General features: G+C 44.0%; 2 protein-coding genes across 2 annotated transcripts in view; one reads left to right on the top strand and one right to left on the bottom strand.

Annotated features, from left to right (window-relative positions):
• The window catches only part of SHISAL2A (shisa like 2A), a 19,656-nt gene extending 18,606 nt beyond the window's left edge, over positions 1–1,050 (top strand). The window contains exon 3 of the mRNA XM_036753818.1: positions 863–1,050. Coding sequence (XP_036609713.1) covers positions 863–1,050 — 188 coding nt within the window. The remainder of the gene's footprint in view (positions 1–862) is intronic.
• A 56,031-nt stretch (positions 1,051–57,081) lies between these two features.
• Positions 57,082–63,992, bottom strand: LOC118845535 (cytochrome c oxidase assembly factor 7). The gene is made up of 3 exons (XM_036753462.1): positions 63,859–63,992; positions 60,749–60,889; positions 57,082–58,357 (listed from the first exon to the last, which is right to left on the bottom strand). Exons 1-3 carry the CDS (start codon positions 63,962–63,964, stop codon positions 57,909–57,911), a joined length of 696 nt encoding a protein of 231 aa, XP_036609357.1. The 5' UTR covers positions 63,965–63,992; the 3' UTR covers positions 57,082–57,908.
• Between the last annotated feature and the right edge of the window lie 8,097 nt (positions 63,993–72,089).

The following is a 72,089-nucleotide window of genomic DNA, read 5'->3' as shown; positions in this document are numbered from 1 at the left end:
TTTCCTTCCCAGTTCTGTGCAATCTGAAAATTTAATGAACATGCCATCTCTGCCTTCATCCAAATTTTTGGTAAAAAGTGTTGATGAAGACAGGGCCAAATACAAATCCCTGCACAGGTTTGAAGAGCAGAGGGCCACAAGCAGGAGAGTGCCCCCCTCTCCCTTCCCAAACTAACCGGCATTTATTTTGCATGTATTTTCTATGTCCATCTCCCAAGTGTCAGAGCACACATGTCCAGTTCCATGCTGCCCAGTGCAGCAGACCAGAGCCCTCCTCTGATCATTCCTGTTATGTGTAGACACATTGTCTCCCCCTACAGAATATAAGCTCCTTGTAGGCAGGAATTGTTTCATTTGGGGCTCAGTATCCCCAGTGCCTAGCACTGGGCCAGGTATACTGTAGATGTGTGTTGGTTGACTGAATAATTGATTGATTGATACGCAGCCTTTCTCCTGAGCTGGCTGATGCTTCAAGCCCATAGATAAAGGTGGAAGATGAAGAAAAAGCCAAGTTATCTCAGTCTGGGAGAGAATTATCAGGGGGCAGGCTACACAGAGGGAAAATTATAGGTTTTGGAACTGAAGGGGAGCTGAGAAGTGGGGTCTCATGTATTGGGTAGAAAGCACTGGACTTGGAGTCTAGAAAACCTAGGTTTGAATTCCATTACACATCCCCAGTCCAGATGTGGAAGTACCAGGTCCAGCTGTACCTATTGGGCATGGCAGGGGGGACTGGGTAGTGCCTGGAGTGGGAGGTCTGTACACCAATGGAGACCAAGGACAGTTCCTAGGTTCCCTGATGGACAGGAGCCTTGCCCACAACCGTGTAACTTTGACATGTGGTTTGCTGTGTCTTTTTCAGACCCAGAACCCCCATCTTTGGAAGAGTCCAGCCGGAGTGGTGTGGGAGCCATGGGGCCCAATAGCCTCCGAAGGCATTTCTTGAACCCCCGACTAGACTGTGATCCACAGGCCTCAGACCCCGACCGGCTCTTTCAGAAATGCTTCATTGCTACGGTGACCACTACAGATGTCCAGGGCCTCCCCTGAGGCCTGCTCAGAGGGTGCTATGCCCCATCTCCTCACTGCCCCCCCCCACAATAGTCTCTGCACCACCGACCATGTCCAAAGTCTACTGCTGGGTCATGACCTCTGCTGGCCACGTGCACCCACCCCACTTGTTGCCACTGTGGTTCCAATAAATGTTCGGTGTTTGTCCATGTGTCTCTCACGGGTGTTGTCTCCTGCTTGCTGTCCCAGCTGGAAGACTGTCCCGTTTGATCCCAAGGTGAAATTGTGCTGCCCCATATCACAGAACCACTGATTGTTAGAGTTGGAAGTGGTCTGCTCTGTCCCCATGTAGCTTAACCCATGCCTATAAAGGAATTCCTCCTACGGCCCATTCAGCAATGGCTGTCCATCTGTTCCCAGCTAACCATCATCACCATCAACAGCAACATCATTATAGCGTGTCACAGTTTACAAAACCCCTTCCTTCCATTTCAGCCTCACAGCGGCCTGCTGAGACGGGCACTACAGAATTCCCCATTTCACAGACGAGGAGACGAAGGATCAGGGGAGTTGAGTCATTTGGCCAAGGGCGCATAATGAGTCAGTGTCAGAGGCAGGATCTTGGTGACCATGAATCCAGCATTCTACCCGCCAGCCACACTGCCCAGGGCCCTGTCCACCAGGCCCCAGGACCAAGAATCCCACAGAATCACAAACCTGCAGAGCTTGGATGGTTAGAACCACGGATGGTTAGAACCACAGAGTTCAGTTCAGTAAAGAACAGACAGAAATGATCACATCTCAGATCCAGAAAGGACCTTAGGGAGTGCTGACCCAAAGCATCCATCCAGTTTTACAGGTGTGGAAACTGAAGCCCAGAGAGGTGACTTCAGCAAACTGCACAGGGTGCTAGTGGTGGAGCCGGGACTAATACATACATCTCTGCTGCTCATGCCTTCCCCTTGGACATTGCCTTCCACCTGTCTGAGACGTGTGTGCCCAAGGAAGGTATGTCTGCTCCCATGAATTGTCTAAACATAGACGGGTGGATCAGAGGAAGCAATAAATAGGTATCTGTGAGGTCCAGCCTACCCTCCGCTAAAGGAGAGCACGAGACTGAGCTTCTACCTTGAGAAGAACTAGAGAAGGGTCACAGCTAGGCTAGGAATAGCTAGGCTATTCCTTCCCTTCCCTAGCTCCAAGAGGCGAATGGGGCTACATATCCCCAGATCCCCCCACTGATCCCTCCACTACTCTCCAGACCTCTTACCATCTCTGTGAGCCTTCCTCCAGATGCTCTCCAGATTTTCAATGTCCTTCCTAAATCTGTGTGCCCAGAATTGAATTTAACATGCCAGACTTGGTCTGACCAAAGCAAGACCATCAACTAACTGCCTTCATTTCAGACGCCATGCTTCTCTAGATGTAGCTAAGGTCAACATTAGTTTTTGAGGAGTCCCATGTCACGTGCTAACTTTTATCAGACTTGCAGTGCACAAAAACACACAGATCTTTTTCATAGACATTGTGTGCCTTTAGAAAAGCCACACCTGCCCAGCCAGCTCTTGCGACATTGGGTTTTTTGGACCCAAACACAAGCATTTAAAATGACTAAATTTAATTTCATTCCAGCCTTTGGGTGCCTTTCGGCCCTCTCATTCATTCTAGAGTGCTTCCCACTACAAACTGCTCCTCTCACAGAGCAATCTTGCAAGGGAGGTAGCTCAGCATTACTGTTCCCCTCATACAGAGAGAGACAGCGATGGATCACTGGGTATGGAGTCAGAGTCCCAGGGCCCCAGCCTGCCCAAGACCCATCCAGGTCGCTTCACTGCTCCCACTGCTTGGCTGAGATGGGAGGCGCCAATTCCATCCCTTCCAATGAGATGGTGGCTTTTACCATCTACCCCACTTCTGGGCCCTCTATATCCTGCTGCCATCTAACCTACTGATGCAAGCTAAAGACTGCTGGGCCTTGCCACCCTCCCCACAGCTGCGCCCTTAAAACTTCCCGACCTTTCCATTTACCCTGGAGCTGAACTTTCTTTTCTCTGCCTTCTCCCCACTTAGAGCATGAGCTCCTTCAGAACAGGGGCTGTCTGCCTTTTTCTCTTTGTATCCCCAGGGTTTAGCCCCATGTTTGACACATGGTAGCTACGTGATCTTGGGCAAGTCACAACCTCCCTGGGATTCATCTGTAAAATGGGAGGGCTGGACTAGATAACCTCAAATGTCCCTTCGGCTCTGTATCTATAATTCTAAGAGGAAACTGATACCTCTCCAAGTAAACCACTGCTAGGAAGGGCACAGCCTGGATTTGAACCCAGGTCTCCTATCTACGGTTCTTCCCCCTATATAGAGTGCCAGCCTTAGAGTCAGGGATGCCTGAGTCCAAATCTGGCCTCAAATGCTTACTAGATGAAAAAGTCATTTCACTCTGCCTGCCTCGGTTTCCTCACCTGTCAAATGGAGATGGTAATAGCAGCTACCTCCCAGAATTGTGAGGCTCAAATGAGATGATATTTATAAAGCACTTTGCAAACCTTAAATCATGTTGTAACATACTATTACTGTTGTTAATTATTTCAGGTTGTTCCTTTGTCATGGGCTTGTTCTCTTTTACATCACTTGAAGACAGTAATTTTTTTCCTGAGGAAGGGGACAAAAATAGGAGCCAGCTGCTCTCCTCTGTCCTCTGTCCTCCCCCCAGGTTTAGTCCCAATGAAGCCTCAGTTAGAAGGAGCTCTTTTCATTCTCCAGGTCAATTCCATTCAATCTATGTCCCTAGAGGAAAATGTCCTTCCTTCCTAATGCCCCCGAAGGTGCCGGCAAGGGTGAGCTGAGGCCAATTGGCTGCAGAAGGAGTCCCCCTGCTCACCAGTGCCCAGAGACAACCCTGACTGGCCATTATTTCTGGCCACATCTCATCAGCCCTCAGTGATCTCATGAATGTCCCAACTGAGCCCGGGGCCCCCTGGCTGGAGACTGCCCCAAGGCCTCTGGCAGAGAATCATGAAATCTTAGAACTGTGGGTTCTCAGAAGTCACTGAATAGGATCTCACTGAATTTCAGAATTATAGTATCTTAAAGGTCAAAGGGGCATTAGAGGTCATCTAGTCCACTTCAATTTACAAACGGAAAACTAAAGTCCTGGTCCAGGGGAGAGGTACTGGGTTGGGGTCTGAATTCTTGGGTTCGAATCCAGTCTCTGACATTCATTACCTGTGTGACTTTGGACAAGTCTAGGATCACAGATTTAGAGATGGAAGTGACCTTTGAGATCATCTAGTTCAAGCTGCTCTTTTTTGCAGATGGGGACACTGAGGCCCAGGGAAGGGAACAGTCCTGCCCAAAGTGATAGAGTCAGGATTTGAGCCCAGGGCCTCCCAAATCAAAGTCCATGAGCTGCCCACTGTATCAGAATACCCTGGACTTCGGTTTTCTCACCTGTAAAATGAAATGATTTGACTTGTTGATCTCCAAGGTCTCTTTGGCTCTAAAATCTATGAGCCTCCCATCCCTATCCAGTACACAGATCCTCTCCTGCCAGGTGGCTGTCCAAGACTTTAGCATCTTCTCTGGTGTGGAGAGCCCATTGCCTCTGAAGACAGACCAACCAGTGTTGGACAGCTCTGATGAGTCACCGCTTCTTCTTCACTGAGGGAATATCTGCCTCCTTGTAACTTGCCCCGAATAGTCTGAGAATCCCACCTCTGCCATCTATTACTTGTGAGACCTTGGACAAGTCCCTCAAGTCCTTTAAGCCTTAGTTTCCTCGTCTGTAAAAGAAGGGGGCAGGCTCTTCCAGCACACAGCCTCTGCCCCTAGCTCGACCCGCTGGGGCTAAATAGAGCATCAAAGTCTCGCAGAAGCTGACAGATAGCAATCAAATTCCCCTTAGCGTGAGCTGGGGATGGTGCCAGCACTTCTGGCCATCAGCCCTGACCATCTCTGTCAGAGAAAGCACGTCCTGCCCCTCCCTCCAGGGGAGAACACAGTGCCTCCCTCCCTCCCTCCTCCCTCCCCAGGCGCCAGGATCGATGGACTCGGTGGTTCCGGCAGAATGCTGCTGCTGTTGTCCTGTTTTTACTGTTTATTGTTATTCAGCCATTTCAGTCGCATCTGACTCTTTGTGACCCCATTGGCAAAGATACTGGAGTGGTCTGCATTTCCTTCTCCAGCTCATTTTACAGATGAGGAAACTGAGGCAAGCAGGGTTAAATCACTTGCCCAGGGTCACACACCTTGTAAGTGCCTCAGGTCTTCCCAACTCCAGGCCAGTTGGTCTATCCACTGCGCCACCCAGCGCCCGGGAATTCTGAGGCTACCATCCAAAAGCAGGCTGGGAGAGCAGGCGATGTTATCAGTTCTACAACCATAGTCCTCAGCTCTACAATAGGAGAGGGGCTTTTCCTTTGGGACCAAGCGTGATCGTCAATTACTCAGGACTTAATTTCAAAGGATCTAAGAGGTGGAGGGGACAACAGTGGTCATTTAGCAGAGTGTGACCAGAGTCAGATTTAAATGTAAGTGAGAAATATTTAACATATTTTATAAATAATATAAAAATATTTAAAATATTAAATGTTAATATAATATATTCTAATGATAGATAAGAATTAATAAATAACTTTAATGATAATACATTAATAAATAATAAAACCACAAGGGAACACCAATAATGTTAATATGTGTTTTTTCTTTTTTCTTTTGGAGGGGGGAAGGCAGTGCAATTGGGGTTAAGTGACTTGCCCAAGGTCACACAGCTAGTAAGTGTGTCAAGTGTTTGAAGTTGGATTTGAACACAGGTCCTCCTGACCCCAGGGCCGGTGCTCTACTTACTGCACCACCAAACTTGATTTTCTCAACCAATAACAACATATTTCCTGTATGGGATCATCTGCCTTTCATCCAGTGGCAGCGAGTCTGATGGCCCTTTCAAAATGGCTGAGTGCTTGTCCATAATATATTATGATGAAATTATGGAAAAATGTCTTGATACCTAGATTCCAGGTCAATCAATTCAGTTAACGTGTCTTCCCTCTGTGATTAACTTACTTGGGATGGAGGTTACAATCCATACCTTACTCTAGGTCCTCATCGACTTCCTAGAACTCCATCTTCCAAAGTAATTTACAGTTATGATAGTCTGTGTTCTATGGCCTTCCCAGTTCTTACATCCCCTGTTCTAAGGCCCCTCCCAGCTCTGACATTCCAAGTTCTAAGCTCCCTCTCAACTCTGGCATCGTTCTATGCTCCAATTGCCTTTATAGCTCTGTCTGTGAATTCGGGTTTACATTTTTACCCAAATTTGTGACTTCATTAGGTGTAAGGAGCACACAGTGTAGAAACCCCCTGTACCAATGCAGATGAATCACTATTCTATAGCCTGTAGCCTTAAAAAGCTGTCTGAGGCCCTGAGAAGTTGTGACTTCTGGGACTGCTCCCCTCCACTCCTACCCCCACCAATACAGTCTGAGTCACCTGAAAGTAGCTGCTCTTTCTCCCTTTAGAGCTAGAATTTTCTAGGCCTGTTACTAATGAACCCCCATCCTATGCACTCTCCACTGATTATCAGCCAGTAGCTTCAACTAGCTTTTAGGGGAGGATCTTTACTGAAATGCCAAATAGTTGATACAAAGAACAATCTCCCAAAAGTCTGAAGCACACTCTCCCACAAATGTTCACTGGGACCACAGGGAAAGTGAGTACAAGTGACAGTGAGGCACATGTGGAGAGAGAGCACCCATGGCAAAGGTGGAGCTCACCAATCTTGGCTCCTGGAAGTCCTTTTCTTCTTTCACAGAACCCTCATGATGTCCCTCTTTGGTGTAGCTGTTCGTGGAGCTCTTCAGCCCTTGAACTTTTCCCTGATGTATCTAGTTTGTCCTCAATGTATCTCTCAGCTTCTAATATAGATGCAGCCACCAGCCACTGCTGCACCTGGAATTCTGCTACCATAGGTGGTGCCATCATGCATGGAGCGCCGGGCCTGGAGTCGGGAAGACTCATCTTCCTGAGTGCAAATCTGGTCTCAGACTCTTACTACCTGTGTGACCCTGGGCAAGTCACCTAATCCTGTTTGCCTCAGTTTTCCCATCTGTAAAAATGAGCCAGAAAAGGAAATGGCAAACCACACCAGTATCTCTGCCAAGAAAACTCCAAATGGAGTGATGGAGAATTGGACACGAAGCCAATGATGAGGCAAGGCAGAGCCACAAGAATTCATTAAGTGCCTACTGTGTGCCAGTGCTAAGTGCTAAGGATACGAGCAAAAAGGAAGACAGTCTTTCTGATGGATCTTCTGAATTCACACAGTTTGCCTGAAGGGGCATGGACAGAATGACAGAGATTGTCTGCCTCCTCCCAAGCAGCTCCCTCTCAGAGACTTAGCTGCTTAGAATGTCTCTTCCCTGAGGTTATTCACTTGAGCCTCCAATCCAGTGTGGCCTCTCTAGTGTTAATTAATAATAAATAACAACCTAGCTCCATTTAATTAATTAAGTACTTGGGGGGGTGAACTATCTATCTAACTATCTATTCTATCACCTCAGTCTCTGGGAAAGTGTGCTCTGAGCTCTGTATGACATTGACCCCACCAAATTCATGTCCAAATGCAGCTTCACTTCTGATTCTGTCCCTATCTCAGCTACCAAAGGAGCTGAGAGGTCCCAAAGGTCACTGCTTGATCCTCAAGGCATCAGTGCCAGACTGGCTTTAAAACCCCAGGTGGACTTCACTTCCAGACCTCTACCTCCAATCTCCTTCACCTAAAATAAAAGAATAACCTAAAAGAAGCTAAAGAATGTCTGCAGACACTTTAAAGTCCACATAGGATTGTATCAGCTGATGCAACTTCATGCATGTTCACAAGGACTGAGCTTACTGACATATGAGGAGAATGGAGCCCAGAGAGGTCAGGGGACTTGCCCACAGTCACACAGGTCATAAGTGGCAAAGCCAAAGTTCAAACACGTCTCGTATCACCACATTCAGCGTTCTTTCTTTCATACCATACCACCATAAGAGACATTAACTAAACAAGGAAACAAACCAAATTAGGAATAAAATCACATGTAAAACTATAAATCCCTAATTATTTATATTTTTCAAGAAAAAACTCATATGTACACTCCAGCAAAGTAATAACAAATAGGTAGTTCAGGGGATAGACCAAAGACTTGGAATCAGGAAAACTTGCATCCAAATCTGGCCTCAGATGAGCACTAATCACTTAATCTTTCTCAGGCTTCCTTCCTCCCTCTATCAATGGAGAAGATGATAGCACCGCCTTCCAGGGTATTGCCGAGGATAAAATTAGGTAATCTTTGTAAAACACTTTGCAAATCCTCAAGCGCTGCACAAATGCTGGCTTTTATTATTGTTTTCTTCTGGCCCCCATCCCACCTTTTCCCCTTCAGTTTACTTATCAGATTATGTTTTTATTATCATTTTTATCTCATTGTTATCACAGGTCTTTGACACTTATACTCACCAGGCTGCAAACCATGGGACCTTGGGATTGCAGAATCTTAATTGTTGATGATTCATAGGAAGACAGAGACAGAGAGACAGAAAGGTGGGTCGGTAGGTATAGGCTGTCACCTCTCACCCAAGATGTCTTTCAAATACAAGGTAATGCAAAAGAAATCATCAATATGATTGGAAAAGGGTTGGTCACGTGGCAAGAGGAAGAGGTGACAACCAGACATGCAAACTGGACCAGTGAGGATGGGGACCCCCACAAGAAGAATCATACTATAAATGTCCACTGATAAGATACTGATGACAAAAGCCTCCTATGAATTTAGTGACACTTTTAAAGTACATTTATATTTTATTTTCTATTTTATTCATCACAACAGCATCTACATAGCATGTCCAAAATGTCTAGAACTCATTACCTTTCCCCACAAAGTCACCCCTCTACCAAACTGAGCAGACCACTCTCCTCCTGGCTACCCAGCTTCACAATCTCAGTGTCACCCTTGAAGCTTCATTCCCCCTCAACCTATATAACCAATCAATTGCCAAGTTTTATCACTTTTAAATTTAATCTTCATTGTTAACATTTTCTTTTTTCTACATTTAACTTATTTTTATTTCCGAATTCTCTGTATTTTTGATCAACTATATGATCGTAAAAGTAAAATTTTACAAACATGCTTAAGTTCAAACCAGCATCCCTGCTTGTCAAGTAAGTCAAATGTTTGCTGACTAAGGCACTTTTTAGGCTTTCAATTTATGCCAGTGAAACACCTGTATAAAATTGTTTTAATCTGTGTCAATGTCATCTCTACTGTCTTCAGCCCATTTTTCACTATCAAGGGCTGATTTAAATAGGTCAGGATTAAGTTGTTTCAATTGCATGCCATATAATTTTCTCATTATTTTTCTTCCTTCTAGCTTTATACAAATTCTTATCTTTGCTCTGAGATGTCAGTGGTCTGACTGAATTAAGGCAAAACTCTCCAATCGATAATAAATCTTCTTCTGTAAAATTATTTGGTGTTTATCATGTCTAAAGTCTGATGATTCTTTTCTCAAAAAAAATTTTTTTCATGTTGTAGAGGCTCAAGGCTTCTAAAAGTGATTGGGAGGAGTGTGGTTGCCAATCAACTGGGGAAAGGCTATTCAAATCATGGTATATATATATGAGTGTGATGGAATACCAAGGAGCTGTACAAAATGATAAAGAAGATGGTTTCAGAGAAACCTTAGAAGACTTGTTTGAACTGAGACAGAGGAAAGTGAGGAGGGTCAGGAGGCCAATTTATACAACAACATTGTAAAAATGAACAACTTTGAAAGACTTGAAAACTATGACCAATGCAATAACCAATTACAATTCCAGGATACTCATGATAAAGCATGCTACTCACCTCCTAACAGAGAAGTGATGGACTCAGTGTGGATGGACAGATAGATAGATGGATAGACAGACAGATAGATAGATAGATAGATAGATAGATAGATAGAGATAGAGATATATGAATATGACATGGCCAATGAGGGAGTTTGTTTTGCTTGACTATGCATATGTTACAAGGGTTTTGTTTTTCTTTCTTTTTCAATGAGAGCAGGGAGAGAGAAAAAATAGATTTCTGTTAATCAAAATAAATTAAATTGAATTTTTTAAAAATCACTTGTCTCTCTTTCCTCATGATTTCCAATAGAATTCTTGCTATCCTCACCTATTCCCATCTTTGCACTGAAGATATCAAGTATTAAAGAGTATGTTGATTTAATTTGGAGGATCTCATCAAATTCTTCATAGCATTTCTCTGCCTTTTTGTCTTTTGCAACATATGTTGGCTCATAAGCTTTAAATATTTTCATCATGATCTTTGTGCAAATACTTAACATGAGCATTGTCATGAGACCACTTTGTCCGATGACCACAAAATGAAGTCTCTTGTTGTCTTTGGGCATGTGATTAAACCAACCTTGCCAACTCTTTTATTTCTGTCTCCAAGGAGTACCTGGAAACCATCTTTCCACTGAGCTACAATTTATTTCTTCTGGCTTTATTTATAGCAAGAATGTCAAGATAGATTTTAATTCACTGCTTCTAGTTCTTATCATTTGCTTGTTGGACATAAGAACCTCACATTTAGTGTAGCAACAGCCAAGTTAAAGTTTATAGATGAGTCTTAGCATCTCCTGCCACCATCACTGAAGAACAAAGAGGCTGTAATGTTCTTTGTTTCAAGGCTTGCCGTAGCTAAAGAAGTCATGACCAAGCGGCCAGACTACTGTTGCTGACTTCTTCCTTCCATTAGGGGACAGAGAAATACCATTCCATCAGTTCCACCCAACTGGTCCCTTCACTTGAACTGCCTAACACCTGCTCTCTCCACCCACCCTGGGAAGGAACCCTAATGATGTTAATAATCCACCTCAAGTCATTCAGCAATGATTAACAAACTCCCACTTGATCATACCCTCCCCTTCCCAGTGATTCTGAACTCCAGGCTGTCATTATTCAAATCTCATTCAGCATCCTCCACTGCCCACTCCCTAATCCTTCTCCACATTCCCTCCAACCCAACCCCCTGTCCAATGTCCCACTCTAAAGCTACCCATCCCTTCCGCTGTGCCCTCTAGAATGCCTGTTTTATAAGTAACAAACTAGATCTTTATCTTAAACCTTTTCCTTTCTCACTCCTTTCATCTTCCATATCTTACTGGGATCTGGCGCCCTTTTGATTACTGACTTCCCTTTCCATCACTGGCTGTACTTTTACTCACTCCCCTCAACTCACTGGTTGAGATGGGAGACTTGGAATGCTTCTTGTTCCCCATTGCCACTTCCAAGATCTCCCTCTACCTCCATCATTCAGCAATGTGTCTTCCTTTGTGGTTCACTCAATCCATATCTACCACCCAATCAAGATTCTAGTAGTTGTTGTCTATGTATCTCTAAGACAGTCCTTTCTTTTCTCAATGAATTCAGTATCTGGTTCACAGTCTCCTTCTTCTTCAATTCCTGCCTTTATACTTGGGGACTTCAACATATATAGATACTCCCTCAAACACCCTAACCCCTCAGTTCCTAAGCTTACTCATTTCACATGACCTGCTCCCCTACCCCATCCCATCTCAGATGGTCATATGCCTTGATCTTGCCATCATCCACAAATGATGTTTATGAACTCTGAAATTCCATTCTCTGATCATAATGTTTGTCATTCCCCCTCTCCCTCTGCCATCCAACTCCAAGTCCTGTTCTTCATCCTCACAGTGACTTTCAATCCCTTGCCCCTTATTGCTTTTCCAGGCTATCACTCCTATGCTGGCTACACTCTCCTACCTGCTCCGTTTTGACCCCATAGTGAACCAGTCCAACTCTACACTGTCCTCTTCCCTTCGTTCTCTGGAACCCTGACCTTATCACTGATTCTGCCTTGACAAGCCTCAGCCTTGGATGACTCCTACCATCCTCTGCCTTTGCTTCTTCTCACATGCTGCTGAATGAAGCTGGAGACAATCACAAAACCATGCCGACTGGATCCAGTACAAATTTAGGACAGATAATCTCACCTGGGCCTCCACTGCAGGCAATCCTTTTATACTCCCCTAATTGACTTGATATCCTTCTCAACACAGCGGTTCTTCCAAACCTTTTTATCCCTCCTCAGACCTCTAATAGCTTTCCCTCCTCCACCATCTCAGTCAAAAAGCTCGCCTCATATTTCATGGGGGGAAAATTGAGGCCATTTGTCTGCTTTTCCCCTTCTCCTCATCTTAAACTATTTAGATGTCTTCTACCACTATTTCTTGCTTTCCCATCTTCCCCATCAGCCTTCTCCTTGCCAAGTCTCACCCCTCTACCTGTAGAAGTGACCCCATTCAATCTCATCTTCTCCAGTAAACTGTCCACTCTATCATTCCCACCCTCTCAATTATCTTAGCATAGTATCTGGCACGCAATAGGCACTCAATAATGTTTATTGACTGACAGACCATTGCTAAGTTTGTCCACGCTAGGCTGGTCCTTGGAAAACCAACTTAGTCTGATGACTGTGTGATAACGCAAAACCATTCTAGTATGGTAGGACATATGAAGAGATATAAGGCATTATGAAAATGATATGTCAAAGAGCAATTTGAGAGAGCAAGGACTAGTTTACTTATTAGATTTATGGGAAGGGGAAGAATTCATGACCCAACAAGAGATAGAGAGCTTTACAACATGCAAAATGAATAATTTTGATTATGTTAAGTTGAAAAGTTTTTGTACATACAAAGCCAATGCAACAAAGATTAGGAGGGAAGCAGAAAATTGGGAAAGAGTCCTCACAACCAGTGTCTCTGATAAAGGCCTCATCTCTAAAATATACAGGGAACTGAGTCAAATTTATAGGAATACAAGTGATTCCCCAATTGAGAAATGGTCAAAGGATATGAACAGGTAGTTTTCAGAGGAAGAAATCAAAGATTTCTAGTCATATGAAAAAACGCTCTAAATCACTATTGATTAGAGAAAGGCAAATCAAAACAACTTTTAGGTACCACATCTCTCCTGTCAGATTGGCTAACATGACAAAACAGGAAAATCATGAATGCTGGAGAGGATGTGGGAAAATTGGAACATCGTTACAATGTTGGTGGAGTTGTGAACTGGTCCAGCCATTCTGGAGAGCAATTTGGAACTATGCCCAAAGGGATATAAAGATGTGCATGCCACATGCACACCTTTGACCCAGCAATACCACTTCTAGGGCTTATATCCCAAAGAGATCACACAAGTGGGAAATGGACCGGTATGTACAAAAATATTTAAAGCAGCTCTTTTTGTAGCGGCAAAAAAATTGGAAATCAAGGGGATGCCCATCAATTGGGGAATGGCTAAACAAATTGTGATATATGAATGTAATGGAATACTATTGTGCTATATGAAATGAGGAGCAGATGGACTTCATTATAACCTGGAAATACTTAAATGAACTGATGCTGAGTGAGAGGAGCAGAACCAGGAGATCATTATACACTATTATAGACACACACTATCTGTAAGGACTAACTTAGATAGACCTGACTCCTCTCATCAGAGCAAGGTTTGAAGACAGCTCCAAAAGACTCATGATGGAAAAAGCTATGCACATCCAGAGAAAGAATTATGGAGTCTGAATGCAGATTGAGGCAAACTATTTGCTCTTTTTTTCTCTTTTTTTGGTTTCATTTCTTCTTTCTCATGATTCATTCCATTGGTCATAATTCTTCTTTACAACTGGACTATTATCTAAATAAGTTCAATGTGAAGGGGTATGTAGAACCTATATCGGATTACATGCCATCTTGGGGGGGGAGGAGAGAGAGGAGAGGGAAGGAGAGAAAATGTGGAACGCAAAAATTTGTGGAACTGAATGCTGTAAACTAAAAATAAAAAATAAATGTATAATTTAAAAAAATATAGGGGAACAAATAATGCTCTAGAGCTCATCAAAATACACATTTTCTGTTTGCTTTTTAAATTAAAATAATAATTAAAAAACTTTTTTAAGGAAAAAAATGATAAGTCAATCAGTCAATAAGCATTTATTAAGTTCCTACCATGTATCAGGTACTGTGCAAAGGGGTAGGGATGCAATGAGAGGCCAAAAAAATAGTCCTTGTCCTCAGAGAGTTCACAGTCTAATGGGGCAGACAATGTTCAGACAATTAGGGACAGACAAGAAATCCACAGGATAAATTGAAAGTCTCAGGGGAACAGCACTAAGATTTAGGAGCAGTTGTAGAAGGTGTAGACTTCTTGTAGAAGGTGGGACTTTACCTGAGACTTAAGGGAATCCAGGAAAGCCAGGAGGCAGAGATGAGGAGGGAGAGAGGGACAGCCAGTGAAAATGTTCAGAGTTAGGAAACAGCGTGTCTTGTTCAAGGAATAACAAAGATGGTACTCTTAACCCACTGCCAGGAAGGCAAGGCCTGGCACTTCCTTGGTTCCCATACCTTGACGATTGCCCTTCAAGGCCCAGCCCAAGTCTCACCTCCTCTAAGAAGCCTTCCTTGACCCTCTAAGCACTTGAAAACACTTATTTGGCACCTATCATATACAACTACCAAGAGAACCACATAGTCTCAGATTTGGAAGGAACCTCAGAAGCCATCAAAACCAATTCATACCTGAACAAGCATCCCCACTATAACAAACTCAACAAGGGGTCATTCAACCTTGGCTTGGAAACCTCCAATGAGGAAAAACCTACCACCCCTCATGGCAGCCTCCTCCCCTAACCGCTGCCTCTTTGTCCCTTCTATCCCTGGCTCTGGGACCAAAGAGAACAAGTCTATTCCCTCTTCCAGCAATTATAACCCTTCAAAGATTTGAAGGAGTTCTATCTATCTCTGTCTGAGCCTTCTCATCTCCAGGCCACATATTGCCACTTCTATCATTAAGTCCTGATATGGTGTGAACTCACAGCCCTTCCCTGGAGCCCTCCTTGTGATGTTCTCCAGTTTGTCAATGTCCGGCGAAAGTCTGCCTTCGTCGGCGTAGTCTGCGCACCCAGCTGGGCACCATCCCCGTCAGGCCTGGGGCACTAACAATGACAATATTAACAATGTGCACATATATATAAAGCTCTCTAAAGTCTGTTCAGTGCTTTAAATATACATATATTCATACATACATTTGCCTATATATGAATATATGAGTATATGTGAAAAATCTCATTTTATCCTTACAACACCCCTAGGGGCTATTACAGATAAGAAACAGAGGCAGACGGAGGTTAAGTGACTTACCCAGGGTCACACAGCTAGTAAGCGTCTAAGGCCAAGTTTGAACCTTCCTGACTTCAGACCCAGCACTCTATCTACTGCACCACCTAGCTGCCCCTTCCAAGTTGGTAGTAAAACAGAAATCAGAGAAGGTTTACATTGGAGGATATATATCAGACAATACAAAGTGAAGGATTCTCCCGCTGGGAGCAAGGTAACTCAACTCAACCAAGAGTGAAAGTCCCAGATTGCACCCAAGGAAAAGTTTTCCAATGTCTCTAGTACAGGCCTGCACAACCTACAGTCCACCAAAAGACTTAGGGTGGCTAGAGAAAAGTGCACTAGTGTAATAAGTTGGGAAACAGACATGATAGAGACTCATATTGGCTCCTTCCCAGAGTCTTTCCCTTCAGCAACCTGAAGCAGAATCGGTGTCTTCATCTTTTCTCTAGAAGCTGGGAGCCGGGAGCACCTGAAGTAACTGCAAAGCCCAACGGAAACACAGAGAGACTCAAAAAAATCTGAAGAGAGTCTAAAAAGACTGGAGCTCTCCTCTCTGTCTCTCTATTTCTCTGTCTCTTTGACTATCTTTTTCTCCATGTGTCTGTGTCTCTGTCTCCCTCTCTCTGTCTCCCTTCGCACAGAACACAGAGTATTGATCTCCATCATGGAGGACAGGGTCCCATACCAATGGATTTTGGGACTAAGGTTACCTAGATCTACCTTGATAGGCCTCTTGGAGATAGTTGAGGGAAGGCGTGGTCCTTCTCCTGTTCCCCTCAAGGTAGAAATCACAGCCTCCTTTGGAGAGCAATGGGTCAGATTCCAGTCATCCCTCTATCCCACCCATAAGCTGCATCTCGCCAACTAAACCACCCATGTATCCAGTTGTAACTTACATGGACACATACATATCTTACAGAAATAAAAAGAACCACTTGACAGACCTTTTCTCTTGAATGTTATCCCTAGTTCCTCCTCTCTGAAGGGCAGAGACAAACTGGAAAAAGGTCATCTGCTATGAAGGCCAATCAAAGAGAAAATGGAATCCTAGCCTAGAAGGATGGTGTCATGCAGCGAGAGAGGAGTATAGAAGGAGCACTGAATTTGGAGCTAGAGAATTTGATCTAACAATCCATTGAAAAGTACTGATTAAGTACCTACTGTATGTTAGGACCTGTGCTAGGCAAGGGGGATGCAAGTACAATGAATGAAACACCCCTCCTCACAAAGAGCTGACATTCCAATGGGAGTGACCATGGGTACATATTCAGCATAAGCAGAAAGTGAATATATACAACCTATACAAAGTAGTTGGGGAAGGAGAGCACTGGCAGAGGAGTGATCAGGCAAGGATTTATGTCAAACATGGTGCTTGAACTTCATCTTAAAAAAGAGGGGGGGAAGGAAGAAGGGCATTCCAGGCATGGGAGAAGGCCAGTGCAAAGGTGTAGTGATGAGGGATAGAGTACTGGGAATGAGGAACAGAGAAAAAAGATCAGTTTAGTTGGAGTACAGAGTATGGAAGGGAGATATAATGCCCAATGAGGCTACACAGATAGGTTGGGGTCAAGTCATGTAGGGCTTTAAAAGCTAAACAGGGAGCTTCTGCTTTATCTCGGAGGCAGTAGAAGTAGGTTGAATAGGGAGTCACGTGGTCAAGTGGGAGCTATAACATTTACTTTGGTAGCAGGGTGGAGGATGGTCTGGAATGGGAAGAGGCTTGAGGCAGGGAAACCCATGAGGAGGCTGTTGCAATAATCCAGGCCATGGGTGATGAGGGCCTGAGCCACGATGGCTGTGTGAATGGAGAGAAGGAGTCAGTTGGGAGAGAGGTTGTGAAGGCAGAAATGGCAAGGTTGGCAGCTGACTTTATTTGTTGTCGTTTGTCCTTTGTTCTCGAAGAGGACCATGACATCAGGGAGGTGATGCCATGACATGCAAGTGAATTGGATTTAAGTGAGGGAGAGCTGTGCAAAGTCACCAGCCTCACTTTCTCCTCTAGACTGTATATGTAGGGTGAAGAAGAGTGAGGGATCTAGGATAAAGCTAAGATCAATAACCTGAGAGACTGGTGGTACCTTCAAAAGAAATAGGTAAGTTTGAAAGAGAGGAAGATTTAGGGGGAAGGATAATGAGTTTTGTCCTACATATGTTGGATCTGAGATGTTTCTGGGACGTCTAGCTTGAAATGCCCAATAGGCATTTAGTGATCCAAGACTGAAGCTCTTGGGGGAAAATGGTTCTGGATACACAGATCTGGGAGCTATGGGCACAAAGTTGACAGGTAGACAAACCCGTGGAGGTTACCAAGGCCACTGAGAGAGTTTGGAGGAGTACAAAAAGAGGACCTAACATAGAATCCTGGAGAAGACCCACAGTTAGAGTGGAATGTGCATGAAGTGCTGACAAAGCCAACTGAAAAGAAGTGGTCAGATAAATCAGAGGGGAACCAAGAGAGAGTAGTGTCTAAAAAAAAAACAGAAAGGAGAGAGGATTCAGGTGGAGAAGGTCACCCACAAAGCCAAATGTAGCAGATAGTCTAAGAAGGATGAGAACTGACCAGAGATCATCGGACTTAGCTCTTAGAGATCATCCGTTCCTTCTATGTAATAGAGATCAACACTTCCATGGCCTCTATTTCCTCATCCATAAACAAGATAGTTAGACTAGATGGCATTTAAGAGCTTTGAAACTGAGGTCTCAGCAGTTCCCACAAAGCCAGTCCAACCCGCCCCCCCCCCAGGTCTCAGGCTGCATGGCCAAGTGGGAGTTGATGAGATGGAGAATGAATTCAATAGACAGTGCTTCAGGGGCGAGGGAGGCCCCTCTATCCACCACTAGGCCTCCCTTCCCCTTTCCCTTCCCCTGGATCTGCCAGGAAAATATCTCCCTGCTCTCAGAGCCAATTATCCCCTCTGGCTGGAATTGATTGAAATGGGTTTAAATTGGCTGGTAATTGGAGGACCCCAGTAGAGTGTCTGAGGGCAATCAGACTGTTACCCATCAAACACAAGGAACCCCAGTGCCAAACAGCCTGTGCTCATTAATTAGCACAGTAACTCTGAGGTCTAGGACCTAGGGAAAAACATGCCCTCCCCCCATGCCCTTCATCAGGGTAGGCAGAAGCTGGCAGGGCCTCTGTACCTGATAGACGATGTCCTTCAAGGCCTAGCTCACATTCTGCCATCTCCTCCATGAATGTTCCCCCCAGATTGGAAGAGATCTCACCCTTCTTTTAACCTTCTTCCCCAGGAACCTTGTTGATGTTTGTCTTTTAGAGTCGTTGTGAGGGTTAGATGAAATAACAGATATAAACTATTTCATAAACCCAAAAGTGCTATAGAAATGTCAGCTATTGTTTTCATTGGATTAAATGGGACAGTATTTGAAAAGAGTTCAGCACAGTGCCTGGCACATAGCTGGCTAAGCTTGATAAATGTTTGTTCCATTCCTCCTTCCCTTCTGGCATTTATCCTATTCTGCCTCGTAGGACCCTAGGATCCTAGAGCTGCTCGGGCAACTTGTCTGATCCCTCACCCTGTGAAAGACGTGAAAGATACCCTTCTACAGCATCTAGGATAAGGGCTCGCCTCGTTTCTGTCTCCAAGAATAGAGATGTCATTGCATGCTAAGATGGCCCATTCCATTACTGGACAACTCCAATTTTTAGAAAAGTTCCTCCTTATATTGGATTGAAATGTTTCCTTCTAATTCCCACCCATTGGTCCTGGTTTTGCCTTTTGCGGCCAAGCAGAAAAGAAAAAAACGCCATATGATAGTCCTTCAAATAATAGAAAACAGCTACCATTTCCCCACTAAGCCTTCTGTTTAGGGGCTAAACAACCCCAGGTTCTTCCATTGAGCCTCGCGGATCAATTTTGTGTCACTTTCCTCTTGACCAGTGCGGTGGAGTCAGATAAATTCTAAGATCACAAGGAGTTCCTTTCTTGGCTTCGAATGACTCAGTGGATGTACTATAGGGTGTGAGCCACCCCCTACCTCTCTCTTCCTTTTCTGGCTATAAATCATGGCAGACTGTTCTGAGTTGCACCTCTTGTGTTGGGGAGAGGAGGGGTGACTGGCTCATTTCCCCAGCCCAGGCTCCAAGCAGCCTGGAGTTCCTGGTAGCTAAGGCACTTTAGCAAGCCATGGCCTTCTTTGTTTGTGCCCATATAGGTAAATGGACATCAGACATGTCCAGGATTGGAGGTGGCCTATCCAGAGGTCCTGGGTCCAGTGAGATCAATGGAGGGTTGCTCAGCAGCAGCAATATGGGCTGGTGTCAAGGAAGGCTTCTGGATTGTATGGGGTCACTATTGATAAGAGGATCAGCCTAAGCCTGGCTATTTTTGCCAGAACACACATGGCAGTGATTGTTCAGATAGTACCTGGCCAAAGTTGATGTTGAAATGGCCTAATTTGCAGTCCGGCAAAATGCTTTCTATTTGGAAGAAATATAAGGGTTAGCCTCCCAGCAGATTATAATAATAGATCAAGTTAACTTCCTGATGTCTGCTGGTGTGCATTTTGTGAATGCTAGGGAAGGGAACGAGCATTTATGCTTAGCATTTCTTGTCTATATAGGAATAAATTACCTGTCCCATACTTGATGTATTATACACAGATTACCTTTATACTCACCACTTAGGAGTTGGGAGCTGTGCCTCTGGATATAAGGCATAATTAAATTCTTCTACAGTGTGCCAGTGTGGGGAATTAAAAAAATCAAAGAATAGGAGACAAGGGAGTCCCTTCTTAGTAGAGGCCAGGTTCCCAAGGACAGATCCCGATCCAAAATGCAAATCTGAGTCATCAGAGGCAGTCACTGAGCTCACATTTATTAAGCACCTATTATGTGCCAAACTAAAAGAGCATCCTTTCAAAATTCAGAGTTGGAAACCATAAGATATGAAAAAGAAAGTTGGTGAGCCATCTTTAGCATTGCCATTCCAATGAGAGCTGCTTCCTAAAATCAGCGAATGTACATTTTCAAGGTCAGACTCAAATACTTGCAGCAATCCCAATTTCCAACCTTCCTGGGGCTTCCATCTGTTAAAAAGTATATCCTTTAATAAATTTCATCAGGATATATAAGGTTTTGGTGTTAGTTGTCTTTACTTTTTTAGTGTGGCCGCCATTTTGCCACACACACACACCCCACCCCGTGCAAACACACACACCCCCACAGATACATATGCACATGTGTGTGTATTCATATCACTCAGAAGAGTGACTTAGTGCCAAGTCACTGGACTCTGATGGCTGTTGCCTACTGAACTTCCTCGATGAGTTCTGCACTTGGTTCAGTCAGTCGGTCAATAAACATTCATTAAACACCTACTCCTATGTGCTAAACATTGGAGAAAAGAAGAAAGGCAAAAGATAATCTCCACTCTTGAAAAGTTCAGTCCTGTGGGAGAAACCACATGCAAACAACTCAGCAGAAACAAGCTATATTCAGGATAAATAGGAAATAATCAGCAGCGGGAAGGCACTGGAATTAAAGGTAAGAAGAAAAGGCTTATAGTAGATGGAGGGATTTTAACTAGGACTTGAAGGAAATCAGGGAAGCCAGGAGGCAGAGAGCATTTGGTCTTTCTCTCCTTCTCTCTCCCAACTTTCATACTTTTTCCCATAGTAGACAGGGGACTTTAACCTAAAAAGGGATACTGCCTCCAACACTCTTACCTCCTAGTTTGCTCATTCCCCAGGACTGACTCCTCCACATCACCTCGGCTACACACACAGGTGGTCATACGCTTAATACCAACATCACCCACAAGGCACCACTTCCATGTTCAAGAACTCTGGAATTCCTTGACCTGATTATACTCTGTCTCATTCCACTTCTTCCTCAGTTTTATGATGCCAAATCCTAGAGAAGTACAAAATGAGGACCTAACATAGAATCCTGGAGAAGACCCACAGTTAGAGTGGAATGTGCATGAAGTGCTGGCAAAGCCAACTGAGAAGAAGTGGTCAGATAAATCAGAGGGGAGCCAAGAGAGAGCAGTGTCTAAAAAGAAACAGAAAGGAGAGAGGAATCAGGTGGAGAGGGCCGCCCACAAAGCCAAATGCAGCAGATAGTCTAAGAAGGATGAGAACTGACCAGAGACCATCGGACTTAGCTCTTAGAGATCATCCATTCCCGTACTGAGCAGGGGAGTAAGGGAAGAAGAGAAGGGAAGGGAAGATTAGGAAAAACTATCTCACATAATGAGAGTGCACAAGTATACTGTACTCTTCCCAGAGAAGGAAGAACAACAATAAACAAACAAACCAATAAGAGGGGGTGGAGGGGAACCATTGGCCCTTGAACTTCACTTGTCTGAACTGGTCAAGGGAAGGAAGAATACCACCCTATTGATCTGAGTACAGAAATACTTTTTCCCTTAACAGGGAAAGAAGAGAAAGGGGGGAGGAGAAATGAGGAGGGTAGATTAAAGGAGATATGAATTCTAAGCAAAACAAACTCCAAGGTTATACAAAAATATTAATAGCTCTTTTTAAGATGGCAAAGAATGGGAATCTGTCCACAAATTAGGAAAGGATTAATCAAGGTATTGGTACATAAATGCAATGGAATACTATTTGCTATAAGAATTTATCAATTCAGGGGGGCAGAGCCAAGATGGTGGCTGGAAAGCAGGGACTTGCGGTGCAGAGCAGAGCCCAGTGTGGGCGGCAGCAGGACCAACAAGACCAGGATCCGGGTGAAACAGGCCCTAGTACCCTGAATCAGTGAGCTGTGGCAATTACCAGACTTCTCAACCCACAAACACCAAAGACAACAGAGAAGGTTACTGGGAAAAGCTGCAGGGACAGAGTGAAAAGAGTTTGCGGTTCAGCCACCACCCCAGGGCAGCAGGGGTGGTACAGTTACAGAACTACAGCTCCAGTTACTTCTGGCCCCAGGCCCATGTGGTGGGAGGAATTAAGTGGCGGATCAGAGTAGGAGTGCAGAACCTGCTTAAGATTTGCATCAGGTCCAGGTTGGCCGTTCTTGGGGAAGGAGGAGTGCTGGTGTGGCAGAGCTGGCTGTATAGAAATAGCTCTGAAATCAATGGCGCATCCCCTCAAGCTTGGAACAAAGTAGTCTTTACTCTACAAGCAGTCATACCCTGCTGAAAAACTCAAGGGTCAAGTAAGTTGGCTGGGAACATAGCCAGGCAGTGAAAATGGACTCAAATTCAGTATTAGACTTCGGAATCTTTCTTTGGTGTCAAAGAAGACCAAAACAAAATAAGTCAACAGTCAAAGAGCCTACATCAAAAGCCTCCAAGAAAAACATGAACTGGTCTCAGGCCATGGAACAGCTCAAAAAGGAGTTGGAAAAGCAAGTTAGAGAAGTAGAGGAAAAATTGGGACGAGAAATGAAAACGATGCAAGAAAACCAAGAAAAACAAATCAATGACTTGCTAAAGGAGACCCAAAAAAATACTGAAAAAAATATTGAAGAAAACAGCACCTTAAAAAATAGACTAACTCAAATGGCAAAGAGCTCCAAAAAGCCAGTGAGGAGAAGAATGCCTTGAAAGGCAGAATTAGCCAAATGGAAAAGGAGGTCCTAAAGACCACTGAAGAAAATACTACCTTAAAAATTAGACCTGAGCAAGTGGAAGCTAGTGACTTTATGAGAAATCAAGATATTATAAAACAGAACCAAAGGAATGAAAAAGTGGAAGACAATGTTAAATATCTCATTGGAAAAACCACTGACCCGGAAAATAGATCCAGGCGAGATAATTTTAAAATTATTGGACTACCTGAAAGCCATGATCAAAAAAAGAGCCTAGATATCATCTTTCAAGAAATTATCAAGGAGAATTGCCCTGATATTCTAGAGCCAGAGGGTAAAATAGAAATTGAAAGAATCCACCAATTGCCTCCTGAAAAAAAGATCCCCAAAAGAAAACTCCTAGGAATATTGTTGCCAAATTCCAGAGCTCCCAGGTCAAGGAGAAAATACTGCAAGCAGCCAGAAAGAAACAATTTGAGTACTGTGGGAAAACAATCAGGATAACACAGGATCTAGCAGCTTCCACATTAAGGGATCAAAGGGCTTGGAATATGATATTCTGGAGGTCAATGGAGCTAGGATTAAAACCAAGAATCACCTACCCAGCAAAACTGAGTATCATGCTCCAAGGTAAAATATGGATTTTCAATAAAATAGAGGACTTTCAAGCTTTCTCAGTGAAAAGACCAGAGCTGAATAGAAAATTTGACTTTCAAACACAACAATCAAGAGAAGCATGAAAAGATAAACAAGAAAGAGAAATCATAAGGGACTTACTAAAGGTGAACTGTTTTGCTTACATTCCCACATGGAAAGATGATGTGTATGATTCATGAGACCTCAGTATCATAGTAGCTAAAAGGAATATGCATATATATGTGTGTGTGTGTGTGTGTAGATATATATATATACACACATATATACATACATATACATATATATAATACGTGTGTGTCTATGTATGTATATATGTAGGTGTATATGTATGTGTGTGTGTGTGTGTGTGTGTAGACAGAGGGCACAGGGTGAGTTGAATTTGAAGGGATGATATCTAAAAAAATAAAATCAAATTAAGGGATAAGAGAGGAATATATTGAGAGAGGGAGAAAGGGAGAGATAGAATGGAGTAAATTATCTTGCATAAAAGTGGCAAGAAAAAGTGGTTCTGTAGGAAGGGAAGAGGGGGCAGGTGAGGAGGAATGAGTAAATCTTGCTCTCATCACATTTGACTTGAGGAGGGAATACCATACACACTCAATTGGGTGTCTTACCCCACAGGAAAGAAGGAGGAAGAAGACAAGAAAGGGGGGAATGATAGAAGGGAGGGCAGACAGGGGGAGGAGGTAATCAAAAACAAACACTTTCAAAAAGAGACGGGGTCAAGGGAGAAAATTCAATAAAGGAGGATAGGTTAGGAAAGAGCAAAACATAGTTAATCTTTTACAACATGAGTATTGTGGAAGGGTTTTACATAATGATGTGCATGTGGCCTATGTTGAATTGATTGTCTTCTTAGGGAGGGTGGGTGGGAAGGGAAGAGGGGAGAGAATTTGGAACTCAAAGTTTTAAAAACAGATGTTCAAAAACAAACAAAAAAGGTTTTTGCATGCAACTAGGAAATCAGATACACAGGCAATGGGGCATAGAAATTTATCTTGCCCTACGAGAGAAGAAGGGAAAGAGGGATGGGAGGGAAGTGGGGTGACAGAAAGGAGGGCTGACTGGGGAATGGGGCAACCAGAATGCACGCCATCTTGGAGTGGGTGGGAGGGTAGAAATGGAAGAAAATTCGCAATTCAAACTCTTGTGAAAATCAATGCTGAAAACTAAATATATTAAATAAATAAAATTTTAAAAATTAATAAAAAAAGAATTTATGAATTCAGATGGTTTCAGAAAAACCTGGGAAGACTTTTATGAACTGATGCAGAGCAAAAAGATCAGAACCAGGAGAACATATATACAGAATATATTATACAGAACATATTATAAAGTGACAAAAATATGATAAAAGCAAACAACTTTGAAAGCCTGAGAAATTCTCATCAGTACAACTACTAATCACAATTCCAAAGGACTAATGATGAAATATGTAACACCTCCTGGTAGAGAGGCAAAGGTATTACAGTACAAAATAGGACAAATATTTTTTGGATGTGGAAAGTTGTTTTGCTTGACCATGCATATTTGTAACAGGAGTCTTGATCATCTTTCATTACCAATGGAGGGAGAGTTGGGGTGGGAGGCAGATTTTGCTGATTAAAACATTTTTTTTCAAAATAAATAAAGTAAAAAAAATATATTCCAGAATTTTTCCAGGAATCCAACTCCATTTCCTTATTTTTAAAATTGGGATATTTGATCCCCACAACAACCCTGTGAGGTAGGTACTGTTTCCCAATTTGCAATTGAGGAAAGTGCCCAGGGTCACACAGCTAGTAAGTGTCTGAATCCAGATTTGAATTCAGGTCTTCCTGACTCCAGGTACAGGGCTCTATCTACTGTCTTACCTTGTCGCCTAGGTGTCTTTCGCTGACCTTTCAATTCTGGTTCAGCAGCCAACCAAAGTAGTCTTTTTCATCATGCTGTAGGCAGACCAGAAACATAATACTTATACACACTCCGAAGTCGGAGAGCAGGAGCTTTTCATTCTTCATGCCCAAAACCAGATTTGCTCATTATTCTCCACATGGACATGCTGCAGGCAGAACTTTGAGCATGCTCAGAGGATGGGATTCCCATCGGCCAATCCCCCATCATGTCACAAGAGATATAAAGGAGCATCTGGAATATGTAAGGTTGAAATCAAGATAAATGAAGTAAGAATCGAAAACAAACATGAGAAAAGACAATATAGAAGAGATGATGGAAAATATTAATGAAGCAAGAGAGGTTCTGAGAATTGAAGTAACTCAGGCGAACAAAAAGTGGCATTACAAGAATAAACAACACAACAAAATTAGAAATGGCAAAATTGGAGGATTTCACACATCTATAGACCAAAAAACAGATGAAGGAAAGGCCGGAGTTTGGTGAGGCAATCGGAGAATTATTGGTCTCCCAGAAAAATACTAAGAAACAAAGAATCTGAATACCATGTTCCAGGAAATCACACAAGAAAATTGCCTGAAGGTGTCAGAAGCAGATGGTAGTGAGCAATTCAATAGAATACAGGTTATCATAAAGAGGAGCCCTAAGTTACCTCTACCAAGGTCATATCAAAGAAAGAATTTTGCAAGCAGCTAAAAGGAAGAAATTCAAATATTAGCAAGCACCCCATCAGACTCAACAAAACTATTCCCAAGATGTGGTAAGATTGAAAAAAGACAAAGCTGACAAAAGCCCCAACTGGTAAATGGTGGAAGGGCTGTGAGAAAACAGAGTAATGCATTATTGGTGGAGCTGTGAACTGTTACAACCATCCTAGAAAACAATTTGGAACTATGCTACTAGAAAGATAACTAAACTAAAGTATCCTTTGACCCAGTAATGGATATGTAACCCAAAGAGGTCAAAGACAGAAGGAAAGACCCATAGAGCAGCACTTTCTGTAGTAGCAAAAAATTAGAAACATAGGGTGCCCATTGGTTGTCTAATGTAATGGTATCATTGTGCTATTAAAAACAATAAAAAATGAAAAATTCTTTGAAGGAAATGTATGAACTGATGCTGATAGGTATTAAAAGACATCAGGACAGGCATTGGTCAATGAGATGGCCAGTCTTGACCTCAGAGGACAGAAAGTGAAACCTACATCCCTTCTTCTTGGCGAGGTGTGGAACAGGCAGGAAATGAGGCATCTCTTATCAGATGTGATCAATGGGTTGACTGGATCTTTGACATGCAAACTGACAAAGTCAAGAAACTGAACTATGCGATCTAGGCTTGAAGACAGGAAAACACCAAAAAGATGGATAACTCAGTGTTTACGTGCTTTGAGAAGGTAACAGGCCACGGGAGCTCTTAAGTCCCAGGCAGCAGAAGGGAGCATTAAAAACACAAAAAAAAGATATATTTGTGGGAAGAAATTCTTAAAAAGGAAATGGGAGGGAAGAGGAAGAGAGCAAGAAATGAAGTCATTTTTCTTAAAATTGGGCACCACAGGTCAAACAAAGAGATGATGAGAAGAGCCAGTAATTTGTAAATCCTACTCTTATCTGAGGGGGAGGATAAATTCTATCAACGTCAGGTTCCATATTTAGTGTGGATAGGACAAGGAGGAAGACAGGTAATCAAGATGGACTATTGTTCAGTCATTTTCAGTCATGTCTGACTCTCCATGACCCCATTTGGGGTTTCCTTGGCAAAGATGCCAGAGTGGTTTGCCATTTCCTTCTCCAGCTCATTTTACAGATGAGGAAACTGAGGCAAACACAGCTAGTAAGTATCTGGGGCCAGATTTGAACTCAGAAAGAGGAGTCTTCCTGACTCCAGGCCCAGCATTCTATCCACTGTGCCACCTAACTGCCCGTTACGAAATAGTGAAAGCTTTATTTAACACTTTAGCTCTGCGACCATGGACAAATCACTTCACCTTTCTGAGTCTCAGTCTGTTCGTCTATCAAGTGGGGATAATAATACCATAGCACTTAGCTTGTTGGGTTGTTGTGAGGTTCAAATGAGGTAATATACCATGTGTCTCCAAAGTCTTTGATATCTTAAAACTACACTAAGACATTGGCAACACCTTGTATATGTAAAGCACTTTGGAAGTTAGAAGGTCCTATATAAATGTCGGTCCTGGTTCTCTTTCTTATCAACCATCTTAGTCTTTTCAACTTTTTATGGGGTTCAGAAAGAAATAGAACAAGGACAAGTCGATACTGTGCGGCAGCAGGTCCTCCACATTTACTCCCCAACCCTGACTTACTTGCACTTAGAGGCGAGGACCCCAGAGGGCAGCCGCCACCCATCCTCTCAAGGGCCCAGGTCTGCGGACCTGAGAGACTGTAATATTATGCATCAATATCATGTTATTAACTGTGTCGTTTGCACGTTGTCTTCAGCACTAGACTTCGAGCTTCTTGAAAGCAGGCACTTTTTTCTTGCCTTTCTTTGCGGCTTTTGCTTAGCACAGTGCCTGGCACATAGGAGGCACTTAATAAAAGCTTGTTGCTTTGACGTGGGAGGGGGTGGTTCTAGTAATATCAATTAAAACCCCTAATGGGGGCAGCTAGGTGGTGCAGTGAATAGAGCACCGGCTCTGGAGTCAGGAGGACCTGAGTTCAAATCCAGCCTCAGACGCTTGACACACTTACTAGCTGTGTGACCCTGGGTGAGTCACTTAACCCCAATTGCCCTGCTTTCCCCCTTCCAAAAAAACAAAAAATTTTTAAAAGGGGGCAGCTAGGTGGTGCAGTGAGTAGAGCACCGGCCCTGGAATCAGGAGGACCTGAGTTCAAAACCAGCCTCAGACACCTGACCATGTACTAGTTGTGTGACCTTGGGCAAGTCACTTAACCCCAATTGCCCTGCCAAAAAAAAATATTAAAGCCCCTTCCAGCGTATTTCTCAGTTGATATGAGTCAGTCAAACTTAATTAGATTTTAGAAACAAGTATTTACTAAAGTTCTACATTAAGAATATTTAGTACAAACATCCCCCAGAACTGGAGATACATTCTGTCACAAATACGTACAAGTTTAGATCATATAAAACAAAAGAGGATATTTGCAGCTCCTGGTTACTAGGAATTTTTTTTTCCTCCCCTTCGTACACATGAAATTCTCCTTAGCCATGGTGGAGATGCCTAGGAAGATCTTCTGGGATCTTTGTAGTGTCTTGAACCTGCCTTTCCTCAATGTGTCTAGTTTGTCCTTGGCTCTTAATGCAAACACTGCCACCAGCTGCTGCTGTCCCAAGATAAGAAGTTCAAATCCTCCAAAGTTCACCATCGTGGGCATCTTCTAGTCAAGGCAGGGAGAGGGGAGGCAGTGGATACCTAGGCTCTTCTCCTTCCCCTCTCCAAATGATTCACTCATCGGGGTTTGGCTGGCACTGCTCTCTCCTCTAAGCTGACAGACACTCAAATGCTTGTGTTCCAGACTGACTTGCTGTTTTACCTAAGACCCAAAGGAAATGACTGAGGCTTATCAACCAGTACCAATATACTTCCTGTCCAGCATCACTTCATTTTATCCTTCAGTCTTCATTCCTTCCCAATCAATCAACTGGGTTGCTCAAACATAGTCTGATGCCTTAGATTACCAGAGTTGATGAATTGATTAAATAGACACATTAAGGTAGTTACTATACATGGAGTGGGACTCTTGATTGATGACAGGATCCATCCCTATCCTTATATTGCTATTTTTCATTTATATTTCATATTATGAGGAATATTGTCTAGGAGAATAAAAAGGGCTGCTTCTCTGCCCACCCTTGGTTATCCTTCTACTCAAGTAGAAGATGTTGTACCTTCCAACCAGAACTCTCACTTTGCAGCTATCTTGTTCTCATTGTTGAAAATCCCCCCTACCCCGAGCCAGGCCCAAACTGAACCATTAGGCTTCTTCACGCTCACTGTTTTTCTACCCTGCTGCCATCCATGTGTCTCACCCCTACTTCCCATTTCTTGCCATAGAAATTAAAATCAAACCAATATTACATTCCTTCTAGAAAAGGGCATGTCAATCAAGAATCCATCATCTCTGAGACTTCCCAGACCATAACTCCCCTTCCTGGCCACCACTCCTCTATACGTATCATCTCTCCCATTAGAATGTAAGCTCCTTGAAGGCAAGGAATGGCTTGCCTTTGCATTTTTGTTCTCAACACTTAGTACAGTGCCTAAAACTTAGTAAGCACTTATATAAATCATTTTTCATTCATTCATTCACATAAAGTCATCTTTTATAGACTTTGCTGGAAGCATCTTCAGAACAACTCCAGTAGCAATCAGAATGCTAGCTACAGTATATATCTCATCCTATTTCCATGTGGTTTAAATTTCTTCTGCTAGGTCCCTATATTTTACATTTTTGTTTGGTGTGGTTTAGATATTATGAATATTCAATATGGCGACATCTCTTAGAATGCTGTTCCTAAATTTGCACGTGTTGACGCTATGTTCAGGAAATTACTGACCACAATTGTTTTTATTAGTAATAATGTTTTGGTCCCAGGACATTTTATTCACTGAATTCTCAAAGATATTTGGGGCAGGGGACAGGTAGATTTATAGTACAGGGATTTGTCCTCTGTTAGTTTATCAAGGATAGAAAGCTTCTGATGTATAATTCTAGCCACTCAACTGCGCCTTTTCCAATCGATGCTAAATCTGTGCAGCCTGCTATAATTTAGCACATGATTTTCGCCACTTCGTTGTATAATCTGTAAATCTGCACCAATCAATAAGTCTGGTTCCTTAAGAATAACATTTCTATCATTTCTGGTGGCAATGTCCGATCCAGAATTGTTACCTAACTGCCCCTCATTTCTATCAACAAATGTGCATGACTCAGCCATTTATTTGACATTTCTTTGTTGGTGCAGTGTTAGTTGAATTCATGTGGATGTCACCCACAGAGCATTCTTTGATTCTTCTCTTGGTATTTCATAAGCCTTGTCAAGAAAAATATCACTTTAAGCTACGTTCAACAAATCCAGTGCTGTACACCTGTTGTCAGTCCTTACCATTGCTTTGCAAAGTGAGGTCTCTTTATTCCTATAGAATTCCTACAGAATTATCCTGTGGCCTGAGGAGATCTATTAACCCTCCCCTTATTTTGGAGAGGAAATATAAATCTTTCTATAATGCCTTCTGCCAACATCTCCTCCTTCACCCCTGTCTCACATAAAGAGGCAGCCTTACTCCTTACCAAGGCAGACCCTTCTACTTGTTCAAGAAATCCCATTCCATCCCATCTCCTCCAGCAGATTGCTCCCATCCTCCCCACTCTATCACTTGTTTTCAATCTCTCTCTCTCTACTGGCTCATTTGTTTCTATCTACAAATATGCCCATGTCTCCCCCACCCTGATCCATCCCTGCTAACTATTGTCCTATATCTTTTCTGCCTTTTGTTGCTAAACTCCTTGAAAAGGCTGCCTCCACTCCCTCTTCTCACTCTCTTCTTAACCTCTTACAACCTAGCTTCCAACCTCAACCCTCCACCAAAATTGCTCTCTTCAAATTTACTGGTGATCTCTTAATTGCCAAATCTAATGGTCTTTTCTCAGTTCCCATTCTCCTTGACCTCTCTGCAGGCTTTTAGTCTGTTAATTATATACTCTCTTTTCTTTAGGTTTTTGGAATCTCTCTCTCTCTCTGTCTCTCTCTCTGTGTGTGTGTCTCTCTCTCTCTGTCTGTCTCTCTCTCTCTCTCTGTGTCTCTCTCTCTCTCTCTCTCTCTCTCTCTCTCTCTCCTGTTCCTTCTTCTACCTCTTTGATCACTCCTTCTCTGTCCCCTTTGCTGGATCCTCCTCCTTATCACGCCCTCCAACCCTAGGTGTCCCACAGAGGTCTGTCCTGGGCCCTCTTCTCTTCTCCCTTTATAGTACTTCACTTGGTGACCTCATCAGCTCCCATGTATTAAATTACCATCTCTACACTGATAATTCTCAAATCTACCTATCGCCTGTCTCAAATTGTCTGCTTGCTTCTCCAACTGTGTACAAACAAGCTATATATAGAATAAATAGGAGTTAACAGAGAGAAGGCACCAGAATTAAGAGGGAGTAGGAAAGGCTTCATCATAAGGGATTGGAATGCTAAAGAAGGAAATCAAAAAATAATTGGAATATCAGGCAATTTTGGAGTACCAAACAAAGCGGGGCAGAAACTAATAGAGTTTTGTCAAGATAAGTCACTGTCATAACAAACACTCTTTTTCCAACAACCCAAAAGGCAACTCTACACATGGACATCACCAGATGGTCAATAGAGAAATCAAAATGATTATATAGTTTGCAGCCAAAAGTGGAGAAGCTCTATACAGTCAGTTAAAACAAGACCTGGGATTAACTGTGGCTCAGATCATAAGCTTCTTATTTCAAAATTCAGACTTAAATTGAAGAAAGAAGTGGGAACCATCAGACCATCTAGGTATGACCTAAGTAACATCCCTTACGAATATGAAGTGAAGGTGATGAATAGATTTAAGGGATTAGATCTGGTAGACAGGGTGCCTAAAGAACTATGGACAAAGTTTGCAATGTTGTACAGGAGGCAGCAACAAAAACCATTCCAAAGAAAAAAAAGAGCAAGAAAACAAAATGACTGATGAGGTTTTACAAATAGCTGAGGAAAGAAGGAAAGCAACAGGTAAGAGACAGGGGAAGATGTGCCCAACAGAATACAGAATTCCAGAGAATAGCAAGGACAGATAAAAACATTTTCTTAAATGAACAATGCAAAGAAATATAAGAAAACAATAGAAAGGGAAAGATGAGATTTTTTCAAGAAAATTAGAGATATCAAGGGAAAGTTTCATGTAATGGTAAAAGACAAAAATGGTGGGGGCCTAATAGAAGTAGAAGAAATTAAGAAGAGGTAGTAAGAATACACAGAAGAACTATACAAGAAAGGCCATAACATCACAGATAAGCACAAGGGTGAGGATGCTAAAGAATAAAATCAAGTGGGCCTTAGGAAGCCTTGCTAACAACAATGCTAGTGGAGGTGATAAAATTCTAGTTGAGGTATTTAAAACCCTAAAAGATAATGGTGTGAATGTACTGCACTCAATATGCCTGCAAACTTGGAGAACATCACAGTGGCCACTAGTTTGGGGGTCTGGGAAGGGAATCGGTTTACATCCCAATCCTAAAGAAGAGAAATGCCAAGGAATGTTCAAATTCCCAAACAATTGCACTCATTTCATATATCGGCAAGGTTATGCTTAAGATTCTGCAAGTCAAGTTTCAGCAATATGTGAACCAAGAATTACCAGAAGGGCAGGCTGGTTTTTGAAGAGGCAGAGGAACTAGAGACCAAATTGCCAACTTTTTCTGGATTATGGACGAAGCAAGGGAGTTCCTGAAAAATATCCACTTGTGCTTTATTGACAACACTAAAGCCTTTGACTGTGTGGATCACAAGATCCACAAGTCTTCAAAGAGATAGGAGTACCAGATCATCTTACCTGTTTCTTTAGGAAGCTGTATGCAGACCAAGAAGCAAAAATTAGAACCAAACATGGAACAACTGACTGGTTTAAAACTAAAAAAGGAGTGCAACAACATTATCACCTTATTTATTTAACTTATGTGCAAAGTACATCATGTGAAATGTCAGGCTGGATGAATCAAAAGCTGGAATTAAGGTTGCTGGGAGAAATATCAACAATCTCAGCTATGCAGATGATACCACCTGATGACAGAAAGTGAAGAAGAATTAGGAAGCCTCTTGATGAGGGTGAAAGAGGAGAGTGTAAAAGCTGACTTGAAATTTAATATCAAAAAAACCTGAGATCTTGGCAACTGGTCCCATCACTTCCTGGCAAATAGAGGGAAAAGAAATAGGAGCAGTGTCAGATTTTACGTTCTTGGGCTCAAAGATCACTGCAGACAGCAACTGCTGCCATGGAGTTAAAAGACACTTGCTCCTTGGGAGGAAAGCTATGATAAATCTGGACAGCATAATAAAAAGCAGAGACATGACCTTGCTGCTAAAGGTCCATAAAGTCAAAGCTATGGTTTTCCAGTAGCAAGGTATGGCTGTGAGAGTTGGACTACAGGGAAAGCTCAGTGCTGCAAAATCAATGCTTTTGAATTGTGGTGCTGGAGAAGACTTTTGAGAGTCCCTTGGACAGCAAGGAGATCAAATCAGTCAATACCTAAGAAATTAATTAAAGCTATTTGCTGGAAGGTCAAATATTGAAGATGAAGCTTAAATACTTTGGTCACATAATGAAAAGATGGGACTTATTGGAAAAGACCCTAATGTTGGGAAAGATCGAAGGCAAAGGGAGAAAGAGATGGCAGAGGATGAGATGAATAGATAGTGTCATGGAAGCAACAAACGCGAACTTAAACAGACTTCAGGAGACAGTGGGGCATAGAAGGGCCTGGACCGCTATGGTCTATGGGGTCACAAAGAGTCAGCCACGACTGAAAGACTGAATAAGAACAGCAACAACAGGCAAGGCTTCCTATGGAGGATGGAATTTTAGTTGAGATCTAAAGGAAGCCAGGGAAGGTAGGTGATAGAAATGAGGAAGAGAGGCATTCTAGGTGTGGAGGACAGCCAGAGAAGTCTCAAACATCTCAAACTGGATGTCTAGTAGACATCTCAAACTCAACAGGTCTAAAATCTTTCTCTGTAAACTCTACCTCCTCCCTTCACCCCTAAATTACCTATTACTGTGGAAAACAATGCCATCCTCCCAGTTCCCCAGGCTCACAACCTAAGAGTCATCCTGGATTCCTCATTACCTCTCATACCCCATATCCAAGATGTTGCCAAGACCGCTGATTTCACATTTGCAATATCTCTCGATTACACCCCCTTCTCCCCTCTGACACTGCCACCACCCTGGTGTAACCCTTCACCACCTCCCACCTGAACCACTGCAATAGCCTGCTGGTGGGTCTGCCTGCCTCAAGTCTCCCCCCACTCCAGTTCATCCTTCATTCAGCCACCAAAGTGATTTTCCTAAATTTCAGGTCCAACCATATCACATATACCCCCACTCAATAAATTCCAGTGGCTCCCTATTATATCCAGGATCAAATACAAAACCCTCTATTTGGCATTCAAAGCCCTTCATAACCTACTCCCCCACCACCTTTCCTTCTTATACCTAACTTGGGGTGTATAGGGTGTTCAGAGAGGACTAGCACCTCTGGTGTAAGAGCTGCTGAGCCTCTTTCAGGGCTGCTCATCCACCTTTGGTGTCCACCTGCCACCCAGCTGTCACCTATGGCTCCAAGGAGCTGTAGCATGTGCAGCAGCCACAGCCAGGCAAAATCATCTTCATCTTGGCAGACGGGCTAAATCAGGTTGAGGGAAACCAAGGGGCCTCAAACACATTGGTGAGTTAGGGGAGAGTCCACCCCAAGCATGTGAAGATTTCCCAGTGGAATAGACAGATGTAACTATTTTGTTTCCATAGACCACAATGGCATTGGAAGCAGGTACTATGGAGTGCTTAGATCTTGGTCAAAAATTGAAGATACCACAGTCATCCACTATGTCCCCGGCCATCACTAGTTGTCCTGGCCTTTGTCTTGCCACTGGACTTTGATGACTCTGAAAGAGAAAGTGAGGCTGATGACTTAGCACAACTCTGCCCCACTTAAATCCAATTTACTTGAGAGTCAAAAAGCATCATCCATACATTTAATGTTTACCATTTGATTATCTTACTGTTCAATAATCTTATCATTTTATTTTACTTCTCAACTATTTTACTATTTATTGTTTTGCTATGTTACTATTTTAATGTCTTACTATTTTACTGACCTCAAAGTCTTGTGCCAATGAGTGAGTGACAAAGCAGTAGGTGCGGATACACTGGGTGCTATGTTCACAACCCTGTACATAGGTGGCCCAAGCAGTAGGGTCATCTTCTCACTGAACCAAAGCAGTGGTAGGCTTTGGCAACCTCCTGGGTGTCTGAGCAGCCTTTTTAAAGGACTGCACTGCTCCCCTGCTGGCATGAAGAAGGGGCTAGAAAAGGTGCCCTAAAAATTGTCTGCTTCAACCAGCCTTGGCCAGCTTGCTACAGCAGGCTGGGATCCCATCCTGCAGTCAAAACATGAAAACATGTACAAAAACTTTAGCGAAGATGATTCTACTCACCATCGGTACATGGAATGTGTGCATGATTGTGGACCATCTTCCAGGTGAAGGATCAGTCTGTTAAGGAAGACTCTGGCAAGAATCTTTTCAACATTGACCGAGAGAGACTCCTCCCCCTGTGATTGTCATAAGACAACCAATTCCCTTTTCCTTTGCAGAGATGGACAATGGGGATCTCCTGGGGGATAGCTTCCTCTTGCCCCACAACCTGGAAGATTTCAATCAGCTTTTGTATGAGTGGCGGACCCCCTGCCTTGTAGATCTCTGCTGGAATGGAATCAACATCAGGCATTTTGCCACACAATGCCTAGTGGCATTCAAAAATCTCTTCTTCAGTTGGAAATCTGGCTAGAGAGAACTTGTTATATGGGATAGCTGTCAGAGGGATGGGGGTAGAAGGAGACACTGGATTAACCATGAGGATGTAAGAAACAGAAGACAGCAATACAAATTTATTTTAAAAAACCAGGGAATGTCAGAGATAAGAAATTTGGGGTTTGGGGTTGGGTTCTTTTTTTGGTTTTTGGTTTTTTTGGCTGTCATGTTGGAGGCAAAAGGAAAATCAAAGATGGAATAAGACCATTGCTTAGAGTAGCTGGAACTACGACACCAGAAGACAAAGCAGAGACATACCCTCCAAGCTCCCTCTCAGCTCTAACATATCTATGGTTCTCTGCTTAGCCTTTCCTGACATCCTTGCCCCGCCCCACAGCACTGTCACCAGGTTCGGGGAGAGTGTCATCTTCACCCCCCCTTTCCTCCCAGAGAATCCTTTCAGCCCTTTCCAAACTATTGCTCCCTCATTCTGGTGACCTGACAGCCTTGGCTGATGAGCTGAAGAATAAAAATAGAATGAAATTCGTTAAGTTACTGTCCAGACTCCTGTGTTCTCCCCTCGATGTCACCTCCAACACTCGACCATCCCAGCCAAGGCTCTAGCAGCCATGGCCCGAGATGTCAAACTCTTGGAACCCTCTCTGACTTCCTCTGCTTGGCCCCTTGGGGCAAAGCTAGGAGCAATAGGTGGCAGTTGAGGATGAGCAGATTTCAGCTGGATGTCAAAAAAGCCTTTCCCAGACTTAGTGAGGTTCTAGAAAAAATGGGCACTTTGGAAGACAATAACAACTCCCATTTACATGAAGATCTAAGGTTTGCAGAGTGCTTTCCTCATATAGACCTGCCCCCGTTTAAAGATGAGGAAACAGAGTCAGTAGATTGAGGGACTGCCGATGTGTTTCTCATTTCTCCACAGTCCCCTCAAGCAGTTCCCCTCACAACGAAGTAGTGATTGGGTGATGACTTGTCAGGGAGTGGAGGTGGCACTGGACAAACTCTGGGGTCTCATCCAGCACTGAGATGCTGGGATTTTATGACTCATTCACCACCACCCCACTCCCTGGGACTGGCATGGGAGTGGACAATGGCGGAGCTCACCTGCATGACTTCGCTTGCCTCCATCTGCTGATTGCTGCCTGAAATCCACCTTGCTTGGGAGTTGAGGCACTGACCTCTTTCCTCTCAGTGTGCCCAGGGCAGCTGAGGGCTTCACAGACTCAGATGGGAATGGCAGGAGATCAACACCAAATGACTCTAGGGGCCTCCTTGTTCTAAGAGGTACTCCCTCTGTCCTTGTAGGCTACAATCCATCCATCTCTCTCTCTCTCTCTCTCTCTCTCTCTCTCTCTCTCTCTCTCTCTCTCTCTCTCATCCTATCTCTCAGTGGGTCAGCTCCACTGTTACAATGTAGACTTCTCAAGAGCGGGTGCTGTTTTTGCTGTTATCTTCATATCCCCAGCAGCACCAGGCACAATACCTGGCATCGTAGGCATTTAATCAATGCTCAATGACTGCTTGCTTTTGGCTTGTCAATATCCTCTCATAAACGCTCCACAAAGGATCCACCCAACTCAGCAGAGACTTTCTGCAAGACCCTTTAACACTTTGTGCCTGCCAGTACAACACTGGGGCTGCCCATCTGTAAGGTCCCCCTCTCCCTAAATGACTAGCCTGCCTCCCTTTCTGGTCATCTGGTCATGGATGATATCTTTTTTGCTGCTCCTAGCAAGCAAGTCATCACCGGCAATGTGCCAAACTCTATTTCACACACATCAGATCTCTCCATTGCCCTCTGAGCAGTCCTCCACTTTGATTCTATGGTGATATTGGTCTCCCATGAGTCACAATCATCATGAGGCATCGCTGGAAGAATATTCATGTTTAAAAAAATGAGTTTTTGATTTTGGGGATCAGTTTGGTATCATCAAAAACCCTGCACAATTTCCCCAATACAACCCAGCTCAGGCAGGGCCTTACATCTAAATGTATGCATGGGGATGGGGAGAGCACCTTAGTGGAGGAGAGCCTGGAAGACTACACTTTGCTGGACCAATTTAGCACAGCCAACGAGGAAATCCATGCATGTGGTGGCTCTCCAGGAATACAAGCAATTTGACAGATCTCCCTCCATCTCTACATCTGATCCAAAGAACAGCTATTATTAGGAAGTGTGAGAGGACACCGTGTCCTGATATGGTCCTAAGGGAGAGGATACAACACTCTGGGGGGTGACCGGCTAGGGGGCCAGGCTCTGATACCCATTTGGTCACTAACTCACTGTGACCTTACGCAACTCACTTTTCCTCCACCCCCAAAGACAAAAAAAAAAAAAAACAACTTTAGGCAGCTTGGTGGTTTAGTGGATAGAGAACCAGACCCTGAGTCAGGAAGACCTGAGTGCAAATACAGCCTCACATACTTACTAGCTGTGTGACCCTGAGCAGGTCACTTAACTCTGTTTGCCTTGGTTTTACCAGCTGAAAACTGAGGATAATAACAGCACCAGCTTCGCAGGACTGTTTTTGTGCAGGTCAAAGGAGACAATATTTACAAAGTGCTTAGCACCGTGCCTGGCACATAGTAGGACCTATATAAATGTTTCTTCCCTTCCTCTTTAGTTACCTTGCCTTTCAAACACATGGATCAAACTAAGTGATTTCTCAGAATCCTTGAAGATTTAACATTTTACAAATTCAGTTTTAGAAGTTGGCACAATCTGTGATCATGGATCTCCCCAGGGTATGTAAGATCCCCTTTCTACTCTCCTACCCGCCCCCCCCCCCCCAGTCCCCAGCTTACTGGAATTTAGTATAATGTAGGATCATAGGATAAAAGATCTGGAGGTGGGAGGGGCTTCAGAGACCAACTCATCCAATCACCTATTTCACAAATAAGGAAATAGGTCCAGTGAGTTTAAGTGTCGTGCCCAAGGTTCAGCAGGTAGAAAAGAACAATGCAAAGAACACTAGGCTCGAAGACCAAACCAAGGCATGTAACTTTAGGATCAAAGGATAATATATTTAGAATTGGAAGGGCCGTTGTTCTCATGGTTCTGTTGTGGTCCGCATCACACCAATACTGTCCAGGGGATTTTCTTGGCAAAGATAAAGGAATGGCTTGCCACTGCCTTCTCTGGCCATCAAGTCCAATCCTCTAATTCTACAGAAAAGGAAACTGAGGCCCATGGATGGTGACTCACTCAGGGTCTCACAGCTAGTAAGTGTCTAAGGTCGGATTTGAACTCAGGTCTTCCTAACTCCAAGCCTGGTACACCACACTAACTCTTTTCAAATCCCATCTCTGATAGGAGCTTAAGCAAATCACTTAACACCCTGGAGCTTCAGTTTCTTCATTTATAAAATTGGGGTAATAATACAGTTATTGTGAAGCCCTAAAGTGAAATATTATTAGTAAAGGGCTTTGCCAGCCCTGATGCAAGGGGCCATCTGTGACCAACATCAGCCTCCCAAGGGCAGCCTCAAAGTCAAACTGCTCTTGGGGCCCTGCAGCCCCCGTGGAAACTGATCTGAGGCATTTCAGAGGCAGAGCCGAGTCAGATGCTATTATGAGACCTGATCGAACTCAGCAAGGTTTCCAATTTCTGGAGGAACTATTCATCCAGGCAGCTCACCCCGACCCCTCCCTTATGGGCAGCATCAGGTTAACCTTTGGCTTTCTGCCTCGAGCTTGGGGCAGCCCAGGAGCCCTGCTGGGGCCCAGCCCACTTGCCACTGTAGGATTCCAAGAGGCCCATTTTCATGATCAGCCTCTTGTTTAAAATCAACAAGCAACTTTCCTAGGCTGCGATACCTTTGTCAGCAGCTGGGAGAAGACATTAGGGAAAGTCTTTAACCAGCACCAGTGGCTCAATCCAAACCAATCTCCCCATGACCACCTGTTCTAATGTAGTGTGTGTGTTTAGTACCTCTTTCTAAGGGCCAGGACAGCTACATCTCTTCCCAGGCTTCTAGGATACTCTAAGATGCTGAGGGGTCATCTCTTCTCTAATGCCATTGGCTGGAGCCACCACTGACTGCGTTTCCCCATTTGTCATGGACCAGTGACTAGCAACCCCAGGTCCATTTAACCACTTAACTTAAAGGCAATATTTGCTTCAAAGATATCGTAAGAACTAATGTAAAAGCATTTTCTCCAGTACTCCTGGGATATACTCTTTTGTTTTGTTTTTTTGTGTTTTTGAGGCAATCAGAGTTAAGTGACTTGTTCAGAGTCACACGGCTAGTAAGTATCTGAGGCCAGATTTGAACTCATATCCTCCTGACTCTAGGACTGGTGCTCTATCCACTAGGGTATACTCTTCTCTACACTACTCTACACTCTTCTATACTGTAGACCCAAAACTTAGCTCACTTTGTATACAGTATTGGTCCCATCAAGTTCAGTCAGTTAATATACATTGATTAATCAACTACTATGTGCCAGGCACTGGAGATGCAAGGAAAGATAAAATACAGTCCTTGTTCTCAAAGAGCTCACAATCTAATGAGGAAGACCACATGCAAACAACCACCTACAAACAAGCTATACGTGGGCTAAATAGGAAATCATCCAGAGGGAAGGTACCAAAATCAAGGTGGATCAGGAAAAGTTCTCATAGAAGGTAGGATTTTAGTTGGGACTTGAAGGAAGCCAGGGAAGTTTGGAGGTGTAATGGCAAGCAAAGTGGGACTTTTTGTTTGGCTCTTTTTTCTTTGGGAGTTCTAGTTCTTCTCAGCACTAAGGCAATCAAGTGCCTTTGATTGAGACTTGCCTTTGTTTGAATCAAGAGTCTTTGATGACCTGCTTAAGTCACAAGGAAGCCTAAGTCACATGAGTTTGAGTCTCACGTGGTTGTGATGCCCTCTGACCTTGAAGAAGTGTATATATACTCTGAGGTTAGCATTTTGCTTGGGGGCTCACTCATTGGAAGAGTGTTCGTGTGATTTGGCCAGGCGAGACTCTGGGTAGCCATTAAGGAGCTCCTCAGCTTTGAAAACCCAGATGTTGGTGCTTCTCTCTCTGGTAACTATGTATGTATTACTATGGGCATACAGCTAGAAGCCCTGTCTGCTGATTTGTGTTATTTGCTCTATTTATATTATTTCTGCTTGTAATTTCTGTTTGTGTTTGCTCTGAAGTTCAGGCTGCTGACTTGTTCTCCTCAACTAAGTGAATGATATATGTATGTTTAATTAAAGTGAGATTGTAAACCCCTTGAAGTTGCTTTCCTTAGAAAAGCAGATCAGGTGCAAAGCCAAGATGGCAGCTGGAAAGCAGGGTCTTGCCTAAGCTCTCCCCCAGGTCCCTCCAAGCACCTGTAAAAAATGGCTCTGAACAAATTCTAGAGCTGCAGAACCCACAAAATAACAGAGGGAAGCAGGGCTCCAGCCAAGGAAAGCCTAGATGGTTGCACAGAAGGGTCTATCACATGGAGCTGGGAGCGGAGTGAAGGACAGCCCAGCCTGGGTCACACCAGGACCAACCAGACCGGGAGTTGAGTGGAACAGGCCGCAGCACCCTGAATCAGTGAGCTGCAGCAGTTATCAGACTTCTCAACCCACAAATGCCAAAGACAACAGAGAAGGTTATTGAGTAGAGCTGCTAGGATGGAGCGAAAGGAGTGTGCATCAGAGTGGGAGTGCAGAGCCTACTTGGATCTGAGTTGCGGTCCTGGTTGGCGGTTCTTGGGGGAGGAGGAGCGCTGCTGTGGTAGAGCTTGCTGTGTAGAAATAGCTCTGAAAACAGCAGCACAAGTCCCCTAAAGCTTGGGACAAAGTACTCTCTACTCTACAAGCAGTCATACCCTGACAAAAAGCTCAAGGGTCAAGTAGTTGGCTGGGAACATGAACAGACAGCAAAAACGGACCCAGATTCAGACTCAGACTTTAGAATCTTTTTTTGGTGACAAAGAAGAACAAAATATACAGCCAGAAGAAGTCAACAAAGTCAAAGAGCCTACATCAAAAGCCCCCAAGAAAAATATGAATTGGCCTCAGGTCATGGAAGAGCTCAAAAAGGATTTGGAAAAGCAAGTAAGAGAAGTAGAGGAAAAATTGGGAAGAGAAATGAGAGTGATGCAAGAAAATCATGAAAATAAGTCAATGACTTGCTAAAGGGGACCCAAAAAACACTGAAGAAAATAACACCTTAAAAAAAGACTAACTCAAATTGTAAAAGAGCTCCAAAAAGCCAATGAGGAGAAGAATGCCTTGAAAGGCAAAATTAGCCAAATGGAAAAGGAGGTCCAAAAGACCACTGAGGAAAATACTACCTTAAAAAACTAGACCTGAGCAAGTGGAAGCTAGTGACTTTATGAGAAATCAAGATATTATAAAACAGAACCAAAGGAATGAAAAAGTGGAAGACAGTGTTAAATATCTCATTGGAAAAACCACTGACCTGGAAAATAGATCCAGGAGAGATAATTTAAAATTATTGGACTACCTGAAAGCCATGATCAAAAACAGAGCCTAGACATCATCTTTCAAGAAATTATCAAGGAAAACTGCCCTGATATTCTAGAACCAGAGGGTAAAATAGAAATTGAAAGAATCCACCAATTGCCTCCTGAAAAAAAGATCCCCAAAAGAAAACTCCTAGGAATATTGTCACTAAATTCCAGAATTCCCAGGTCAAGGAAAAAGTACTGCAAGCAGCCAGAAAGAAACAATTTCAGTATTGTGGAAATACAATCAGGATAACACAAGATCTAGCAGCTTCCACATTAAGGGATCAAAGGGCTTGAAATATGATGTTCTGGGGGTCAAAGGAGTTGAGTTTGAAACCGAGAATCACCTACCCAGCAAAACTGAGTATCATGCTCCAAGGCAAAATATGGATTTTCAATAAAATAGAGGACTTTCAAGATTTCTCAGTGAAAAGACCAGAGCTGAATAGAAAATTTGACTTTCAAACACAATAATCAAGAGAAGCATGAAAAGGTAAACAAGAAAGAGAAATCATAAGGGATTTACTAAAGTTGAACTGTTTTGTTTACATTCCTACATGAAAAGATGATGTGTGTAATTCACGAGACCTTTCCCAGTATTAGAGTAGTTGAAGGGAATATACGTATACATAGAGGGCACAGGATGAGTTGAATATGAAGGGGTGATATCTAAAAAAATAAAATAAATTTAAGGGGTGAGAGAGGAATATATTGAGAGAGGGAGAAAGGGAGAGATAGAATGGGGTAAATTATCTCACGTAAAAGTGGCAAGAGAAAGCAGTTAATTGGAAGGGAAGAGGGGGCAGGTGAGGGGGAATGAGTGAATCTTGCTCTCATTGGATTTGACTTGAGGAAGGAATGACATACATACTCAATTGGGTATCTTACCCCACATGAAAGGAGGGGGAAAGGGATCAGAAAGGGAAGATGATAGAAGGGAGGGCAGATAGGGGGAGGAGGTAATCAAAATCAAACACTTTTGAAAAGAGACAGGGTCAAGGGAGAAAATTGAATAAAGGGGGATAGGATAGGAAGGAGCAAAATATAGTTTGTCTTTCACAACATGACTATTTATGGGAGTGTTTTGCATAATGATACATGTGTGGCCTATGTTGAATTGCTTGCCTTCTTAGGGAGAGTGGGTGGGGAGGGAAGAGGGGAGAGAATTTGGAACTCAAAGTTTTAAAAGCAGATGCTCAAAAAAAAAAAGGGTTGTTTTTGCATGCAACTAGGAAATAAGATATACAGGCAATGGGGCATAGAAATCTATCTTGCCTGACAGGAAAGTAAGGAGAAAAGGGATGGGAGTGGAGGGGAAAGGGGTGATAGAAGGGAGGGCTGACTGGGGAATGGGGCAATCAGAATATATGCCTTTTTGGAGTGGGGGGAGGGTAGAAATGGGGAGAAAATTTGTAACTCAAAATCTTGTGGAAATCAATGTTGAAAACTAAAAAATATCAAATAAAAAAGTGTATGGTTATGCAAAAAAAAGAAAAGCAGATAAAAGAACCTGTGCTAGCAGCCCTCCTGTGTGCTGGTGTTATTGGCCTTACACCTCCGCAGCAGCTGCAAGCAGCATTGTCATTACAGGAGGTGCAGATGAGAAGGGACAGTATTCATGCATGGGAAATAGCCAATGAAAATGCCTGGAGCATAGAGATGTAGTGTAGGAGGTCAGTGTAAGGTATGAGAAAACTGGAAAGGTAAGAGGAAGCTAGGACAGGTTGTGAAGTTCTGAATGATAAACAGAGGATTTGATCCTGGAGGTGACAGGGAACCACCAGAGTTTATTGAATAGGGTTGGTGACATGGTCAGATTTGTGGTCTAGGAAGATGAATTTGACAGCTGACTGGAGAATGGACTGGAGTGAGGAGAGATTTGTGGCAGGCAGACCCAGCAGCAGGTGATTGCCATAATCTGGGTATAAGACAATGAGTACCTGCTCCAGTATGGTTGCAGCATTAGAGGAGAGAAGGGGCATATAAGAAAGATTTCATGAAGGCAAAATCAACAGCAGTTGGCAACAGACTGGATATAGGAGTGAGAGAGGAGTCAAGGAGGACACCTAGGTTACAACCTCGGGTGACCAGAAGAATGGCAATGGCCTCAGAAGTAATAGAGAAGCTTGAGAGTGGGGAGAATTTGGGAGAAAAGATAAGTTCAATTTTGGACTTACTGAGTTTAAGATGACTATGGGACATCCATTCTGAGATGCAAGTCTGGAGATTAGGAGAAAGGTTAGGGTTGGATAAGCTGAGAATCATCAGCATGGAAATGAAAATGGAAATCATGAGAACTGACGAGATCACCAAGTGAAGTAGTATAGAGGGAGAAGAGGAGAGGGCCCAGTAAAGAACCCTGAGGGGCACTCATGGTTAGGGGGTGTGATGCAGCTGAAGATCCAGCCAAGAATCATTCAGACAGGTCTCAGAAGAAGCAAGACAGAAAAGTGCCATGGAAACCTAGAGAAGAGTATTAGGAGAAGAGGGTGATTGATGGTGTCAAAGGCTTCAGAGAGGTCAAGAAGGATGAGGCTATCATACTGGCAATCAAGAGATCATTGGTAACTTTGGAGAGAGAGAGAGGCTGTAGAGAGTTGGGAAGAGAGTGAGAGGAAAGGAAGTGGCGGCATCCAACTACAATAGTAGGCAACTTTCTCAAGCGGTCCCAGCACAGAAGGGAGAAGACAGACCAAATGAGGCTTTTTGGAGGATGGGGGAGACATAGACATGTTTATAGACAATAGTTAAGCAGCCAGTAGATGAGGAGAGATTAAGATAAATGAGAGAGTAGAATGATAATAGAGGTAGAAATCTGCTGGAGGAAACAGGATGGAATGGGATTGCTGTACAGTAGAGGAGTTAGCATTGGCAAAGGGCCATCTCTTCATGTAAGACAGAGTTGAAGGAGGAAATAGCAGAAGGTTTCTGGGTGATGTGAGAAGGGGAGAAGAGGGAACTCAGCAAATGGTCTCAATTTTGGGGATATAATATAATTCTCAGCTGAAAGGATGGGGGGCAGGAGCCAGGTTTGAGGAGGGTTTGAAAAAGCTGATATCATGAATGGGATGGTGAGTTAATTAAGAAAGAATGAAATGATTGCCTTGCCCTGGTGAGAGCCCATTTGAAGTTATGTGACATAAATTTGCAGCGGACCAAGGCAGCACAGTTCCATGATTTTCTCAAATTGCCATTTGAAGGTGATATTGTTGCTCAGTGTTTTGACCACCTTTAGACTAGGATCATGAAGCCCACTCCCAGTCACCCCATACTCCTTAGGGTATCAATGCTACACTGCCTGCCAAACCCAACCTGGATTCCAACTCCCAGATTCCTATGACTCCAGCTCCCAACCCAGATTAGAGACTCTACTCTCTTCACCTAGAATGGAAAAGAACAAATGAAAAGGCTGAAGGGGCCTCACGTGACCTCAGGGGCAGGAGAAAAGGCCCCTTTCCCCTTCCCATACTGTGTATAACATGGTTCTCACCTGATGCCATCACAAGGTGACTGTGCAGATGAAGACAAGGAAGTAAAAAGATGTCCAAAATCTACCTTTGGGGAGATGCCAACATTTTCAGCTGCCCAATTAATCAAGAAAGTCTCTGCCTAGCCATGTGGTTTGCCAACAGGTACTAGTTACAGGATGTCCATGCATGTTCCATGATGCCTCCAAGATACTTCCCTCCCTTTCCCCTTCCCTTCTCTTCCCATCACGCTTCTCCCAGAGGTATCATTCACTTGGAGACACTCTTCATGTAAGCTAGACCCCTATTGCACTAGAAAGAAATTAGCACTGAAGTTGGGCATTCATTCCGCAAATGCTAGAGCGTTCCTATCATGTTCAAGGGAGTGGAGTCAAGGACCTGACTGTCACTGTCCTCCAATTTATGGAATAAGGAATACACAGATAACTCCCATTCAAGGCAGAGGATCACAAGAGCCTTGAGGATGCTACGAAGTCTTTCAGGAGGGAAGGAGCACACTCAATCAAAAGAATAAGGGAGGTCTTCATGTAGAAGATAGCTTTGTGCTGGGCCTTGGAGGATGGTCGAAGTTTCAAAAAGTGGAGTGAGGGGGTGGGGGTGGGAAGGCATACATGGAAGAAGTCAATGAACATCCTACATATAATGAATATCATGGTTAAAGGTGTAGAGAGAGGGGGAGAAAGGCACCTGATTGCCTGTAGTACAGAATATGTAAGAAAGAATACTGCAAAATAAGGCTGAAAAGGTGGGTGGTGACCAAATCATGGAGAGTCTTGGCCAAGGCATTGAACTGACCACAAGCAACCACTTAATTATAGCTAGCATTTATACAAAACCTTAAGGTTTGCAAAACACTTTACAAATGTATCTCTATGTCCTCACAACAACCATGGGAGGTAGGGATAATTATGATCCCTATTTTATAATTGAGGAAACTGAGGCAGACTAGGATGTGTCCAAGGCCAGATTTGAATCCAATACTTCCTGACTCTAGGTCCAGTACTCTATCCACTGAGCTACCCAGCTGCTTCATCAATAAAATTGTTCCTCATTTGTAAAATGCAAATAATAGAATCTAGCTCAGGAGCCCAAACTTTATTCAATAGGCAGTAGGGGAAAATCAAATGTTTTGGAGCAAGGGACCAAAATCTCTTTTTCAAGAGTTTAAAGGTCAGGACAAAAGTATCAGGCTATCTTAAATCAAGTACCAGGAACACCAAAGTCCCCAATTAACTGATAAGCATTCTTTTACGTGTCTGCTGTATGCTTGACATTATGCTGAGTGCTGGGGGTACAAAGACAAAAATGAAGCAGGCCCTTGCCCTCCAGAAGTTTACATTCTGTTGAGGGAGACAACACGGACACCTATAAATGGATGAGGTTTAGGGAAGACTCGTATTTCTGGGGTGAAGGTTGCCAAGCTCTTTTCAAGGGATACCTTTGGTGTCCACCTGCCACCCAACTCTCACCTGTGGTTCCAAGAAGCTGTAGACTGACCAAACCAGGCTGAGGGTAAGCAAGGGGTCTCAAACCCATTGGTTAGTTAGGGGGGGTGTCTACCCCAAGCATGTGAAAACTTCCCCGGCAGAATGGGAAGATGAGAATGGTTTGTTCCAATGGCCATGGAAGCAGCAGAAGTAGGTGCTATGGAGTGCTTAGGGCTTGGTCAGTCACTGAAGGTCATCCACTCCATCCAGAGCCATCAGCAGTCATCTTGACTTTTGTCTTGACACTGGACCTGATGACTCTGGAAGAAAGTAAGATGGATGAATTTATGTAACTCTGCCTCACTTAAATCCAATTTATGTGCAAGTCAAAAGATATCACCCATACCAATTTGTTATTTTTACCTACTCCAAGTCTCATGGCAACAGGCAAGCAACAAAGCAGCAGGTGCAAAAACACTGGGAATTGTAGTCACAACCCTCAGTACAGACAGTTCAAGCTATAGGTTCATCTTCTCACTGGATTGGAACAGCGGTGGGATTGAGCAGCCCCCTGGGTGTCTTGGCAGCCTTTTGAAGGACTGTACTGCTCACCCCCTGGCATGAAGAAAGGGCTATAAAAGGTGTCCGAAAAAACTGTCTGCTTCACCTAACCTCACCTCATCTGCTTGCCACAGCAGGTGGGAATCCTACCCAGCAGCCAAAACACAAAAAAAAATGTACCAAAGCTTTTGTGAAGATGATTTCAGTCACCATTGGTACATGGAATGTGCACATGCTCATGGACAACAATAAATCCACCAGACCTGAAAGAAAAATAGCTCTTTTTGCAAAAGAACTGGGCAGACATCGTATCCAAATAGCAGCCCTAAGTGAAACAAAGCTGTCAAAAGGCCAGCTTACCAAAGTTGCAGCGGCCAGCAGTGATGGGAAACACCCAAAAGCTGGTGTAGATTTTGCAATCAAATTTAATCTAGTCATCAAGCTTGTATGCCTCCCAAAAGTAATGAATGACAGGTTTGCGGCAATGCGATTGCTATTCGCAGGAAAGCACCATGCCACGATCATCAGTATGTATGCTCCTACCACAACAAATCCTGATGAGGTCAAAGAAAAATTTCGTGAAGATTTGGAGACCCTGATCATCAATGTGCCCAAAGAGGACAAGCTTATAATTCTGTGTGACTTTAATACCAGAATAGGCACAAGCTACCAGACATGGCAGGGAGTCCTGAAACAGCGACAGCAATGGACTCTTACTACTGAAGACTTGTGAGTCTCATGACCTTCTCATCACCAACGCTTACCTGTGTTTACCTAAATGCAGTAAAACTTCATGGATGCACCCTCACAGCAAACATTGGCATTTAATAGACTACATCATTGTAAGGAGAAAAGATAAACAGAATGTGAGAGTGACAAGGTGATGTGTGGCACAGAGTGCTGGACTGATCATAGACTTATCCTCTCCAAGCTAAACATTTGTATTCAACAAAAGCTATGCCCCAAGGCAAGACAACTACCAGAAGACTTAATGTCAAACAGACTAGGACACGTCTCTGAGCATGAACAGTTCATTGCTAACGTGGAGAGAAAGCTGAGCCAACACACAGTTGGCAACAGTGGAACAGAAAAGAAGTGGGCAGCTCTCAGAGATTTAGCGTACAGCACAGCATTTACTCATCTGGGCCAGAACACTCAAAAACACCAAGACTGGTTTGATGAAAATGATGAGGAAATTCAAAAGCTGAAAAACAAAAAACAAGAATTCCATAGGGTTTATCAGCAGGATAGTTCATTCTTCTCTAAAAAGGCAATGTTTAATTCCATCAAAAGTAAAGTGAAAGCCAAGCTTAGAGAGATGCAGAACCCTTGGCTCAGTAAGAAGGCAGATGAAATTCAGTTTTATGATGATAGTGACAATCCAAATCACGTTTATGATGCCCTGAGGGTTATTTACAAGCCAAAGACCCATGGTGCATCTCATCCACTCAGTGCTGATGGAGCCACATCGATTAGTGATAAGGACGTGACCCTAGAGAGATAGCCTCAACACGTCCATAGTGTTCTCAACAGACCATCATTAAGCAACTCTAGAGCCACTGACCATTTATCTCAGGTTGAAGTCAATCCCTCTCTAGCTGAACTTCCAACTGAAGAAGAGGTTTTGGATGCCATTAGGCTCCTCTTGTGTGGCAAAGCAGCTCATGTTGATTCTATTACAGCTGAGATTTACAAAGCAGGGGGTCCACTGCTCACACAAAAGTTGACTGAAATATGCTGAGCTCTAAAACAAGAGGAGGTTATTCCCCAGTAGATCAAGAATGCCTCCACTGTCCATCTCTATAAAGGAAAAGAAAAGAGGTTGTCCTGTGACAACTACAGGGGTTTTCTCTCTTAGTCATTACCAACTAAAGATTCTTGCCAGAGTCCACCTTAATAGGCTGATCCTTCACCTAGAAAATGATCATCTACCAGAGAGCCAATAGGGCTTCAGAAAGAGCCGAGGAATAGTCAATATGTTGTTTGCTGCTCAACAACTCCAGGAGAAATTCCAGGAGCAGAATATAGGTCTGAATGCAACGCTTGTCAATCTGACCAAGGCCTTTGATACTGTTAGTCGCTAGGCCCTCTGGGAGATCATGGGGATATTTGGCGGTCCAGAGAAGTTCATCAGTATTGTAGGCCAGTTTCACCATAGCATGCTTAGGTGGGTTCTGGATAATGGACAATGCTTGCTTCCCTGCTGTTTTCAGCGATGTTGTTAGATATCTTCAGCAAGGACAAAAAATGGCATCAAGGTCAGCTCCATTATTTAACTTGAAAAGGCTACAAGCCAAGACTAAAGTGGAGGGGAAAATGGTGTGTAACTTTTTGTCTGCAGATGACTTTGCATTCGATGCAGCAGGGTGTGCCCACATTAAAGAAGACGCTGTGCTCTATGAGCAAAGCAGAATTGAAGTAGCTCAAAAGAAATGGGAGATGTGCCAGTTTAGAGCTATCTCCACTTCAAATGTTCACGTGGACTCTTTGTGCCCAACATTTGGTGGAGCATTCCGAGCTCATATTGGTCTGATCAGCCACGGTTGGACACACTGTACCTTGATCCCAATAAAGTGATGTCATTTGGGTCCTCTTTGAGCACAATGTAATAGCATGCAGAAAACACTTTGTTTCTCCACAGTTACTGTAATGCTCTGTAAAGTTAGCTTAGCTTTCATGAATTTCATGCCTACAAAGTGCTTTCCAGGCACAGATGATAAAAATTATGATTTCCCACTTTATAAATGAGGAGATAGTTTAGCACCGAAACCCAGGGAGACTTGTGTAACTTGCCCACGGTCGCTATAATGGCTAACAAAATGTAAATGAAAGCACCACAGAAAGGCATCTATGTTCAGAATAAATGCAATGATCGCTATCGATCCCAGGAGTCAGATGACAATGGATGCTCAATGTCGCAGGCACAGACACCGTGGCCCTCTTGCCGTATTGGCTGATTTTCCTTGACTGTTGTTTCTCTGCTATGAGAGAGGATGACTAATTGGGAGTGGGGGAGTATAACAAGAAATGATTGTGATGGAAAAAAAAGATAGACAAAAAGAATTGTTTTCAAAGGAACAGAGGTCATTGTTTTCCTTCATTACAAGGGGGTTAGCGGAATGGGGAGAGTTTCCAGAAATGGCTGTGACGTAAAGACAAAAGGCATCAATAAAATGCACTTCTCCGTTTTCAGAAATGAAATGAAAAGGACAGAGGGGGCTAAGAATAATCAGTTATCATTAACATAACCTCTAGGTCCCTTAAACAAGGGATCTCTGTCCACTGAGAGGCAGCAAGCAGCTCCAGACACCAGCCGTGTATCATGAAACATGCCTCTCCTGGTCTCAATTTCCTCCTCTGCAAAATAGAGATAACTCTTGCATTGCTCACCTCACAGGGTTATTGTGAAGAAAGTGTTTTGGTGAACTTTAAAGTGCTATATAAATGTGCATCATTATTATTATGACCAAGTACAACCTCCAGGCAGCATGGAAGAGTGAGTGGGTAGGGAGAGTGCTGCCCACAGAGCCAGGAAGCCCTGGGTTCAAGTCCTGACTCTACTGGCTACGTGAACTTGGATAACTCACTTAAACTCTTAGTACTCTAGTAAATGTTCTAAGTTGAAGAGAAGCTGCTGGCCTGCATACATAGAGGGAGTTTCCTCACCCAAGAATTCGCTATAGCAATGAAATCATAGGTCCAGTCTTCATCCCTATCCCATATGACTTCCACAAAGTCCACCACCATGCCTGGGTTCTTGAAAGCTATGCCAGCAATATTCAAGATCTGGTAGGTTCTACTTTGCTTCAAAAATTTTGAGTATGGTTCCAGCAACATATTGAGTCTGCTTTCCAAGGACAGGGGAATCTTATCACCAGTAGGCTCATCCCCAGCCCCTTGGAGATGAATTCTTTGGTCATAGAGTGCCATAACCAAAGAAATACAAAATGGCCCGAGGCTAGATGTGTCCTCAGACCCTGACCCCCAACTTTTGCTTCTACAGTGATGAGTGCAGAGTTCCAGCAATAAAAGCAGAGGGTGCAAGGAACCAGTTTTTCACCCATAAACACTCACTTAGCAATGCTAAGCACTGGGATACAAATATAAGAGATGCAGTCCCTGCCCTCAGCAATCTTACAAACTCAAAGGGAAGAGATAGCATAGAGGGGAGTGGTAGCCAGGAAAGAGAGTTTTGGTCTGAGAAGTCATAGGCATTGGAAGCACGGTCATCAAATTGTCTATTGACACACTCTTTCCGGAGGCCAAGATAGTGTTGTTTTAATACTTTTAGAGACAAAGAAGTTGGGGGGAGAAGGGGAGAATCTTCACATTCACAGGAAAAAAGGGGATGGGGAAGGGGGAAGCATGATTGGGTATCTGGGGACAGCTAGCTATAATGGTCTCTCACCAATCAGAACAGCTGAGCTCTAGGGCAGGAGATTCAAAGTTGAACGGCCAATCTCTTCCACCTGAATCAGCCAGTCAATCAGTAGGCATTTATTAAGTACCTACTATGTGCCAGGCACTGTGCTAGGTGCTAAATGGCTCAAAGGTTCTCCTTGGAGAAGCAAAAAAGGAGCTGGCTGGTGGAATTCATGGAGACGGTTTTATCATGAATTCAGAGGCAACAAAAAACATCATTTCACAGGACATTTGGTCATTTCAAATGGCAATGCTCATGATATATTTTTACACAAAGATCACAATAAAAATAATCTCACAGCTTATGGGTCAACAGCTGTTGCGGGGGATGAGAAGGTAAAGAAAGCCCATACAGAACTCCCAAAGACCCTTCAGATTAAATCAGTATGTTATTTAATGATCTTCAATGAAAAAGTGGGCATGAGGACGACAGACAATATATATATATATATACACACGCAGAGGGCACAGGGTGAGTTGAATATGAAGGGATGATATCTAAAAAATAAAATTAAGGGGTGAGAGAGGAATATATTGAGAGAGGGAGAAAGGGAGAGATAGAATGGGGTAAATCATCTCACATAAAAGTGGCAAGAAAAAGTAGTTCTGTTGGAAGGGAAAGAGGGGGCAGGTGAGGGGGAATGAGCGAATCTTACTCTCATTGGATTCAACTCTCATTGGATACACGCTCAATTGGGTATCTTACTCCACAGGAAAGTAAGGGGAAGGGGATAAAAAAGGGGGGATGATAGAAGGGAGGGCAGATGGGGGAGGAGGTAATCAAAATCAAACACTTTGGAAAAGGGACAATGTCAAGGAAGAAAACTGAATAAAGGGGGACAGGATAGGATGGAAGGAAATATAGTTAGTCTTTCACAACATGAGCATTGTGGAAGGATTTTACATAATGATACATGTGTGACCTATGTTGAATTGCTTGCCTTCCTAGGGAGGGTGGGTAGGAAGGGAAGTGGGGAGAGAATTTGGAACTCAAAGTTTTAAAAGCAGATACTCAAAAAAAAAAGATGTTTTTGCATGCAACTGGGAAACAAGATACATAGGCAATGGGGCATAGAAATCTATCCTGCCTGCAAGAAAGTAAGGGGAAAGGGGATGAGAGTGGAGGGGAAGGGGGTGGTGATAGAAGGGAGGACTGACTGGGGAATGGGGCAATCAGAATATATGCCATCTTGGAATGGGGGAGAGGGTAGAAATTGGGAGAAAATTTGTAACTCAAAATCTTGTGTAAATTAGTGTTGAAAACTAAAATATTAAATAAAAATGATAAAACTAAAAAAAAATACCACAGTCTTCAAAGAATTAGTCACCCAAAAGGCAACTGAGAAGTGATGATGGGTCTAAGGAGACCAAAACACATTACCAACAAGTAATTCTGCAGGAAGAGCAGCATAAATAATATTGGAGAAACATAAGACTGGAAAAACATGGACTGGTCATGAGGCCCATGCACTCCATTAGTAACCACACAAGACCAAGAGAAGTAGAAGAAGGCTGTAGTACATTGGTCATACTCTCCATGATGGACTTAGAAGAAGACATGAATCAACATCTCACAACTTGGCAGGCATAGATGAGTTGCTCTCTCCATTGTCAGAGGGAGCAGCCTACATCAGTGAGATCACAGGGCCATCCAAGAAACACCCATGTATTATAGAAATACTATTAGAGGAGGTGAAGTATGTCGAGATCAATATTGTCAATAGAAATAACATCCAGATATGAATGAAATTGAAGTTCAATGAAAGGGTGACTTCCCAGTTCTCCTTGGAGAGGCAAATAAGAAAACTGGCAGATTTGCTTTCCTTACATGTTCTAAGGCAATAAAATATATCACAGGCCACCTGGCTGTCTCACCTTACTTTGCTCTTAATGAGCATAAGCAAAAAGGCCAAATAGAGCCATGACTTGTGCTCCGACATCTGTGGCAGAGGATGAAGAAGCAGAGGAATTTTAGGCAGACCATGCCAAGGTCCTCCAAGTTAGGTCACACGAACCTTGACAGACCATGATTAGTGTGAAGGTGGACACAGAGGACGCTTTAGTTTTAAGAAATGAATAAGGCCAAAGTTTTGTAAACCATTAAGTAGCCTGCTGCCCACATGACACAAATACTTTGAGAGTCAGAAGGTACTGGACAGAAGACAAAAAATGAAATTTACTTCATTTTATCAAACTGCCTATCCTCCAACCTGTCTCTCCTTCTATTTTCATGCAGGTTACCCTTAATGCATTGTAGGTGGTGTGCTTTCTTGGCTGTGAATGTAGTGGGTTTTTTTTTAAAGGGCATCAATAGAACTTTCAAAGATAAAAAGATGAGGGTTTTGTTGCAGGTTGAAACTCAGGGCTCTTGAAAACACTGCCTAATTTCCCAAATGCAACCAGCCTACTCTCTTCCTTCAAACCACCTCAGGGCCCAACTAGCTCATGTCCCTCCAGGATGCATGTACTGAGAATCAGCTCTCAAGGCTGTCTCTCCAACTACATACATATTTTAGATCAGACCTGTGATTTCATTGGAGAACTCCCAGGGAGGAAAGATCCCTCTACCAATGCAGATCAACACCCAGTCTACAACTTAGCCTTAGAGAATTGTCTGGGGTACCAAGAGGTTAAGTGACTTGCCCAATCTGTCAGAGGTGGGGCTCAAACACCAAAGCTAATTCTCTATGCACTATTCCACTGGGTTTTCTGGTATGGACTTTCTTTCCCCCAAACCAACCCATCTTACTTCTTTCTATCATGGAGACCACCATCCTCACTCACCAACCAACATGCTCATCAGCTGCCAAACCTTGCCATTTCTATCACCACATTGCCTACGTGTTATTTTCTCTCCCCTCACAGCCACCACCCCAGTTCACATCCTCACCAACTCTCATCTGGCCTACTAGAATAGCCTCCAAACTGGTCTCCCTGCCTCAAATATCTTCCCTCTCAAATACATCCCCCCCCAACACACATACACACACACATGGGGGCCAGAGAGCAAGTCTGACCCCATCACTGAAAGTCCTGTGGTTTTTTACTGCTTTAGAATTAAGTATATACTCCTGTTTGCTTTTAAAGCCCTTTACAACCTGGCCCCAAACTACCTTTCCAACTGTTACACTTTTCCCCTTCCCACACACTATCTTGCCAAACTGGCTGACACAGCCTCTCCCACAGTGCCCCATCTCCCACTTTCTAATCTTTGCATTGTCTGTCCCTATGGCTGGGGTGCACTCCCTGCTCGCCTCCCAGAATGTTTCCTTTAAAGCCCAGCTCCAATGCTGCCCCTTACATGAAAGCCTTCCCCCACCCCCAGATAACCCTGGCTTAGTTCTGAGTGTCTCCCTCTTTAAAAGGGAAGTCCCTGGAGGGGAAGGACCATTGTAACCCCAGTGACTAACACAGAGCAGGAACTTATTTTGATGTTTGGTCGCAGCCTTGGTACAAGAATCACTGTGTCATCCAGAGGAACATCTGGAGAACCTGGCCATCTGAGTGTAACAGTGCACCACGGCATCCTCCGATGGAAGCAGGGAGGCCCACCAAAGTCAGGCTATCTTCCTTGTTTGGACACACACAGTGCTCCTCCTGGTCTACATTTAAGAGGTACCAGGGACTCAGTGACCAAGTATGTTGCACAAAAGGAGAATGTACTCCAAGGCACTGGAAAGGACAGCAAAAGCAGAGAAGGCAAATTATTTTTTTAAAACTAAGGGAGATCAAGAAATATTCCACTTGTAAGCTCATCCAAATTGTTTGCATCTCAGAATCTGAGTGAGAAGGGATCTCAACGGTCATCTGCTCCAGCCTCCCTCCCCAGGCAGCACCCTTGGCAAGCTTTTATCTGAACACATCTAGTGACCAGAACGCTTACTAGCTTCTGAGGAGGCAAGTTCCACAGAGGGCCACCACTAAGTGTGAGATCATTCCATTCACTGGAGTGGAAATCTCCATTGGGCTAACTTCCACTCACCGCTCCTAGTTCTGCCCTCTTGGACTACGTGGAATAAATCTCAGTGATTATAAAACAGAATATAAACAAATTTAAAATATTATAAAAATCACCTTTTTTTCACTGCTAAACAAAAAACTAGATAGCATTAAATATAGAGGACAGGAAAGGGGAAAAAGAATCTTTCTTCCTGTTGCCAGTCTGAAAGCTATCCCCTGCCCACCACAGAAAGCAAAGGTTTTTTGCCCAAATGGTCCCCTTACCACCTACACCAAAATAGGACTAGTGGGTATAAAATGGACTTACCCAGGAAAATCCTTATTTCATTATGGTTTTAACTGCTAACATCACATTATGTGACTTACGAATTTTTAAATTCCTTGTTTTGTTGGTCTTGTCACCAATGGACTCTGACAATGAATGATCTGGACTTGCAAATGTGGTAGTTTCAAGAGAAGAAATTTGCAAATAGGATCTACTCAAGAAGAGACAGAAAAGCCTGATTCAGCATGAACCCCTTCCCCAGTTTAAATGGAGGGGGAAAGCCTACGAATATTTAAAAAACAATGAGTTCAAAAGTGAATAAAAACACTTTCTGAATTAAAAAGAAAAAGTGAGATTTTTATTAATTTGCCTTCTGAATTAACTTTCATAATACAAAAGTTTTTAACACATTTCACTGTTTTGAATGCATTGACTTAAGCTTCTCTCTGCTCCTGGGATAGAACCTGCCAAGTGATAATTCATAAATGGTCCAATCTGCCCTATGAACTTTTAGACAATCAGAGAGGGCTCCCCTCCATGTATGGCAGAACAGAAATAATCTGTAACCACTGTGCTCCACTGCCCCCTAGTGCTAAACAAAGGGCTTACGAGAAAAACAGAAATGCCTCTCCCTTTAACTCCCACCTACAATCTAGTTAAATAATAAATCAATAATGAATTAAATTAATTTATTCACAACGCAATTCCAAAGGCTCAGTTCAAACATTACAATCTTTTGCTTTAGAACATTTCATGGATTTCTCTACACACCCAATAATCTAGGGCGCGCACATTTAAGGCAGATGGGCAATTTGGAACACCAGTTTCACTTAACTTCAGCCCTGTGTGGGCCAGGACATCTTCTGTCCTTATTCTCAAACCTGCATGACAACGGTCGGTAACTCTTTAGAACGCATATCACTTCTGAACATCATTAATATTTTCCAAAAAATCATTCTAGGAGGTGAAAATAATTACAGCTGCAATGACTGACAGACAACAAAAGACAGACGGGCACAAAGAAGGCTCACTTGGGGAATGGGGAGCACCTCATGATTTTCAAGTTCACACAAAGAAAATTTCCCCCAAAAGAAACCATACAAACCCAGGCAAGTATGTGGACTTGGCCCCACCCACACCCATACACCCATACACCCATACACCCACACCCACACCCATGCCCCAAGAAGCACTTTGTGAGATGCTTCCATGATTCCCTGGGCCTCTCTGGTTAACTTATCTCCCTGCCTCCCAGCACTCTGTGACTCTCCAGTTCCTCTACTTTGGGGGAGGTGGGTAGAACACAGCCTCCATGGTACATGTATTGATTTAGATATTTTAAAGAAATATCTCACAGGCAACAGACTACAGCACCTGGTACAAGTAATACCAACGACCAACACACCATAGGTTTTTCTTGCCCCCACATTTCATCGTCAAAGGTGTATCCCTGTGAAAGAGTCCATATGTAGCCAAAGGAGGGAGGAAACAGGCTGATCACCTCACACCCCGAATGTCATGGGCTGGATGCCTTTTTGCTGTTCTTTGTGGAGCTGCTGGGCCCTGCTCTTGAGGGCCTCGGCCTTAGAATCATCCTTAGTGACCCCATCTCCCAGTTTATACATGCGGCTGGCATTCGCACAGGCCCAGATGTGACCTAGGTCACAGGCTTTCAGAGAGTATTTCAAAGCCAGGTCCATGTCCCTGGGGACACTCGGGGATCCCTGGAGGTACATGGCACTGAGATTGAAGCAGCTAGGAGCATAGTTGACATCACAAGCCCTTGTATAGTAGTCTCGGGCTCGCGCCAGGTCAGCCTTGCCGTCAATGACGCGCCCATCTTGGATCAGCAGTCCAACATTGTGACAAGCATTTTTTGACTTCTTCCCAGGTTTCTCACAAGCCTTTAAAAAACAGTCATAGGCACTTTTCAAGTTTTGGGTTAATCCTCCTATAGGCAAAGAGAGGAAAAAAGAAATCCATGTCAGGTCAGAACTTTAATACTTGGAGCAAAAACCTGTAGGCAAAACCCCAGAAGCAAACAGTCAATTACAGAATGAGTTTAGTTTTAAGTCCATGAAGCATCTTTGGGCCATAACATCCACTTGAGATGAGGACTGGAAAAATAATTCTGTTATATATACTTATAAATCTGGCTGAACCAGACAAGCCCAACTGGGGAAGTGAGGAGGGGGTGCTGGAGAAGACAGTGACAAGGGCTGAGAACTCAGAGAATTATGGGAAGATATGTTTTAACTGACACAGAGTAAAATAGGAACCAGAGTCCACAAAAAGATCGAGGCAAACACCAATGCAAGCCCAGAATTCTGATCACATCTTTGACCTATTGTAACTTCAGAGGGCTGAGTGATTGTGAAGCAAGCTGCCAACCACACAGCACAAATGGTGGATTCTATGCAGGCATGAGGTGACACAGACATTTTCAGACACAGCCAACATACTGGTCTGTTTTGTTTAACTATATTTGTTTAACTATATTTATGAGGGTGGGTTCTATGAGGGGAGGATAGATCACTGGGAATGACAGGGATGTTAAAAAAGGGCATCCATAAAATATTTTCTAATTTAAGAGATTAAAGACCCCTGGGTAGAGATGGATTCCTATGTCTAGATAGTTGAAGGCAGTTGAATCTCTAATCAAGGCACATTCTGAGAAGGAGGAGCTGAAGACTTTTAGCCCACCCTCTCATTAGATAAAGTCCACCCACTCATTAATTGTTAACCAATTAGGATTGATTTCCACCTGTCAGAGGCACCTCCTTTTCAAAAGGTATTTAAGCATTCAGGATCTAGGAGGGGGGTGGGGGAAGAGGGAGAGAAAGAGAGAGACCACTGATCATCAGTTTATTATTTGCTAGCCTAATTAACAAATTGATTATTAATTACCCGGAAGAAAAGAGACCGAAGATATATCACTAGTCTCCTGAGGTGAGATGTAAAGCAACCTCAAGGGAAAGCATTCTACCAACTACTAAAAACCAAACATAAAGACCAATAAAACCTGGTGCCAATAACAGGGGCTAAACACCCTCACATAAGTCATAAAGTTCAAAATAGTAGATTTACGCTTCTTTAGAAATGCACATTATGTAATGATCAAAAACCAATTGGAGAGAATCACAGTAGCACTTGATCAAGAAAGCTGTAAGGGACTTTTGGGCCATCACTTCATCTATATCACACAGACTGTAAGGGTCAGAGCGAAATCTAAGGATGTTATTAAAAAGAAAAAAAACTACCTAAAAATCATTATGTCAAATAGCCAAAAAACTAGAAATGATCTAGAGGAGAATGGTTGAATGAGCTGTTACAGTAATAGGATATTACCAAACCACAAAAGTACACATATGAATATAAATAAGTATAAATGATTTCTGATGATGCAGAATAGATGCAAATATACAACAACATACACAATCAATAAATATTATACCAGGCAAACTAAGCACTGAGAACACAAAAAGAGGCACAAGACAGTCCCTGCTGTCAGCCCACAATCTAATGGGGGTGATAACAGGCAAACAAATATGTACAAAAAAGCTACGTACAAGGTAACAGATAGAAATAATTGGCAGAGAGAAAGCACTAGGATTAAGCTGCGCTGGGACAGGCTTCCTATGGAAGGTGAGACTTAAGATGAGACTTGAAGAAGGCCAGAGAGGTCAGTAGGTGGAAATGGGGAGACAGCGCTCCAGGCCTGGGGGACGAGCAGTGAAAATGCCCAGAGCTGAGAGATGGAGTGCCTTGATCAGGGAGCGGCCAGGAGGTCAGTGTCACTGGGTCACAGAGTACATGTGGAAGGGTGAGATATATATGTGAGGTATACAAAGAAGAATGGAAGAATAGGAGGGGGCTAGGTCATAAAAGGCTTTAAATGCCAAATAGAGATTTTGTATTTGATCCTGGAGTTTTCTGAGCAGGGGGATGATATGGTTAGTCCTGAGCTTTAAGAAAATCACTTTGTTGACTGAATGGAGGATGAGATGGAGTGGGGAGAGACTTGAGGCAGGGAAACCCACCAGCAGCTGTTTTCAATAAGGCAGGTATGAGGTGTGAGGGTCTGCACTAGAGTACTGGCAGTGTCAGAGAAGAGAAGGGGGTGTTCTGGAGAGAGGTTGCAAAAGTAAGATCTACAGGCCTTGGCAACAGCTTGGATTTCAGGAGGTGAGAGATAATGAAGAGTCAAGGATAACAAGGGAGGCTCTGAGGGCAAGACAATAAGTTCAGTTTTTGGTATGGTGAGTTTAAGTAAAGGGCACCCAGTTTCAGCCACTGGCTGGAGACAAGACATGCATGTAGGGTAGGGGCCCCTGCTTTTTACCTTTCCCTGTTGCATAATAACCTCCCAGTTTGTAGCAGCTGTCGCTGTGGTGGTAGTCTTCACAATTGAACTTCAATACCTTGGCTGCCTCGTCAAAGTTCTTCTGTATCCCCTCTAGATAATCTACCAGCCTGTAGCAACCTAGGACAGAAACCAAAGAGAGAGCATCAGTCATCACCGCCTGGGCTGACTTCGAGGGAGGCAGTTCCGGTGGCCTAGATATGTCCCAAGAAAACCAAGACCTAATTCATTCACATCCTTTCAGTTTCCCAGTCCAGTCCTTTGATTTTTAAGTTAACAACAGAAACAGCTTAACAGCCAGCACTGATTCAGCCCCTAAAAGTTTGCTAAGCTAAGTAGTTTCCATGTTCTTGCCTTTGATCCTCACAATAACCCAGCGAGGCAAGCGCTGTTATTTATTCCCATTTTGCAGATAAGGAAACTGAGAGTAGGAGAGATTAAGTGTCTGAACCAGGGTCATGCAACTCATCATCTAAGGCAGAAATTCAACTTTGGTGTTCCTGACTTCACATCCAATACTCTACCCACTGCACCACCTAGAAAACAGTCATAACTTCCAACACTAGGGTCTCCAACTGGTTTACAGAGATATTGGATTTTTAAACTGAAAGAGCCCTTCAAGAATGCCTGCATTTTACCAACAAGGGCACTGGGGTCCTGAGACGTCAGATGACCTGCCCAGGATCGTGCAGATTTCACCAAAGCTCTTGGCCTCAAACCTAGGTCTTGGGGCCTCCAGACCAGTTCTCTTCCCGTACATGTCTTCGAGAGCTCAAGTCCCACCTCGAGGCCTCTAGTGATCTCTCTTTCCCCTTCCTGTCTGGACCAGCCACTAGGTACCCAGAGGTGGCTACTCTACCCCTGAAGCCTACTTCTCTATGCACCCTTCCACTAATATGGTGCTCATCCCAACCAGTAGAGGTCAAATTTAGGAAAAATTATTTCACGCTATATTTTTTAAATCATAAAAATCCAGATTAAAAAAAAACCAAAAGATTCTCACTACATTGGGGTTCAGGCTCCATTCCCCTACTCAACAATCTCTCAGGAACAGCCGAGAGCAGTGTGGCAGAAACAACACGAAACTTAAGAGAATTCAGGAATTCAGGTGGGCTGGAATCCTGGCTCCAAAGTGAGGAGCTCCACCACCTTCACCTCTTGGAATCTCTATTTCTCTATCTGTACAATGGAGGTGATCATATTTGACGTAGGTCACAGGGTGGTTGTGAGGAAAACATTTTCTAAACCTTAACAGATTGAAGAAAAATGAGCTATTATGATGACGAAACCCAAAATCTGGTCCAGCTTTATTAGAAGACTTCTTTACTACCAAGAAAACAAGACTGTGTGAAAGTCACCCAAATAGGAGGATTCTCTAGGATGAAATTTCCACCTCAACTACAGCACCAGGTAACCAAACTAAGAAACACATTTTCTTGGCTCAGACACACCAAGAAAACTGAAGACTTTCTGAAGCAGATGTAGGGAGAGTTCAAAGAACTGCAGGGGCTCACGGCAAAAAACAGAACCAAAAAACCACCTCCCCAAAATGGCCCCAGTCCTCAAAAAGCTTATATCGTACTGGGGTGAAAAAACATCTACACGGAAAAATATCTTTGTGAGGAGAAGGGAACGAGCATCGACAACAGAAACATGAAAGATCATACGTGAATTGAGCCTTGAAAAAAACAAGGGATTTTAAGTAGAGGCAGAGAAAGTAGAGAGAAACAGAAAGACAGAGAGAAAGTAGATGGGGACAACTTCAAAAGCGAAAGGGAGGGAGTGAGATTTGAACTTATATTAACTACTCAGAAATACAGAAGGAATTCTTTTCAGTATCTCATTCATTTATTCCACAAGTACTTTTAAAGTATCTACTATGTATTCAGTACTAGGGATACAAAGACAAAAATCATAAACTGAGTCCTAAGGAGCATATATTTGGGGGGAGGGGCAGGGAGTGCACAGAGGAGCAAATTCAAAACCTAAACAAGGGAGAGGCAGCTCAGCTCACGAAAGTGAAGGGGAGCTGTCCTAGAGTAAGGGAAACTTAGATTCGACTACACATCTGACACATATTGGCTGTGATCTTACTAAGCATGTCTTGGAACCCAAAAACATGTGGATGTGGAACTGAATGTTGTAAACTAAAAATAAAAATAATAAAATGAAAAAAATAAAAAAAAATGCATTCTCCTATTCCACAAATTCCAGCGGCTCCGATCACCTCCAAGATGAAATATAAAACCCTGTCTACTATTCAGTCTTTCGTGATCTGCCACACACACCCTCCTCTACCCTTCGCCCTCTGCTTATATCCTGCTCCTCTTCACCTACTCTATGATCCAGTAACATCGGCCTCCAGACTGCCCCTCCAACAAGACTCTCCATCTCCAGACTCCGAACGTTTCCTCTGGCTGTGCCCCCTGCCTGGAACGCCCTCCCTCCTCATCTCTGCTTCCTGGCTTCCTTCAAGTCCCAGCTAAAACCCTACATTCTATAGGCAGTCTTCCCGTAGGGCTTTCTCCTTTCTTAATTATTCCCTATTTATCCCGTACAGGGCTGTCTGTGCAAAGTTACTCAAACACCGTCTCCACTAGATCGCGAGCTCCCTGAGGGCTGCCACCCTCTTCCGCTTTGCCGCCCCAGTGGCGGGCACTGAAGTAGGTGCATAATAAATGCACCTCCTACGAGTGATCCTAAAGCACTCTGCAAATGCCGACTGTTGTAATTAATATTTAATCCCGGAGATAATAAGGAGCCGCTGGGATTACACACTGAGCAGGGAGGGGCCGAGGTTTCAGACCAGTTGGACAGCGGAGGGGAGAAGGGGCTGGACCGCCCACCAAGGGGCTGCAGCTCAGACAGGGAGCTGAGGAAGGCCGGGGGGGGGGGGCGGGGATGGAGGAGGCAGAGCGGGGGATTAGGATGAAAGAGGGGGCTGATGGAGGGGGCTGAGGCTGCCGGGTTAGAGGGCCGGAGAAGGAGGAGAAAGCCGGGTCAGGAGGTCGCTCCGGGCCTGGCCTCTCCTTCCGCTCCACAGCCCCCGGCTGAGGTCCCTGGGCCGAACCCCATCGCGCCCTACTCACCATCCGGGTCCTTCTCCTTGTAGCATTGGTAGTGACACTCTACCTTCATGTTCTCAAGGAAAGAGGCAACCTGCTCCTCATCCTCAAAGTCCACAAGACCCGCCATGACCGCCGTCACTCCACCGCGCCTGCGCCGCCCCGCTAGCCAATTAGAGAGCGCACCGCTGAGGCCACGTGACCCGACTGAGGACGTGCATCTACTGAGGCTGCGCACGCAGCGGGGGGTGGGGAGAGGCGGGAGAGCGGGGGGAGAGGCGGGGCCAAGCACCTAACAGAGCGCGTGCTTCGCCCCAGACCGTGCCTAGCGAATCTGCTCCGGGCAGCCTGCGGCTGGCAGTAACCCACCTTTGCATCGTTCGCCTATCGCTTTACGTCCATGTTTTCTCACACCGACCCTGGGAGGTCGGTGCTCTTGCTATCCCAGTTTTACAGGTAAGGAAACTGAGGCACACAGCGGGTGACTTGCCCAGGGTCCTGCCTGAGCCAGGATTAGAACTCAGTCTTCCCGACTCCCAAGTCCAGCGCGCTGTCCACTGCTGTTTACAAGTAGGAGAGGCTGCCCAGTTCAGCTTCGTGTTTTGTTATGTAGGAAAATTGTCTCGGAATGGGGGAAAGGACTTGGCCAAGGTAAACAGGTGATTGAGCTGGGATCCAAACCCAGGTACTGTGCCTGGAGAGCCAATGCCCTGGGGGTGGGGGGACCGGAGGGAAGGCAGGAGAAAGGAAGAACTTCGATCTGGAGCTGGAAGGGGCCCCAAAGGAGGGAGGGTCCAGGCATTAAACAATCAGGAGGCTGTACTAAGCACTGGGGATACAAAGAAAGGCAAAAGCATGGTCCCAGCCGTCCCGAGCTCACCCCAAAGGGGAGACAAGGCGCAGGACGAGGGACGGGAGCCCGGGGGCATTTGAAGAGGAATATGTAAAGGTTTGGAAGAGCGGCTGTGGTGGGGGGGATACTAATCCGAGAAGTGTGTGAGGAATTAGGTCCATCAGCTCTCATCCCACCTGCACATCTGGTTAAAGGTAGGAAAGGAAAAGGGGAAGCCAAGTCCAGGCAGAGAGCACTAGGAGCTCGTTATGTTACTGAGCCCTGGGGGACTCCGATATGAGCGAAGAGACAGTCCCTCTGCCCTCAGGGAGCTTATATTCTAATATGGGGGGGATGGGAGGGGAAGGGTCCCTACTATGCAGGGGCATCTTGGAGAAGTCTGGAGAGGCGGAAACAGCTGAGAGTGGAAAGAATGACTGTCCTGGGCCCTTCCTCGAAATGGAGGTCCTGGGGGCACTCACCAGTGGGAGAAGGAGAACCAGGGGGGAAGACAGTGAGGAGGCCACGGGCTCTGAGGAAACTTCCAGGGTTTCATCGACTCTGCTACTTGCCCAGATAGATCTACCACACCCTGATGGACCAGGATGCATTTGGAGAGGGGGGGCCGCAGTAAGGGGAGTCAAGAAACCTGCCTCGGATCCCAGGTGTATCAAGTCACCTCACTCTGGGGGCCTCAATTTCCTCATCTACAAAATGTGGGTGCTAGACTAGAATTGTCTCTGTGGTCAAGTCAGCAAGGAAAGGTCATGATGCCCAGTTGCGTCTTCCCACCAAGCTACCCTTTGGGGTCTGGGAAGGCATGGAGAAAAGAAGACAAATAATCCCTGTGATATATTTTGCACCTGCTTGCGTGTGGACATCTCCTGCAGTAGATTAGAAATATCTCGAGGGCTGAGACTGCCTCATTTTTGTGTCCTCAGTGCACGTCTAGACTATGCATTGTTGATTAGTCATGGTTCAGCCATGTCTTACTCTTCCGTGACCCCTTTTGGGGTTTTCTTGGTAGTGATAATGGAGTGGTTTGCCTTTTCCTTATCCAGCTCATTTTACAGATGAGGAAACTGAGGCAACAGGGTTAGGCAAATTGCCCAGGGTCACACAGCTAGTAAGTGAGGCTGGATTTGAACTGTGGAAGATGAATCTTCCTGACTCCGGGCCTGGCACTCTATCCATTGTGCCACCTAGCTCTCCCAGCTAACCTAGAATATTTCTTTAATAAACACGTGTTATCCAAAGCACCGTTTAGACCACCTGAGGAAGTGGTGAGCTCCCCCTCACTGGCAATGTTCAAGCAGAAGCCGGATGATCACTTGTCTGAAATGTCATAGGGAGATACTCCTTCTGGGTATGAGTTAGACTAGATGGATGCCTACTGAAGTCCTTCCAGCTGTCAAACTCTGATTCTGTGATTCCTAGAATGTTGTACAAACATTTTCCCACCAGTCTCCTCTGTTTCATCTCTGAAAAGCTCCTGTCTTTGAAGGGCCTCAAAGGCCACTTTCACAACATCCGTAGAGAAGCAGTGTGGTCTGGTGGAAGGGACACCAGCCTAGTCCTCAGGAAACCCGGAGGTAGATTTTGGCTCCATTCCTTACTTGGCCGGTGACTATGGGTAAGTCACCTCTCTTCTCTAGCTTTGGTTTCTCTGTATAATATGGAGAGAGCACTGGATTGGGAGTCAGAGGACCTGGGTTCAAATCCGCACTTGGCCAGTTACTACCTGTGTGATATTGGTCAAGCCACTTTCCCTCTTGGGTCTCACTTTCTTCCTTCATAAAATGAGGGGTGTGGACAGGATGACCGCCAAATTTCTTCTATATTTAAATCTCTGATCCCCCTGATCCAGGGTTGTTACAAGGAAAGCCTTTGGTAAACTGCAGAGTGGGCATTATTTCTATTTTTTTTAATCTCCTCTCCTAGTAACACCCAGTAAACCTGTCTTGCATATAGTAGATGTTCAATAAATGTTGGGCTTAGCTGCTGTACAACTAGCACCAATCTCTCTCTTACCTGTCAAATCCAACAGCCTCTTTTCATGCTTCATCCTCATTCAGTCGTGATCCCAATTGGGGTTTTCTTGGCAGAGATATCAGAGTGGTTTGCCATTTCCTTCTCCAGCTTATCTTACACATGAGGAAACTGAGGCAAACAGGGTTCAGTGACTACAGGATCACACAACTAGTAAGCATCTGAAGCTGGATTTGAACTCAGGAAGATAAGTCTTCCAGACTCCAGGCCAGGCACTCACTCTATCCACTGGCCCACCTAGCTGTCCCTCATCCTTGTTACTTTCTGACAATGTGAGTGCTCCCCTTCTGGTGACTCCTCTCTGGGTTTTTGGACACTGCTCTGCCTGCTTTTCTTCCTTCTCACTCTCCTTTTCTGACTCATCATCTGCCTCCTTTCCTCAAAGCTCTGTCTTGGGTTTCTCTGTTTCGTTTCTGTCTACATTCACTTTGGAAATCTCATCAGCTTCCATGGCTTAAAGAGTAGGCAACTCCCAAATGTAGGGATTTGAGAAACTGGGGAGCACCCAGAGCAGCCAGGATGAAGGGCCTCAAGCCTACAACTTGTGAAGAGAAGTTGAAGAACTAGAGATGATGAGCCTGGAGAAGATAAGACTCGGTGAGAATAGCCAAGTTCAAGTGTCTGAAGGCCTGGTCATCTGCTTAGCCCCAGAGGGCAGAGCCAGCAGCAGTACAGGAAAGCGGCCAATTTAGACTCAATGTCCAGAACTTCTTAACAATGAAGGCTGTCCCAAAGTGGAATGGGCAGCCTTAGGAGGCGGGGGGCTCCCCCTCCTCAGAAGCCACCAAACAGAGCTGGACAACTACATGTCAGATCTATCACATGGGAGGATCCTGTTGGTTAGGGCCTGAGCTGAGGCCCCTTGCAGCTCAGAGACTCTGGGATTCTGTGTTTTCTTTCTGGCTTCACTGCCACTTCCATCTCTGCCTGTGTGTTCCTGCCACAGGATCACAGGGAAGACAAGACCCAAGTGGCATCTCAGCTTGGTGCTATCAGTGTGAGAATAATCGTATTGATAGAGTTCTGGGAAGTCTGCAAAGACCTCGTATGAACAAACCAATGAGCTACAGGTTAATCAATCAAAGCATTAACCACCAAGAGTCCATTAAGCAGGTCTTGGGCTAAGCTCAGGAATAAATGCAGAGAAAACACCAAACATGGGAGCTTCCATCGGACTGGCAGAAACAGCATGCACGTAACTGGGGATTTACAAGATACCTACGGGGTAAATGGAAGGTTACCTCAGAGGAGGGTGCTTGCTAAAGAAGGTGGCTTTGATCTGAACTCAAAGGAAGGCAGAAGTTCTAAGCGGCAGAGAGGAGGAGGCACCGGGGACGGCTGAATCAAAGGCACACAGGCAGGAGATAAAGTACCATGTGGAGGGCAGTATGGCAAGGCAGTAGAGTGTGTGGAGGGCAGGAAGGTTTCAGAAGACTGGAAATAAAGGAAGGACCCAGGTCAGGAAGGGCTTTAAAAGCTAACCAGAAGAGTTTATATAATGGAAGCCACTGGAGTTTATCGTGCAGAGTGTTGTTATCATCTCTTTCAGAGAAGAGGAGACTGAGTCTTAAAAAATTAAGCGACTTGTCCTGTCACACCTCATCTGAGGAAGGATTCAAACCCAGGCTCTTGTAACTCCAAGGTCAGGCCTACAGAACCTAAAATAGATGTGGTAGATTGGGATACACATAATTCTTATTGCCGCTGCTGATGAGAGTCTGCAGGATGAGGAGTCAAACAGGGCTTGTCTATCCTCCCAGTCTTGCCACTAACGTGCTGTGTGGCTCTGGGCAAATCACTGGATTTCTCTGGGCTTCCATTTCCTCACCTACAGAATGAGAGGAATGGACCAGACCAGTGGTTCTCAAGCTTTTCCGCAGTGGTAGAAGTCTTCAGTTGCAACAAAACCTTGGCAGAAGGCTGATAGGAAAATGCTCTAAAAATGTTTTTAGTGCCTATTAGCTAACAACCTGAGTTTATTTAAAACACACACACACACACACACACACACACCCCTTAGGGGGTTCTTGACCAATTGACCACAAATTTGAGAATACCAGACTAGACCAAGGGTCCTTGCAGCTTTAGGAATAAAGTGGATTCCACGCCTGAGAGATGCAGTGTGAACACAAGGTGGCGACAGGGAGTCAGGAAAGTGATGTTTGGAAGGAAGGATTTTTTTTTTTTTTGGAGCATTGAACATTTTTTGGAAGTAATTTTAATATCATAAAGTCTTTATTGGAAACAATAAAATTAAGGTGAAAGAATCAGAAATACTTAACCTGAAAAAAAGAAAAATAAAAGTTTCTTAAATTGTATAAATCAGATCAGCATAAAAAATGAGGGAGGCTTGATCCCAGCTCTGGCATTTACCTCTGGTAATTCATTTACCTTCTCTGGGCCCCTGTTTCCCTCTTTTGTAAAATGCAGAGGTTGGATTCGATGCCCTCTCAGGTCCTTTCTAGCTCTGAATTTATGGTGCTGTTAGGGTTGTCTTCAAATACTCAGAGGCCTGTCATCTTCTGCTTGGCCCCAGAGTTCAAACTAGGACCAATGGGTAAATGTCATGGGAAGACAGATTTTAGCTCAGTATCAGAAAGGGCTTTCTAACAATAAAAGCTGTGCCACAAAGGAGAGGCTTCCTTTTGGAGGTAGTGAGCTCCCTGACATTAGAGCAGTATTCAAGCATGTAAAATAAGACTCCATTGGTTTATAAGCATTTTAAAGAAACAGTTAATTTTTTCATCAAGAGGAAGAATGTGCCCCAGTGATTTTCGGTGCCTTTGGAATAGACTGGGTTTTAAGTGCCTGGTTGTTAGAGGATTTTACTGTGTTGTCTTCCAGAACATCCTCTTTGGCCACCTTGGATTACTAAAAAAAAAAACTATAGAACCTAAAATGACTGTGGTAGATAGGGAAACATGATTCTTATTGCTGCTGCTGATGAAAAAGTATTAGCCTACCGAAGACTCACTCAGGCTTTAGTGGACAACCTTTACATGACAGCAGTTTGCAGAATATATGCCCATCTCCAATCATCGAATCAAAGCACAGTGCAGCGCTGGCCCAGGTATAAAAGGCAGACTCCCAGGATGGCCAGCTTAATTCCCTGTAACTTTTGCTTTACAAAAGAAGGTGACTGGCCAAAACACGTGCACTGTTCTTTTTCCTGCCTAATTCACTGAACTGCAAAGCAAGTGATTCTGAAAAAATAGGAGTAAAAATATTCTCTCTTCTGCGTTTCTTGCCCTTATGGTGCTACCCAGAGTTTGGGTTCAGGTAAAAAGAAAAATGCCGTGGGCTGCAGTGCTCTTCCATGATCCTTCCTTACCAGTTCCATTGATATGCCTGTAACACGAGGGCCAGTTATGTTATTGGATAATGCTTGTTATGATATTTGTATATTTGTTTGCAATCCAGTTTTTCTCAATAATATGCGTGTAAACTGCATACCTGAAATAAATGTAAGTACCAATAAAAAAAAGGTGTTCAAGCAGAGGCTTCATTAAGCCCAGAAAAGTGCATCATAGAAGAGATTTCTTCATCAGCTGAGAGATTGGACCAGATGCCTTCTGAGGTCCCTTCCCCACTTTTTCCTCTCCCAGCTGTGCTCCTGCCTCTCCAGAGTTTGCTGCCATGACTGGGCCATTTCTCATCCCTGATCGTCCCTCAGTGCTCAGAGTCTTCTCACACCAGAGCAACATCTTTCCACCATGCTAGCTCCCTTCTCCCATCGCTGAGTTCCTTGGGAAGGGGGAGGAGGAGGAGGGTCCATTTTGTAGGTGGGCCTAGGCTGGCCAGGCTTCATTCTCCTAGAAGAAGCTATGCTTCTGACTGTCCTCCCTTCCACTCCCAAGTTGGACCTTCCTCTCCCTTCCCCTTTTCAACACCATTTTACATATTGTCTGCCCTTATTAGAGTGTTAGCTCCTTGAGGCCAAGCTCTATCTTCAGTCCCAGCACTTAGCATAGTGCCTAGTACAGAGTCAGCATTTAATAAATGCTTGATGCCTTTCAGATCCAAGAAAGTCTAAGAAATAAGATATGAGATAATCCTGAGAATATCCAGTAAGGGGCAAAAAGGGAACCATCACCCCAAGCAGAACGAGGCCAATCCCTCCTTTCGCTAGCTGTGGTGCCCCTCCCCCACCCTGCCAGGCTTCTCTTCTGTAGGCTAGCCACCTCCAGTTGCCTCAACCAATCCCCTTGTCACTGGGAATTGCACCCCTTCACAGTGTACATAAGATCCTAGCTTTGGAGCTAGAAGGAACCCGAGAGATGGTTCTGCTAACCCCCTCACTTTATAGATGAAGAAACTGAAGCCCAGAAAGGAAAAGAAGCTAGACCAGATTCAAAGAGCAAGGCGATGTCCCATTTGGAATTGGAACACAGATTCCTGACTCTGCCTCCAACACTTGGCCTCTGGGGTGTGATCCATCTGTGATGGAGTTGGGATTCACACTGGACCCCTAAAAGGAAAAGACCGTGTCTTTGGGATCTGGACCCCAAAAAGAAAAAGCCCCTGGACTTTCCCACACAGCCCACATCCCTGGCATTTACCTGAGGCACCGCCCATGCCAATAGTCCTTTCACTGTGGCTCCAGCCCCAGCCTTCAGTTCTCTGTTAGATCTGACCCAACCCAGCCCTTCGTTGTCTGTTACCTCTGGGTCACCCCAGGCTACTGGCCACTCCCAAATCACATCCAGACCTTCCCACAGTCTTTCTGTATAAAAGGTCCATCTTGCCCTCATTAAATTGTGCAGATTCTTAAAATCTGCCTGCTTCTATTGGCGATATGATAAACCTTGTCTCTGACTGAAAGAAGGCTTGATTCAGATTCTTTCAAGGCTGACCTGTGGCTTTTGCCCTTGAATTTCGGGGTTCCTAATACCCCTAGACTGCAACATCTGGGCAGGTCATAGAGATGGTAGGAAACCAGGTGTTCTGACTTGGGATGCAGTGCTCTTTTACCAGCTTCCCCCATCCCTTTATTTTAATAACAAAGCCCTTCCTACCTTTCCAGTCTTCTTCCATAGTACTCCCCTCTGTAGACTACCATCCAGTCATACTGGCCATCTTGTTCCTGACACATGATCCTCCCTTTCCCATTTCCATGTCTTTTCATTAGCTATTACCCCTACCTGGAATGCTCTCCCTCCTCCACCTGCCTCTCAGTTCCCTTGGCTTTCTTCTAACCTCAGCTCAAACAACCTGCGGAAGCAAGGAGTGTTTCCTGGTCCATGCTACCAGGGCCTTCCCCTCAACAATTATCTTCTCTCTACTCTGTATTATTTCGTGGTGGTGGTGTTCAGTCATTTTTCAGTTGTGTCCAACTCTTCATGACCCCATTTGGGGTTTTCTTGGCAAAAATACT

The sequence above is a fragment of the Trichosurus vulpecula genome, chromosome 4 (assembly GCF_011100635.1).
Source record: "Trichosurus vulpecula isolate mTriVul1 chromosome 4, mTriVul1.pri, whole genome shotgun sequence".
In the NCBI taxonomy this organism is placed as follows: domain Eukaryota; kingdom Metazoa; phylum Chordata; class Mammalia; order Diprotodontia; family Phalangeridae; genus Trichosurus; species Trichosurus vulpecula.
The sequence above is the reverse complement of the archived record's forward strand: the minus strand, read 5'-3'. Positions and strand labels throughout refer to the sequence as shown.

Excerpts from the sequence above, each read along its gene's own strand:
- LOC118845535 (XM_036753462.1), bottom strand. The coding sequence starts at position 63,964 with ATGGCGGGTCTTGTGGACTTTGAGGATGAGGAGCAGGTTGCCTCTTTC. Across the intron at positions 60,890-63,858 it reads CAAGGAGAAGGACCCGGATG|GTTGCTACAGGCTGGTAGAT; the intron begins GTGAGTAGGGCG and ends TTTCTGTCCTAG. Across the intron at positions 58,358-60,748 it reads TTATTATGCAACAGGGAAAG|GAGGATTAACCCAAAACTTG; the intron begins GTAAAAAGCAGG and ends CTTTGCCTATAG.